At 43.5% G+C, this 72,089-nt stretch overlaps 1 protein-coding gene across 4 annotated transcripts; it reads right to left on the reverse strand.

Moving 5' to 3' along the window:
* Positions 1 to 5,206: 5,206 nt before the first annotated feature.
* FAM169B (Protein) lies at positions 5,207 to 48,040 on the reverse strand. 4 transcript variants are annotated; one of them, XM_087972923.1, is made up of 9 exons: positions 47,808 to 48,039; positions 35,075 to 35,208; positions 28,153 to 28,252; positions 19,562 to 19,647; positions 18,543 to 18,717; positions 15,129 to 15,311; positions 10,713 to 10,844; positions 7,671 to 7,738; positions 5,207 to 6,776 (listed from the first exon to the last, which is right to left on the reverse strand). In XM_087972923.1, the coding sequence occupies exons 1-9, from the start codon at positions 47,848 to 47,850 to the stop codon at positions 6,567 to 6,569; spliced, it is 1,131 nt and encodes a 376-aa protein (XP_087829049.1). In that variant the 5' UTR covers positions 47,851 to 48,039; the 3' UTR covers positions 5,207 to 6,566. The 4 variants fall into 4 exon arrangements, with proteins under 4 accessions (XP_087829049.1, XP_087829050.1, XP_087829051.1 ...); XM_087972924.1 differs by having other exon boundaries at positions 47,814 to 48,038; XM_087972925.1 differs by having other exon boundaries at positions 7,658 to 7,738; positions 47,808 to 48,038.
* Between the last annotated feature and the right edge of the window lie 24,049 nt (positions 48,041 to 72,089).

The raw sequence follows: 72,089 nt of genomic DNA on the forward strand, positions 1-72,089 counted from the left end.
CTTCTTCTTCTTCTTCTTTCTTCTTCTTCTTCTTCTTCTTCTTCTTCTTCTTCTTCTTCTTCTTCTTCTTCTTCTTCTTCTTCTTCTTCTTCTTCTTCTTCTTCTTCTTCTTCCCAGTAAAAGATATCTTTTCTCTGATTAATGGAGTCTTTAAGTATTTCTTTCTTGGATTTTGAATGGAGCACCAGCTGACATTATTCTGAATCTGAGAAAATGGGCGCGTAAATCACATATACAAAGTAAAGAAGCTTTTGCAGTTCGCTGGGCTCTGTTAACCTGGAGGCATTTCTTAAAGGGGGCAAAACACCCATTTGTGGTGTGGACGGATCATAAAAATTTGGAGGCTTTGAAAATGCCTCGGAAGCTGTCTCCCAAGCGAGTTCGCTGGGCGCAGTACTTTAAGCGCTTTAATTTTTCACTGAAGTACATTCCAGGGGGCAAGAACTTCATGGCGGATGCTTTATCTAGATTACCTCAATATAACAGCGCTCGCCAAGAAGTGGTACAGCCTATTGTCCCAACCAAACAGTTGGCAGCTCCAGTGGTTACCGGAGCCCAGAAAAAGAAGGAGGTTGGTTTATCAAATTATTTGACTGCACAATTAAGAGACGCTCTAAAACCTGATGATTGGTTCCTCGCTCACTCAAATAACTGTACGGTTTGAGATGGATTCGCATGGGTGGGGGCCAAATTATATGTGCCAGCAAAGCTGAGAAACCAAATATTACAGCAAGCTCATGACTCTAAAGCTGCTGGACATTTTGGATTCGTGAAAACCTCACACTTGGTTAAAAGGCAATTTTGGTGGCCTACCTTGAAAAAGGACATTGAGACTTACGTAGCTGGTTGTCCTATTTGTGCCTCGGCCAAACGGCCTCCTGGTAAACCAGCAGGCTTACTACAAAATGTGGCTAGACCAACTGCTCCATGGAAGGAAATTTCTATGGATTTTATAGTGGAATTACCTGAAAGTGGGGGGAATACAGTTATTTGGGTAGTAACCGATTTGTTTTCCAAACAGGTACATTTCATACCTTGTCCGAAAATCCCATCTGCGAAAACGTTGGCTAAACTGTTTATTTTACATATCTACAGGTTGTGGGGTTCCTGAACGCATATTTCCTAAATATGAGAACAATTAATCAGCGGAAAGGTTTGCCTGCAGAAATTCTGGGTGCCCCATCACTGGAGATTTTCAGAGTTGGAAGGGACCTTGGAGGTCTTCTAGTCCAACCCCCTGTTCAAACAGGAAACCCTATTCCATTTCAAGACAAATGGCTGTCCGGTTTCTTCTTAAAAACTTCCAGTGATGGAGCGCCCACAGCTTCTGGAGGCAAATTGTTCCACTGATTGTTATCACTGTCAGACAATTTCTCTTCAGATCTAGGTTGGTTCTTTCTTTCGGGTGTTTTTGCAGAATAGGTTGACACACACACCCCTCTTCTTTGTGGCAGCGCCTCAAATATTGGAAGGCTGCTATCCTGTTACCCCTAGTCTTTCTTTTCACTAAACTAGACATACCCAATTCCTGCAACCATTCTTCATATAGTTTAGCCTCAGCTATTCGTCCAGAATGGTATGGGGTCTCTTGCCTGAGGTGAGGGTTGGATTATAAGACCACCAAATTCCCTTCCATTGCTATTTGTTCTATGTTCTATGAACTCCAAGTTGCTTAGTTTTCTGAGTAGCCAAGGTAAGCTAGAGATCTAGCTGCAATAAACTCTTTTATTCAAGATAGACCACAATTATCTTCCACACCTTGAATTTAATTACTGTTATACACCTTTCAAGATTGTTTTCAAGGGCTGAGGCCTCACCAGGTGCCAGGTCTATCTTTGATCACCAGGTGATACGCCGAAGCTACAAAAATAAAGACAGCGCAGAGCGGGCGAACGTTACTTTATTTAATATGCTTAAGACGTGTTTAATATACTTCATGAGGATCAAAGAAGAAGAAAAAAAAACCTCCCCAGAGCAAAGAGGGAAAAAGTTCATGGCCTCTATTTGGGGTGGGAGGCAGGGAGGAAATTAAATAAATTCATATAAAGTGCAGTAGCACCATCCTGTGGCCAAGATTAAAAAGTTCATCCTTTTCCTGCACTTTTAAAAGCAGGAGCTAATAATAAACGTTTTCAGAACAAGGAATCTTTTCAAGCTAATGAATGAGTTTTGGCTGATCTAAGACCACCTGAAATTTCCAAAGCTTCTCCTCATAATGCAATTCATGATTTGCCACCTTATCCAAGGATTGAGGTTCCCAAAATATTTTAGTTTTCATTTTCAAAATAACTTCAGAGCAAGAGGATTCTCTTCCTGATCTCTCCTGAGCCAAACCCTGCCATTTTTCAGAAGCCTTTTGGAATGGAGATGTTGTATCTGTTCAGAAAGTCTGGGCCAATCTATTCTTAAACAAAACGCCTTCAGCCACAGCTCCTACAGAAGGCTGGAGCTGATGGATTAAAAAGTAGAAAAAGAAAGACTTCTAAAATCTACATTCCCCCACCCAAATTCCAAGGACAGGACAGGACCTTTAAGACAGAAGAGGATTTATCCACCACCGTTAGAATAGCAAAAGACACAAGGCCCACTATATTGCACAACCCGCTGGAGCATCTCAAACACAAAATCCCAGAGCCCTATAAAAATCCATCCACTCACCCAGCCAATTGTTCAGCCACCCCAGAATCATGCTGCTGTCACTAAAGTTTCTGGCATCCAAATAAACAGAGACCTTCTTTCCATGCAGCCTGCCTCCGTTTTAATTTCCAGCATCTTTCTTCCATCTTGGAAACAGACCATATTTTCCTTCCAGCAGTGGGAAGCTACTGAAACTTTTACAGCTAGTCCTTGAGTTACAACCATTCATTCAGTGACCATTTAAAGTTATATCAGCAGTGGAAAAAAATGACTTATGATCATTTATCACACTTACAACTGTTGCAGCAACTCTTAATTCAACAAACACCTCCACTCAGTGGTGGGATTCAAAAATTTTTACTAGCTGTTCTGTGGGTGGGGCTTGGTAGGCGTGGCTTGGTGGGCATGGCCATGTGACTGGGTGGTCGTGCAGTGGTGTGATTCTACCAGTTCGCACCTATTCGCTAGAACCGGTTGTTAACATTCTAAGCAGTTTGGAGAACCGGTTGTTAGAAGAAATTACTGGCCTAATCCTGTAAGGAAGGCAGGAAGGAAACATTCTGGTGTTGCTTACAGAAACTGCCTCTCCGTTAACCCTTATTACATTCTTGGCGGGACTAGACTTCCTGTCTCAGGAACTTCTCTGGAGTTTTTTCCCCTCCTTTGCTGGCACTTTGCTTGCGTGGAGTGACCATTCAAAGTTACAACGGCACTGAAAAAAGTGACTTATGACCATTTTTCACACTTAACGACTGTTGCAGCATCCCCACAGTCACGAGAGGCCAGGCGGGGAGATGCATGCCTCGATGTGAGTGATATTGAGTTGGCCACACCCAGCCAATAACATGACCACCAAGCCACGCCCACCCAGTCACATGACCACCAAGCCACGCCCACCACCTAAGCCATGCCCACAGAACCGGTTGTTCAAAAAATTGAATCCCAGACCCCTGTGGGCGTGGCTTTTTTTTTTCTTTTCTGCAGCCACCTCCCCACCTGTTTTTTGGGTCTTCTGGGCCTCAGAGGAGCCTCGGGGGGGGGGTGTTTTTGCTCCCAGAAGGCTCCTCTGGTGAAATACCTTAAGGTGCGAGCGTCAGGTGGGCGGAGCGAGCGAGGCGACCGGGTTGGGGGCGTGGCCAGCCAGAACTTACTCCCGGTTTGGCGACCCACACTAAATCCTTGCTACCAGTTCACCCGATCCGGTGCAAACCGGCTGAATACCACCACTGCCTCCACTGTGATGTTCCCCCCTTGGCCCCTCAAACTATCTGGCACAGCCGGGTTTCCAGGCTCCTGCAGAGAGTCAGAAGGATGGAAACTGACCTCACCTTGGAGATATGATGTTCCAAAGAGCAGGAGCCACAGCAGAGTAGGACCTTCTGCTGCACCCCGCTGGCCAGAATTCCTTGCCCGACAGAGCCCACAGCAGGCCTCCTCTTCCAGTGGGATGATAATTTATTTTATCTATTTAGAAAATTTATACTCGCTCACAGCAACTCTAGGCAGCTTACAAACAATAAAAACACAGTATAGAAAAATAAAATAAAAAATAAAAAATAACCACCCATCCCCCTACAACAGGGGCGCCAAACTCAAGGCCCGCGGGCTGGCTCTGGGCCTTAGGGTGCTTAGATCTGGCCCATGGGACCACCCTGGAAACAACGAAGGACCAGCCCATGGTGCCTCTGTCAGCAAAAACGTTTCTGGCCACGACGGTCTCCTGCAACCCTCTCCCAGCGAAAACAGAGCTCGGGGGCCACTCATGGCCGTCACAAGCTCCGTTTTTGGCTGCGACGGGACTCCATTTTTGCTGGCAAAGGGTTGCAGGAGGCCATCGCAGCCTAAAACGGAGCTCGGGAGCCCATTTTAACTGGCAGAGTGCACGGGCCACCAGAGCCCCCCCAACACTAGTGACATCTAGCTGGCCACGCCCATCCCAGCCCCCTGAGGTCAAACACAACCCTGATGCAGCCCTCAATCAAATTGAGTTTGACACTCCTGCCCTACAACAACATATAGTCAAACAAGCCATTTGATGGGCTCCATCCCACTCCGGCTTCCCTGGCCCGCTGGCAAAATCAAGTCTTCAGAGCCTTACAAAAGAACGTAAAGTGGGGGCCATCCTCACTTCTGAAGGGATAGTTTTTCAAAGAGAGGGAGCCACCATGGAGAAGGTTCTCCTTTTGGGTCCCGCCAGATGCGCCTCCTTAGGGGACGGGACCCCCAACATTCCTTACCTCTTAGCTCTAGTGGGTAGGGTAAGGTGGATGTGACTGGCAAGAGACAGTCCCTCAGATAACCCTGCCTCAAGCCATGAAGGGCTTTAAAGGTGTGATGTCCCGGGACAAGGCACGAAGGCCACATAGCCAGCTGAGAATTCAAACTCCCCTTTAAAGCCCCAAATTTCCCTCCAAACGCTCCCACGTTCTTGGCAAGTCCCAGAGCAAAGTGCTCACACACACACATGGAAGCTTCTGGCTGCACGCAGTCCAGTGAAACAAAGGAACAGGGAAATGAGTCCACGAAGCAAGGAACAAATAATGAGTCCACGAAGCAAGAAACAAATAATGAGTCCACGAAGCCAGGAAGAAGCAGTCCCGCAAACTCCAAATGTCTTCAACAGCACACCAAACTCTACCAATTCAGCGTTTGTTCCCGACAAACACCCCTCTCCACAATGCCTCCTTAATTCTCAGTGCCCATGTTGTGCCTTGTGAAGAGCGGTGGGGCACTCTTCTCCCTAGTCATAAAGTCAGCCTGTGCTGTTCCCATCTTCTCTCCACTCTCTGTGCTCAGGGATCCGGAGGGGCGGTCCTTGCTCATCACCTGAGCTCCATGGCTCCTCGTCTCCACTGCCTGCCCTCTCTCAGTCACCCTTCCCCTATTCCTCCCTTCTAACAAGCCATCCCAATCCTTGAGGGGCCCTGGGCTGCCTCGGCCTGCTCCTCCCCATATTCCTCTGAAGCCAAGGAAGCTGCCCCCTTGATCTCCCGTCGGCTCCAGCTCCGGCTCAGGCATGACAAAAGGAGACAACCAGCACTTTGAAATTGCACCTGGAAGCAGGCCGCTGGATTTGGAACCAAGGGGAGCTTCTGGATGCTTTTCAAGGGCAGCCCCACGTCGAACATGTTGCAATAGTCAAGGCGGGAGGTGACTAGGACATAAATGATCTTATGGTTATCATAAGAAAAATGCAATGCACGTGGAATATTTCCAAATATGAACATTGCCTCATTCACGTTTTATAGTGGCTCTGTTAAACAGGTCGTTTTAACGGAACCTGCGTCACAACGGCAAAGCATAGAAAAATGTAGAGCATTGATTCTCAAGAATCACTCAAGATATGTGGACTTCTGACTCCCAGAATTCCTCACCTCGACTGGCTGGGGAATTCTGGGAGTTAAAGTCAACGTCTCTTCAAATTGCCAAGGTGGAGAAACACTGGACAGGTAAAAAGGTAAAGGTTCCCCTCGCACATCTGTGCTACTCGTTTTCCGGCTCTAGGGCGTGGTGCTCATCTCCGTTACAAAGCCGAAGAGCCAGCGCTGTCCGAAGATATCTCTGTGGTCATGCGGCCAGCAGGACTGAACACTGAAGGAGCATGGAACATTATTCCCTTCCCACCAAAGTGGTCCCTATTTTTCTACTTGCATTTTTACATGCTTTCAAACTGCTCGGTTGGCAGAAGCTGGGACAAGGAACAGGAGCTCACTCCATTACGTGGTGCTGGGGATTCAAACCACCGAACTGCCGACCTTTCTGATCGACAAGCTCAGCGTCTTAGCCATTGAACCACCGCGTCCCTTAAACACTGGGTAGAGTCACCTAAATATGTCAATCGATGAAGAAATATTCACTAGAGATTTCCCGAGTTGCTACTTGATCCTCAGGTTTCATGTGTTTTCTCTTACTTCTGCTGTTTACAAAAATTAGGAGATTGTCCTCAAGTGCTTCGCAACGCTCTCTGCAGCTGGTTCTTCTCTGTGTGTTCTTTTCTTCGGTTTTTTTGGTTCTTCAGCTTTCAACTGAAGTTGAGGGTCATCGCTCTGAGAAGGAAGGTCTGGGGGCCCTCTACGGTCACCATGATCTGCCATGGGTTTGTCTGGCAGCGCTCTGAGGTGTGGGATACAGCCAAGACTCTTAAATCAAAACAGACACAGAATAACAGAATAACAAAATAACTATCAGAATTACTAACAGAATAACTGAATAACTAACAGAATAACTAAATAACTAACAGAATAACAGAATAACTATCAGAATTACTAACAGAATAACTAAATAACTAACAGAATAACTAAATAACTAACAGAATAACTATCGGAATAACTAACAAAAATAACAGAGTTTGAAGGGACCTTTGAGAATCTTTACAAATCCAAATACATTTCCATGCCAAAGTGTGTATGTGTGAATGGAAACAGAGATCGATCCTGTCTTCTTCTTGGTAAGAAGATTATTCTAGCTGACTAGACATTTTATGCTTGCATGGAGTTCATAGAAATATTTTTATTTTACTTATCGATACAGTAGAACCTCTGGTCACGACCATAATTCATTCGTCATGGTCAGAAACGTTTGTGACCAGAGGTTCTACTGTATATCAAATGTATATACTCACTCATTAAACAAGTGACTCTAAGTGGCACTTAAGAAAGCTAAAAAAAAAAAAGTTAATAAATTCCAAAAGTAATAATAATTATTATTTAAAAACGTTAAAGACTATTAAAAATCCCCAAGGCTAAGAAGTAGAAATAGCATAAGAAACTGCAATGAAAACGTCACCAAAGATACTTTGCAACTGACAAACTCTAGCATTTGGGTAGAGTTTAGAGAACCATGCCTAAAATTCACCTATTATTCACTGGTCTTAATAAAAAGAGAAGGTTTAACTGCAATAGATATTTTCACCCAATCTTGACTAATTCAGCTTATAAAATCTAGCACCCTGGAGGCATCTGTTCATTGTCCTTCCAACGCTGATCCAATAATATGAAGCACAGATTATACAGGCACCAACTTTATCAGCTCACTGTATTTATCCGTCTTTCCTCGGCTTCATCATCTTCACCCTTTGGTATGGGAGAACTTTGACCCGCATCTGAAAGAGATATTCCTTGTCAGTAGCTCTGGGGAGGCGCCTCGTAACTTTGAACAGTTGCAAAGAACTGTTCAGAATTACCCGGGTTCTCTTACCTGCTCAAAGCTTCAGTCTCTGCCAAACCTCAACCAGAAATCTAAATCAAGTCATTTAAGATTTGCAACGCTGCACATATTTCTTCTCCTGGCCAGCTGTAGACGTCTGCCACTAGATGACACTAGTGGTGCAACATACAATCCTGCATTTACGTTACAGTGCGGGGAAGGGGAAGGTTTTGAGGCAGCATAAAGTATGTTGTTTCCATCCCATAATATGCAATCAGAATGGCTTGGGCATGGAGACGTGGCTGCTCTGATCTCCTCCGAGACACAAAGCAGCTATCTTTTCGGTTTCTCTTGAAAACTTTTATTAAGCTCCAGCAAAAGATAAAATACTAAACAAAGCACAAAGAGAGGAGTTACGAAGAGCAGACTTCAAGTTCCCTGGAAGGATCTAACAAGATAAACTATTGCCTTGGCCGGCAGCAAGATGTGGGTTTTCTGCATGTGTGTCTTTTTAATCCATTCCCTTGTTTATATGGCTGTTATTTGATTTTTTTTAATGGGTTTCTCGTTTCAACAGCAAATTATTTTGTGAGAATGCAAAAAGGGAAACGGTACAATAAAATAAATACAGTGCAAAATGGGAAGGATTTGAGGGAGGGGTGGGGCCCCTATGTAACCTGGGGATTTCAACTCCCAGAATTCCTGAGCGAGCCACGTTTAGGAATTCTGGGAGTTGAAGTCCAGAGATCATAAAGGCGTCATAGTTGCTCACCTCTAATCTAAGGGAATCCCATAGGAATTCACTCTGGCGAATTGACTGACTCTTATTTCTGATAGATAAAAATAACAGATTAAAAATTGGATGATTTTTTTAATCAATGGTTGGAAAAGAAACAGAAATTAGAAATTAAGTGTGATGACCTGGGACGTGGCACAAAGGCAACACAGTCAGATAATCAGCAGGAGCCAAAAGCACCAGCCTGAGGATGGCGAGTGGGACCTCGCTGAAACGTCGCCAAGATACTCTTAATCTTACACGGGAAAAGACCCGAACACACCTAGACCTACATACATACATACATACATACATGTACAGAGAGAGAGGGAGGGAGGGAGGAGGAGGAGGAGAGAGAGAGAGAGAGAGAGAGAAACATACATGAACATATGAATATAGAGCGGAAGGAGGTAAGAAGGGGATGGTTATAATGATAAGATATATTATGCATAGTAGTTTAAAATAAGAATGTAATGTAATTATTGGTAAGGAAATTGTGTTGACCATAAATCTTATGGCACAAGATATTTGTACCAAAAAGACACACTGTTTAAAGGAAAGATGGAATGTTTGTAAAAAATAAAATAATTTTTTAAAAAAACAAACCTGAATTATCTGAATATCTCAGAGAGATATCAAAGACAAACCTGTAAAAAATCATCACAGAGAGGGCCAGTTTGGTACTGTGATTAAAAGCAGGATTTACATTTGCCAAGACTGACTCTAGAAACGGGCAATATTTTCATCCAGGAACAAAGAGCATTTGTGAAGTCTGCAAAGGCAAGCGATCCTCGCAGTTACGACAGTGACAAAAGAAGTAACTTTGCAACCAATCTTCACCTTTAGGAGCTTCACAAGTCTTTAGAGCAAAGGAAAGCTGAAATCCGATCAAAAGCACATGTCCGTTTTGCCTAATAACCAAATGGCTGGTCCCAAGTGGAGTCATTCAACGGGAACTGCATTTTAATTCTTCCATAGGTGCTTTACAGCCTTGGTGTTCTGACCTCGGCTTCCTTAGAAAGCATCAAACACAACCTTAGCCCTGGCAAAACCTCTTTTACTTCCACGGCTGTGAATTACGTTCATTCCCAGCCTGCAAGGCTTCCCAAACAGTCTTTCAGGAGAATGTTTATAAACACCCACCTTATCGCACTTGGAATGCTGCCAGAGAACGAATGGCCAAACGCAGGGCAAGGCCAAACTTGACACAGAGTCAAACAGAACTTGAACTGACCAGACGAACTAATTGCTTCCTGCAAAAGCTCACATCCCGTTCACTCCTCTTTTTGGGAGGGGAAAAATCAGGACCACCGAGCTGGGAAGCGGGGCACCAAGGCAGGGCAAGGCTCCACCAGCAGCGGGCTAGCTTTAGGTGGCTCAAGCAGCCCGCCCGCCCGCCGGGCGGAACCCTTCCCACTCCTCGGCCGGAAGACGCTCCCGCCTGCAAACTTTGCCTTTGCAAAGTTTAAGCCTGAAACCCCGGAAAAAAAAGGGGATCGGCGGGGACTCACCTTCGGAGAGGTCACACTCGAAGGTGATTTGAACTCCCAGCCGAGGCCTTTGCAAAGTTCTTCTTTTCTTTCCTACCCGAGAGCGCTCCGCACTGTTTTGCAGCTTTGGGGGCCACGCGGCACAGGGCAATACGCCACGCCCAGCGATTTTTTTCAGGGCGGGCGGATTGGACAGACCAACGGGCCGGATGTGGCCAGCGGGCCGTGGTTGCCCACCCCTGTCCTATGCAGAGCCCTCATTCGAGCCCTCCTCAGCCTCCAAGACTGGCCCAGGTTCCTCCCCAACCTCCTCGCTTCTGTCCGACTCTGTTGCCAGCTCCGTCAGCCAGTGGCGGGCCACAACACTTGGGAAGATAGCAAATGCAAGTATTGGTAGCTAAAGCTACTTTTTCATCACTGTCGTTACTGCGAGCAATCACTGAACAAGGCGGTCACTAAGCAAGGACTCCTAAATTCTTTTTCTTCTTGCAAAAAGGACCAGAGAAACAGATACGCGGCCATAGTAGCGCAAAACACATCTGCCAATTTCCTAAAATGCGATTTATTGCTCAAATACTCTCAAGAGGCCCTCTGCAATTTTTACATTCAATTATGAAGAATATAAATGGACAAGTGCATCCGAACATCACGGTTCTTCAACTCACTTTTTGGAAAGCGAGTTTGTTCCAGCTGGATTTTGAGCCAGATGTTAATGCGCTGAGTCCAGTCTCCGGGTGCTTCCACTTCCCACAGCCGAGGCTGCTCTTTCGGGTAAGTTTCCAAGAACTTTTGACAAACTAAATAGGGAAGACAAAGAAGTAATGATGTACAATCATACCTTGGTATTCGACTGCTTCAAAACTCATCAAATTCGGTATTCGACACATTTTGAAGTAGAAATCTCATCCCAGCATTTGTCTTTCTCTTAATAGTTGGCATGCAAGGAAGAACATAGCTGTGTCAAGATTCCAAGTAATACATCCCCTTCAATGAGAACTCCGAGGCAGGCGTGTTCCTCCAAGAACATTTTATTAACGGTAAAGGCTCCCCTCGCGCATAATACGTGCTAGTCGTTCCTGGCTCTAGGGGGCAGTGCTCATTTCCGTTACAAAGACAGAAGAGCCAGCATTGTCTGAAGACGTCTCCATGGTCACGCAGCCAGCATGACTAAAGGCCAAAGGTGCACAGAATGCAATTACCTTCCCACCAAAGGGGTCCCTATTTTTCTACTTGCATTTTTGTGATCTCTCGAACTGCTAGGTTGGCAGAAGCAGGGACAAGTCATGGGAGCTCACTCTGTTACGCGGCACTAGGGATTCGAACCGCCGAACTGCCGACCTTTCTGATCGACGAGCTCAGCATCGTAGCCACTGAGCCACTGCATCCCTTGTAACATTTTATTGGGACCTATCCAATTGGCAGAGACTTGGGAGGAAAACCGGCTCGAGGTTCCCTCCAGTTTTACACCCAATTAAAAGTAAACCTTTTGTCACTTTCCCCCCAGAGTCTCCAGTCACATGGTCCAATCAGCATGTAGCCCGATTGCTAGGAGACCTCAGTCTCCCACCTTTCGAACACCTGCACCAACATCCTTGATTCCCAGAGAAAAGGATTGTATTTTGGCTACAACACCCCAGCTACCTGAAGCAACAACAAAGAGAAACCTCCGTAGAGGAAAGCTACAAAAAGGCAAATGGCCATAGTTAGGCCAGCTCCAGGATTGACAGCTGTCTTGTGATTCACTATTTCTTCAAGCCAAAATAGCGGGCCACATGGTAAGTCACATGGTTTTCTCGGTACCCTTTGGTGTTAGTATTCGTTGCATCTTCCAGAACAAATTACAGATGGGTATCTCGGTACCACAGTGTTCTGACCAAGGCTTCCTGAGACCGTAATTAAGCACACGCTTAGTCCAAACAACTCTTGTTTTATTTCAACGCTGGGAATTATCTGCATTCCCAGCCCGTAATGACTCCCAAACAGTCTCTCGAGATAAGCACTCACCTTTATCTCCTTTGAATTGCTGCCAACAACTAAAGGGCCAAATGAACTGTAAAAAGCCAACCGAAGTACAAAGTCCACACAGAGCTTCAAGGATTAATCCAAACAGAGCGAACGACTTTGCTTCCTGCAAAGGTTTCCCTACCTTTGCCTGTCCTTTATACCTTATAGGAGGGGCAATCACCTCCAAGCCTTACTCCCGAGTCACCCCTTTTGTCTCAGCTGCTCTTGCCTTCTAGCAGCTCTGCGCATACGTGCACTGGGAGCAGGCTCCCCTTGGTCCTCTGCCTCGCTACTCTCAGACTCGAGGCTCCAGAATCAGCACCCCACTTCCAGATGCTCCTGGCCCCATCTCTGCATTGGACGCAGGACCTTCATCCGAGTCCCTTCCAGACTCCCAGACCAGTCCCTGTTCCTCCCCATTGTCCAATTCCGCTGCTGTCTGCACAGGCTGCCGGCAAACCACAACACCCTTTAGGGTTTCCTGCTTGAGCAGGGGTTGGTCTAGAAGACCTCCAGGGTCCCTTCCAACTCTGTTACCATGTTATTCTTCTTGCTATGAACTTGCTATGTTCCAACAACCGTTTAGGGGAAAACAGCAGGGACAATTATCATTTTCTGTGCGGAACTGACCCCTTTTAACATCACAAACTTGCATGTTTTATTTCACTTCATTTAAATATCTGAGTCTGTGAAGGAGCCTTCAGACTGTGATCTGATGAATGTCGGCCTGGGACTTCTAAGGATTCCTGCATAACATTTACTAACAACATTTGGAAGCAGTGAAAACTCCTGTCTGGACGGTTTGATTTATGGCTTCCGGTCAGCCCTCAGCTTTTCTTCACCCAGCATCTGGGCCTCCCCTTCTCTTAAAAAAAAAAAGCCATTTATCAGACTAGACACTGCACAGCTGTTTCTAAGGAGAAGAGCCTCCAACAGTATGACTAATGTCAGAGATTATTCCAACAAAAATAAGTTAAGAAAGATTGTGTTGGCTTAATTGAAGACAGCGCTGGAAGTTTTCATGTTTTAGGAATCAAGGCCATTTTCATTATGGATCGGCTGCACTGAAAATGACTTACAACGGACAGGTCACTTAGCAACCATTTGAAGTCATGATGGACCCCCGAAAGGGGCTTTGCAACTTAATTCTGAAGTTCTGGATGTGACCACATTTCAGACACTCAGCAACTGGCCCAAAATGGCCAGCTGTTTTGCAACATCCCACATTGATGCTGTCATGGCGTAGTGGCTATTATGCAGTATTACATGCTAATTCGCTGCTGACTGCCAGGAGTTCGAATCTGACCAGCTCCAGGTTGACTCAGTCTTCCATCCTTCTAAGGTCGGTAAAATGAGGACCCAGACTGTTGGGGGGAAGAGGCTGACTCTGTAAACCGCTTAGAGAGGGCTGGAAAGCACTATGAAGTGATATATAAGTCCAAGTGATATGGGGGGGGGGGAAGGAAGGAAGGAGCTGTGAGCTGTGGTGGCACAGTGGTTAGAATGCACTGCTGCAAGCTAACTCTGCCCACTGCCAGAAGTTCAATCCTGACCGGCTCCAGGTTGACTCAGCCTTCCCTCCTTCCGAGGTGGGTAAAATGAGGAGCCAGATTATTGGGGGCAAGAGGCTGACTCTGTAAACTGCTTAGAGAGGGCTGTACAAACACTGGGAAGCAGTATATAAGTTTTAAGTGCTTAATCTATTCCTATTCTTTTGCCATGGTGGCACAGTGGTTAGAATGCAGTATTGCAGACTAATTCTGCTGACTGCCAGCAGTTCAATCCTAACCAGCTCAAGGTTGACTCAGCCTTCCATCCTTCTGAGGTGGGTAAAATGAGGACCCAGATTGTGAGGGGAAAGAGGCTGACTCTGTAAACCGCTTAGAGAGGTCTGTAAAACATTATGAAGCAGTATAAAAGTGCTATTCCTTCATTCCTTCCTTCCTTCCTTCCTTCCTTCCTTCCTTCCTTCCTTCCTTTTCTTCCTTCTATAACTCTGCCCACTGCCAGCAGTTCGATCCTGACTGTCTCAAGATTGACTCAGCCTTCCATTCTTCCAAGGTGGGTAAAATGAGGACCCAGATTGTTGGGGGCCAGAGGATGACTCTGTAAACCGCTTAGAGAGGGCTATAAAAGCACTCTGAAGCGGTATATAAGTCTAAGTGCTATGGCTACGGCTATTCTATTCTATTATGTTCTGTTCTGTTCCATATTCTATTCTATTCTATTCATTTTTGCCCGTAAATTTTGGTGCATCTTCACAGACAGCAAATGGGATTTGGGAATGGCATAAGAGGCCTGTACGCTGCCCACAGAGGCTTACTCTGGCAAAAAGCTCTGTCTGCTGATTTCTTTCCCAGCTCCTCCTCAAAATGCCGAATCTTTATCTTGGGGCTGTTTGTTGTGATCTGTTGTGGTTCGCCGGCAGCCAGTGCAGACAGCAGCAGAATCGGACAATGGGGAGGAGCAGGGACCGGTCCGGGAGTCTGGGGAGGACTCGGATGAGGGTCCTGCGTCCGACGCAGAGATGGGGCCAGGAGTATCTGGAAGTGGGGTGCTGACTCCGGAGCCTCTGGAGTCTGGCAGCAGTGAGGCAGAGGACCCAGGGGAGCCTGTTCCCAGTGCGCGTGTGTGCAGAGCTGCTAGAAGGCAAGAGCAGCTGAAACAAAAGGGGCAACTCAGGAGTAAGGCTGGAAGGTGATTGCCTCTCCCATAAGGTATAAAGGACAGGAAAAGGTAGAGAAACCTTTGCAGGAAGCAAAGTCGTTCGCTCTGTTTGGATTAAACCTTGAAGCTCTGTGTGGACTTTGTACTTCGGTTGGCTTTTTACAGTTCATTTGGCCCTTTAGTTATTGGCAGCCATTCAAAGGAGATAAAGGTGGGTGCTTATCTCGAGGGACTGTTTGGGACTCATTACGGGCTGGGAATGAACATAATTCCCAAATAAAACAAGAGCTGTTTGGACTAAGCGTGTGCTTAATTACGGTCTCATGAAGCCTTGGTCAGAACATGATCCTTGCCTGTGTGGATTCCTAATCTTTAAAATCTTGTACTTTTATTGAATCTTCAAACTTTACCTTTCTCCATTTCAGCCGAAAGAGGACAGCTGAGTCCCAAGGCATCCTCCGAAGGGAAAGACTGACAGAAATCCTGAAGCATCTGCATCCCAAGTCCACATCTTCTAAACTTCTTTCGTACAAACATGGTGTCCAAAACAGGGAGCATGTAACACTGGCTGGTGTGTCCGTCACACAAATTTCCTGCATGCAGAGGACAAAAAAAACAAACAAACCAGAAAGGGAACTCGTGAACAATTTCTTACTGAATGAATCTCCTTCTCATAGCTGAAATACACGGCCTGCTTTGAGGACATTTCTCATTTGTTCTTCAAGAGATGCTTTGGGTCATCTCTTGCCTGGTTAAAAGTTCTGGAGAACTTAGAAGGATTTCCTCTCCGTGGAGAGCAACAACCAAGAGGGAGATTCCAGATGTGAAATACGGAGGCATAAATTAGACCTATTAAGCAGTGGAAGAGACTGTACCTTGCTTCTATTTATTTAGTCACCCGTCCAGTTAGTCATGACTTCTGCAGATTACAGAAAGCTAGATCTCTGAGTGAATATGTGATTCTGCAAGCAACTCAATCTGCCTGCCTGCTTTGCCTGCTTTGGGGTAAAAGTTCCTCTTTTTTAATAAAAAAAATTCAATATTTACATACATGGTATGTTGTGAGTTAATTTTGTGAGTTTGCTTGCAAGCAAATTTTATGTGACAGACTCAGGCAGCAGATTGCAGAATGGTAGATCTCTGAGTGAATCTATGATTCTGGGAGCAATTCAATCTGCCTGCCTGCTTTGCCTAATTTTGGGTAAAAATTCCTCTTTTTTTTAAATAAAAAATTCAATATTTACATAAATATTTACAATATTTACATACAAGCCACGCCCAGCCAGTCACACCAAGCCATGCCCCAGTCAGCAAACCATGCCCCCCCCCAGTCATATGACCACCAAGCCACACCCACAAATTAGGCCCGCAGAACCAGTTGTCAAGAAATTTGAATCCCACCCCTGCCCCATATTGATTTTGGGCCTATTTCCAGAACTGCTTTGTCCTTGCCTTCTTCCTAGGGCTGAGAGAGAGTGACCGGCCTAAAGCAGGACAAGAAGTCATGTTTTCTGGCTCCTCGTTCCAGCACTTCAACTACTAACCCAAAGTAATTCTTGATTTATCACTTTAGATCAGCGTTTCTCAACCTCAATAGAGGTAGTCCTCGACCTACGACCACAACTGAGCCTAAAACTTCTGTTGTTAAGTGAGACATTTGTTAAGAGAGCTCTGCCCCATTTTACAACCTTTCCTGCCACTGTTGTTAAGTGAATCGCTGCAGTTGTTCAAGTTAGTAACTCGGTTGTGAAGTGAATCTGGCTTCCCCGCAAAAGGGGACCACGTGACCTTGGGGACGCAGCAACGGTCATAAATATGAACCAGTTGCTAAACATCTGGATTTTTGATCAGGTCACCATGGGGATGCTGCAAAGGTAACTGTGAAAAACTCTTTTACTTTTTTCAGTGCGGTTGCAACTTTGAACAGTCCCTAAATGGACTGTTGTAAACCGAGGACTACCTGTAGCTTTAAGCTATAAGGCCCAGAATTCCCCATGCTGCATGCTGGCTGAGGGATTCTGGGAGTTGTTTTACAAATGGCTAGAAAATAAAATTAACTAAAAGGGATTAGATGTAATTATAAAGCAATGAGAGAAACTAGTGTAATATACTGAATATTACTTATATTATCCGTATGGGAATGCGCTGAGTATTATATGGTTATACCGTTAAGAAGAATATTATTAGTAATTGTTAGGCACATGAAATGTGTACCTAATCGACACACGATTGAAATGGAATGGATTTACTGTATGTTAAAAATAAAAATAAAATAATTGGGGGAGGGGAGAGGCTCTTGATTTACAGAAGTCCTGAGGTCCAGTAGAAGCAAGTTCTCACTTCCTTCCCTGATCTCATCCGCAGATTACTGGGCTTACTCGTGGCCTCATTCACTGCCCAGCCATGAAAAGTATGTGTTTGCAATTACGTTTACAAGGCAGCCCCGATTCTTCCACGGTGCAAGAATTTTGCAGCATAAGGCACCCCTTTGGGTGGGTCTCATTGCTGCCCCGTTACTCATACGGCTGGAACGTATGGACAGAGCTAAGAAAAGCACAAGGTCTCCCGTGAGTCAAGAAACCCAACGCAAGTTGGACTCTGCCTGGCAGGCCAAGAGAAATGTCACACTCCGGCCATGAGATACCCTTCCCCATTTGGGGAAGCTTGGCAGAGTCCGTGCATCAGGGCCACCGTGGCCTTAAAAGGGGACGGTGTGTTTTCGGTAGCACCATTCCACATTGACTCTGTCATGGTCAACACAACCAGCCTTTTAGCATCTCAACCCTTCACTGAAGAGAAGAACAGAGTTGGAAGGGACCTTGGAGGTCTTGTAGTACAACCCGCTGCTCAAGCAGGAAACCTTATACCATTATGGACAAGTGGCTGCCCAATCTCTTTTTGAAAACACACACACACACTGTTCATGTGAATTGGGATATGCCCCTCAGTTCCAAAAGGATCAAGGGCCACAGCACAGAAGTTGGGGGACCCTGAGCTGCTGTACTAGTTAAGCATTGGGGAATTATTTAGTTTTTGTTTGTTTGTTTGTTTGTTTGCATTTACACCAAGACAAATTCCTTGTGTGTCCAATCACACTTGGCCAATAAAGTATTCTATTCTATTTTCATATCCCATCTTTATTATTTTTATAAACAACACAAGGCAGCCACCATATCTAACACTCCTTCTCCCTCCTATTTTCCAGACAACCACCAACCTGGACTGGGGGAAAGGACTGGACTGAGGGAAAGCCACTGGCCCAAGGTCATCCAGACAGTTTTCATCTTCTTAATTTTTTAAATAGTTTTTAATTTTTAATTTATTTAATTCTGCCAGGATGGGATCATCCATAATATTTGGACTAGATGACCTACATGGTGCCTTCCAACTCTTGTCAACCTGTTAGCCTGGTTCTTTTTGACTCTTATAAACACACTTAGAGTTGGGAAGCGGTGGCTCAGTGCCTAAGACGCTGAGCTTGTCGATTAGAAAGGTCAGCAGTTCGTGGTTCGAATCCCTAGCACTGTATCACGGAGTGAGCTCCCGTTACTTGTCCCAGCCAACCTAGCAGTTCGAAAGCATGTAAAAATGCAAGTAGAAAAATAGGGACCCCTTTGGTGGGAAGGGAACAGCGTTCCATGCGCCTTCAGCATTTAGTCATGCCAGCCACATGACCACGGAGACGTCTTCGGACAGCGCTGGCTCTTTGGCTTTGAAACGGAGATGAGCACTGCCCCCTAGAGCTGGAAACAACTAGTACGTATGTGCGAGGGGAACCTTTACCTTTACCTAAGAGTTGGGAAGGGCCCTCAATAAAGACATACCTCTTCTTTTGACCGTATAAAAGGCGGCTGCTTCTCCACTCTTCCAGAATATTCTGGCATCTTCCTTCTTAGCGTGAGGAACGAAGACTGTATCATCAGTCAAGCTCCTCTCCAACATGCCAAAAATGATGCAGTTAAGGACAAAGAGAACGATTCTCTCTTGAAAAGTTTGAACCTTGAAGGACAAGTGAGATGAGGAGATATAAGACAACACAAACAATGCAGATAGTTCCTGACTTACATTTCATTTAGTGACCATTTGAAACGACAACGGTATTGAAAAGAAGGACTTATGCCCATTTTTCACACAACCGTGGCAGTGTCTCCCCATGATCAAAATTTGGACAATTGGCTACTGACTCATATTTGTGATGGCCTCAGTGTCCCTAGGACACGTGGTCCCTTTTTGCAACCTTCTTCTCTAACAAGCCAAGTCAACCGGGAAGTCAGGCTTCATTTTAGAACCGTGTTACTAACTTTAACATCTGCAGGGATTCATATAACTGTGGCAAGAGAGGCCGTAAAATGGGGCAAAATTCCTGGTCTCACTTAGCAATAGAAAAATTATGTTCCCTAGTTTTTTCCCATACACGTAACAATGCATCCCTGACCATATGCCTTTGAAAGTACCTCTCCTGTACCACAAAAATGGATGCCAGCCCATTTGTAAATCATGTCCTTCCAATGTTAATAACCTTTTATTCCTCAACAATATCCATACTTTCATCCATGTTGATTGTTGTTATATTGTTGTATTGATAAGAAGAGTATTATTATTAATTGTTAAGCACATGAAATATGTACCTAATCAACACCTGGTTGAAATGGAATGGATGTATTGTTTTCAAAAAATAAAAAAGAAATTATAAAAAAGAAAAAGAAAAATTGAGCTCAGTTGTGGTCGTAAATTGAAGACACCCTGCAAGAATAACTGGTATGGCTCAAAAATATTTGAAGTGAGATTAAACAGTTTTAAAGTTGCCAAGTTTGGAGATCCCTGGCTTAAATGATGTTTTCACCTGTTTCAGGCCCTCCCGGGCAGGATCAGATGTCTTGATTACATCTTCAGGAAGCCGCCAGGAGTTGTTCAAATAAATTGCTAACACTGTTAAAAAGAAGGGGAATAAAGCAAGCAAGAATGAATAAAGCAAGGAACTTCTGTTTAAATAAGAATCTCCCAAGAGTGCCTTGAACTCTCATAAATTTACAGGAAGCTTGTCTGTATTTCTTGCCGTGCATAATTTTCACATTCCTGTCGGCAGTAAAACATTTTTCTTCCACAAGTTTTCAGCAGCAGTGGAATTTAAGAAGTCTTGGGAGAAGGGGAGAGAAAAGTATTAACATATGTACTCCTACTGCAGTCTACACCAAAGAATCTAAAAGTTGGGCTTTTCCGCAACTAGTTCCACAACAATTCCACATAACTAGTGTGTGGCAGCAGCCAAAAAAGCCAATGCAATCCTAAATTGCATTAACAGAGGGATACACTCAAGATCAAGGGAGGTACTAATACCACTCTATAAAGCCTTAGTAAAACCACACCTAGAATACTGCATCCAGTTTTGGTCACCACACTATAAAAAAGATGTTGAGACTCTAGAAAGAGTGCAAAGAGCAACCAGGAGATTAGGGGACTGGATGAACGGTTGCAGGAACTGGGCATGGCTGGTCTAGGGAAGAGAAGGACCAGGGGAGACAGGAGAGCATCTTCCAATATTTGAGGGGCTGCCTCAGAGAGGAGGAAGGGGTCAAGCTATTTTCCCAAGCCCCCGAAGGCCAGACAAGGAACAATGGATGGAAACTGAACAAGGGGAGATTCAACTTGGAAATAAGGAGGAATCTAAAAGTTTGGCTTTTCCGCAACTAGTTCATCAGGAAACATTCTGCAAAAGTTCAGAAACTTTCATTTTCATTCTATATACAGGTAGATCTATCTCTATAACGATGTTTGCATTATTTAACCACATCTCCCCTACTACGTCCTCTTCCTCAAAAACCAGCTGGAAGAAAAACTTGCATCTAGAACATTTATGTTTGTGAGAATGCTGGAAGTGTGCAGCAGCAGCCCAAAAAGTTAATATAATCCCGGGTTGTATAAACAGAGGCATAGAATCAAAATCATGTGAAGTATTAGTACCGCTTTACAAAACCCTAGTAAGACCACACCTGGAATACTGCAACCAATTTTAGCCACCACGCTACTTAAAAGATGTTGAGACTTTGGAAAAAGTTCAGAGAAGAGCAACTAAGATGATCAAAGGCCTGGATATTAAAACAAGTGAAGAATGGCTGCAAGATTTGGGTTAGGCTTGTCTAAAGAAAAGAAGGACTAGGGGAGACCTGATATGAGTGTTCCACTATCTCAGGGGCTGCCACAAAGAAGAGGGGATCAAATTATTCTCCAAGGCACCAGAGATCAGGACAAGAAATAATGGTTGGAAACTAATCAAGGAGAAAAGCAACCTGGAAATAAGGAGAAGCTTCGTAACAGTGAAAACAATGAACCAGTGGAACAGCTTGCCTTCAGAAATTGTGGAGGCTCCATCACTGGATATTTTTAAGAAGAGTCTAGACAGTTACTTATCTGAAATGGTATAGGTTCTTCTGTTTGAGCAGGGGGCTGGACTAGAAGACCTCCAAGGTCCCTTCCAGCTCATTCATTTTAATATTGTTTTTGGGTTTCAACACATTTCCAAGAAGAAAAAGAGAGAGGCACTGACTTGTTGTATTTTAAGATCAATCAGAAGTCCCTTAAATACATTGGAATCATAGAAAATAGAATAAAAGGGTGGGAAGGGATCTTGGAGGTCTTCTAATCCAACCCTTTGCTCAAACAGACCTTATACCATTCCAGACAAATTAATCCCTTCTTGGAATCCTCCAGGGATGGAATACCCACAATTTCCAAAGCCAAACCATTCAATTAATTGTTCTCACTGTCAGGAAATTTCTCCTAAGTTCTAGGTTGGATCTCTCTTGGATAATTTTCACCTGCTAGTTCTTGTCCTGCCTTCAGAGGCTTTGGAAATAGGTTGGTCTCCTCTGTCATAGTCCCTCAAATATTGAAAGATGCTGTCATGTCACCCTCAGTCCTTCTCTTCATTAGACTAGACCAGCTTTAAGACTTGTGGACTTCAACTCCCAGAATTCCTCCTCCAGTCATGTTAGCTCGGGAATTCTGGGAGTTGAAGTCCACAAGTCTTAAACTGGCCAAGTTTGAAGACCCTGACATACCTAGTTCCCTCCATCCATTTATCGTATGGTTTTGCCTCTAGACCCCTGATCATCTTTGTTGGCTCTTCTCTGCTTTGTAAAAGTTGGTTACAAAACTTGCCATCTTTGTCCTGAGAATATGTTATGGAGATTCTCAGTCATCTAGGTCATGGTTGTCCCAATGGTGCTTTTTCTTCAAGAGACAACTGGACTTTCTGGTTTTTCTTTGAAGATGTGTCCCTTCTAATCCAAGAAGCTTCTCCAGCTAAGACGACGTTTCTTGGATGGGAAGCGAAACGTCTTCAAAGAAAAAACAGAAAGTCCAGTTGTCCCTTGTCTTGACAATATCTTGAGAATGGATCGTCTTATATGAAGGGATAGGGCAGTGGGGGCTAACCTTTTTGGGCTCCTGTGCCAAAAATTGTGTGTGCGCTTGCACACTCACGTGCCAGCACCCAGAAGGCAATGCGCCCCCCATGCCCCCTACGCATGCATGCTCAATCCCGCCCCATTACCTGCACTGCGCCTCACAGCTGATTTTCAGCTAGTTTGAGGCCTTTTCGGCCTCTCAGAGGCTTGAGGAAGGCTTCTGCTAGGCTCCTGCAGGCCAAAAACTAGGTCCGTTTCGTCACTTCTGGTATTTTCAGAAAAACAGGAAGTGACAAAACAGGGCTAGTTTTCAGCCTGCAATGCCTGCAGAAGCCTTCCTCAAGCCTTTGGGAGGCCAAAATAGGCCTCAAACCGGCTGAAAATCAGCTGTGAGGCGTGCGCATGCGCAGTGAGGTAAGTTTGCCTGAAGCTCGCGTGCCGGCACAAATGGCCGTGTGTGCCACCTGTGGCATGTGTGCCATAGGTTTGCCATCACGAGGATAGGGCCTGGGCCTAACCCAAAATAAAAAGAGCTGCCTCTTTTTTGACTGAATTAAACTAAAATTGACTGAAGAGTAATTATTAACGTCTTTATTTTTTTTTATATTCAGTAACTTTTTTTGGCTCTTCTTAAAAAAAATTTTTTAAAAAAAATCACAATTGACCAGCCAATTTTTTTTTTTTTTTGAAATGCTCTGGAAGACACAGCAGAGTTTTGGAAAGGGGCATGCAGTTTGTGTTCCCAGGCCTCGGATTGTTTTTCCGATTTAGGGTAATAAATTACCGACGTTATATCAATTCAAAAGAGAAGTGGGAAATGCAAACACATTACATCAAAGGAGGAGCAAAGCTGCCAACGAAAGGGATTCAGCTGTTACAGGATATTTATTATGGGGCAGAATAATACAATAGTACTCACGTGGGGAAAGGAGTAGACTACATCTAATAAAAGTCCATTATTTTGCCTTTTTAAAAAAAAAAACTTTTATGTTTCCAGAGATAATTCTAATCTACCTAGATCGGTCAGTTTCTCTTGAATAGCTCCCAAATGGGGAAGCCAAATTCACTTAATAACCGTGTTATTAACTTACCAGCTACAGTGATTCACTTAACAACTGTGGCAAGGTTGTAAAATGGGGCAAAATTCACTTCACAACTGTCTCACTTAGCAACAGAAATTTTGGTCTCAATTGTGGTTGTAAGTTGAGGACTACGTGTAGATTTCCTGGAGGTTTTCAAAAATAGATTGGACAACCATTTGCCCAGGATAGAATAAGGTCTCCTGCCTTGGGTAGGGGGTTGGACTAGAAGACCTCTAAGGTCCCTTCCAATCCTATGATGCTGGCAGCCACATGATCATAGAAATTGCCTTTGGACAATGCTTGGCTTCCCTTGGCCAAGAAACAGAGATGAGCACCATGTCCTACAGTCGAACACTAATTGTTCTAACTCAGCTTCCCAAACATGACAAACCCTCTGACGTGAACTCAAAAGATTCCTTTATTAGGAATGCCGGCAGTCCCGGCAAAAGGTTTATCTCTCAGGCTAATAAATCTGTCCGGCCAGAAGATGAATAGTTGTCTTCCACATCTATTCATCTCCGCCTCCTGCCTTTTATCCCCAGAGCTAGGGTGGGGCCTCGCTAGCAGCAGTGGCTCCTCTATCCCAGGGACCGGCCCATAGATTTCCACTGCTCTCCTCTCCTCTGCCTTTTGCGCATCTGCCTGTCAGGCACTGGACCCAGCTGTTCCTCGTCTTCCTCATCAGCCACCTCCAGACCTGAGGGTTGTTGACTCTCCATCTGAGGGCTGATGGACAGCCCAGGCTCCACCCATCTCTCTCTCTCTCTCTGACAGCTTCATTCCTTCTTCGTCCTTGGAGATCTCAGGTTGCCCTGATGCTGACCCTGACTACCACACCGCCTCCCCTGATTCGGCTACTGGACGGGCCAGTGGCTGACAGGCCACAGCACTAATGGACAGGGAAACTTTTACCTTTACTTTATGTTTGTGAGAACGCTTGCATTGAAGAGCAGGCTGGACTGGCACTAAGCCTGTTTGCCAGTGACACCTACACACATCTACGGAAAGTCTAAACAATTCAATAATTCAGAGAGAGTCTAGTGAAGTTAGCATATCAACTGCCATGTTGTAGCAACTGGTACAAAGCAACTGGTTCCTGACTCCTTCTCTGTCCTTTCCTTAAGGCAAGGGTCTTCAAACTTGGCATGTTTAACACTTGTGGACTTCAACTCCCAGAATTCCTGAGCTAAACAGGACCGGAGGAGAAATTCTGGGAGTTGAAGTCCACAGTCTTAAAGCTGTCAAGTTTGAAGACCCCTGCCTTAAGGCATGAGTAGGAAGGGAAGATCTTCCAAGTCTGTGCAAGAAGCTACATTCACTATGATGTGATGGATCCCTGCCATTGGACCTGCATATTCTTCCTTCGCTTCCTAGTATCCTGAATGCAGAACATTGATGCTCGAAATCTGTGGAGGTTCTCGGTCATCCAGGTCATGCTTTGAACCAATGGTGCTTTCCTAGCTTGCAAAAAAGGCAACTGGACTTTCTTGATTGAATTGGGTATGTCTTGTCTAGTGAAGAGAAGGACCAGGGGACAGCTGATAGCAGTATTCCAATATTTGAGGGGCTGTCACAAAGAAGAGGGGGTCAAGCTATTTCTCAAAGCACTTGAAAGCAGGACAAGAAAAAATGGATGGAAACTAACCAAGGAGAGAAGCAACCTGGAATTAAGGAGGAACTTCCTAAGAGCGAGAACAATTAATCAGTGGAACAGAAGTTGCCTTCAGCCATTTTGGGTGCTACATCACTGGAGGCTTTTAAGAAGAGACTAGGCAGCTGTCTGAAATGGTATAGAATAGGGTTGCTTGTTTGAGCATGGGTTGGACTAGAAGACCTCCAAGGTCCCTTCCAATTCTGATATTCTACTCTTATTCCTGTTTAATTCTGCTCTATTCTTGAAGACCGTTTACTTCTCATCCAAGAAGCTTCTTCGGTTCTGGCTGGTGAGGAATAGAAAGGATTTATGCAACATCCTGCAGATATGTGACGTTTCACGATGGCTTTGCCAAAACGTGGGTTTGGGGTTTTTGGTTTTTCAGCCAAACGACACCCATGAGCCAGCCATTGGTTTGCTTAGTAACTGCAGCATTATACTCAATGGCCACAGATTTTCTCAACAACCACGGTGATTCACAGAACGACTACCATAATAGAACGTTTGATTTATGTCTGTACAAAAAGATTTAACCCGGGGATAAAAAGAAGTTTTATGTTTTCATGTTACGTGTTTTGTTTGTTTATGTTTGTTTATTGAGAATTAAGAATGTTGGATGAGAACATATGAAATTGTAAATAAGACAGATGAAAGTGTAAGTTTAATGAATAAAATTGAATAGAAGTAAAGGGAAAAATAGTGAGAACTTGGAAAAAGAGTAATAAGATATGAAGTTGAATACACAAGATGCATATTAAATTGTGTTTGTATGGAAATGTGATAATTTGGAACTATGCTGTACTTAAACAAGATGTTTTATTTGTTTTGTTAAAACTTAATAAACAGTTTTTAGAAAAGATGTTTTATGTTCTTACGTTTTATGTTTTGTTTGTTTGCGTATTGTCTTTGAAAATTAATAAAATTTGTTTAAAAAAAAAAAAAGAAGAGACAAAGTGTTGCATTAAATTGTACCAAGTCAAGCTTGATCAAGTTGATTGGAAAAGCTACAATGATCAGACACAACCCCCAGTTTTCCTTTTTAAAGCACCAGATTCCCTTTTTAAACCCTCAGATTCCCTTTTTAAACCGCCAGATTCCCCTTTTAAACCACCAGATTCCCCTTTTAAAACACCAGATTCCCTTTTTAAACCACCAGATTCCCTTTTTAAACCGCCAGATTCCCCTTTTAAAACACCATTCATTTAACAACTAATCTGTGGAGTAGCTTGCGTCCCAAAGTTGTGGGTGCTCCATCACTGGAGGTTTTCAAAAAGAGACTTGACAACTGTTGGTCTTGACAATCTCCTGCCATGGACAGGGGGTTGGACTAGAAGATCTCTTAGGTCCCAGTTCCAGCCCTATGATTCCATGTCCTGTGTTGGTACCGGCACTATCTTAGTAACATCAGTCTTCCCATCACCTGAACCTGTTTTCTCACCGATCTTAAGAGCTGAATCTATCTAGCCTTTATTCTCCATTGAATAAAGAAAACCAGCATAGAAAAAAATACTTTTTATTACCATTTACATGGGCTGCAAAATTCTACACCTTTCATAATTCAGGAGGAAGTTATTATAATACACAGTGTTCCAGAAAACAACTATAAAAACTTTGTGTAACCACTATATTAAAAACTTGGGTTTTTTCCTTATTTATATCAGATTGATCTCAAGATACAGGTTGTTCCTTTCTTCCCTGTCCTAAGCCATTACCATATTACCAATCACAATCAGGCTAAAGAAAAATTGCTAATCTTAAAATTTTGACTCGGGGAGATAATAAAATCAATGGAGAAAGGCTCTCTCTGTTCCCGAAATTAAAACTGGCAAATCATGACTGGGAACAGTTAGAGACTCCGTGATGAAGAGTACATTATAAATTGGATTACACATTAAAATTCTAAAGTACACGCAAACCTATAAGATAAAATACTGACTGTAATGTTTTCTTGGCTTTCCTTCTGCGACTTACAAATTCTCAGGCAGAAAAAAAAGTCATTTCTCTCGGACACTATTATCTAGCCTAGAAGAAGAAAAAATATCTAGTTTTTGTAGTCTGATGAAGACAACCGTGTCTCAAAACAAGTTGCCTTGTTCGCAGTGACGGCGAGGAAGATACGAAACTACATCTTCACAAATAGTATTAATATTAGCAATAGCACTTAGACTTATATACTGCTTTATAGTGCTTTTTTAGCCCTCACTAAGCAGTTTTTACAGAGTCAGCCTATTGTTCCCCAACAATCTGGATTTTCATTTTACCCACCTCGGAAGGATGGAAGGCTGAGTCAACCTTGAGCCTGGAGGGATTTGAACTGTCCATTACGGGCAGCCAGCAGTCAGCAGAAGGAGCCTGCAGTACCTCACTCTAACCACTGCGCCACTGCGGCTCATATTAATATTAGAGGGGATTATTGTGTCAATCGGAACAGAGCTGGAAGGGAACTCAGAGGTCTTCTAGTCCAACCCTCTATTTAAGCAGGAGACTCTATACCAGGGGTCTCAACCTTGGCCACTTTAAGCCTGGAGGACTTCAACTCCCAGAATTCCCCAGCCAGCTGGCTGGGGAATTCTGGGAGTTGAAGTCCTCCAGGCTTAAAGTGGCCAAGGCTGGAGACCCCTGCTCTATACCATTTCAGATAAATGGCTGTCCAGTCTTTACTTAAAATCCTCCTGTAATGGAGCACCCACAACATTTGAAGGCCAGCCTGTTCCACTGGTTAGTTGTCCTCACTGTTAGAAAGTGTCTCCTTAATTCCAGGTTGCTTCTCTCCTTGATTAGTTTCCACCCCGTTGCTTCTTGTCCTGCTTTCAGGTGCCTTGGAGAATAGCTTGACTCCCTCTTCTTTGGGGCAGCCCCTCAAACACTGGAACACTGCTATCATGCCACACCTAGTCCTTCTTCTCTCTAGACTTAGCCATACCCAGTCCCTACAACCGTTCTTCATTATGTTTTCACCTCAGAATTCTGAATTTAGAATTCTGATGCCGCCACATTTCATTGCAAGATCTATTTGGCTATTTGGGTGCAGAAAATCCTGGCGTGCTGAAAATGTAATTTTGATGAGAAGAACAGACAGGTTTCAGGGAAGTCACTCCTCAAAAAAGTGTTTTGTGTTTCAAAGCCAAGTTCTAGTCAAGTTCTCTCAGAGTAGCTTGCATAGAATTCCAAAATGATTTTTTCCACATGCCCACATCCCAGGTGCCAAATTCTGTTCCGTGCATCCAACCATTCAGAGCTGTGCTGAAATAAAAGAGAGGAGGGAGGGAGGGAAAACAATCTATTTACTAACCTCTGCTCTTATCATGGGGATCAGTGAGTACCAAGAGGCGACGTTCGCTGTCATCTCTGTACAGAGGAAGGAAGTTCACTGATGAAGCCTCCACTTTAATCTGTAATCAAAGAGAATATTTATATTTCTGTTCTCGACGTGTACCAAGTTACAAAAACAAAAACAAGAATTGAAACACAGGAAACTTTTAATGACATTCTAGTTTGAGGAAAAGAAGGACTAGGGGTGACATGATAGCATGTTGAGACTCTAGAAAGAGTGTAGAGAAGAGTAACAGATGATTAGGGGACTGGAGGCTAAAACATATGAAGAATGATTGCAATTGGGTATGTATGTCTAGTCTAGTGAAAAGGACCAAGGGTGACATGGTAGCAGTTTTTCAATATTTGAGGGGCTGCCATGAAGACAAGGGGGTCAAGCTATTCTCCAAAGCACCAGAAGGCCAGACAAGAAGCAACGGATGGAAACTAATCAAGGAGAGAAGCAACCTGGAATTAGAACCTAGAACTAAGGAGAAATTTCCTGACAGTTAAAACAATGAATCGGTGGAACAGGCTTGCCTTCAAAAGTTGCGAATGCTCCAACACTCAAAGTTTTTAAGAGATTGGACAACCATTTGGTATGGGGTTTCCTGCCTGAGCAATGAGTTGGACTAGAAGACCTCAAAGGTGCCTTCCAACTCTGTTATTCTATTCTGAATAGCAATGCTATTTAAATTGGGTCTTTTCTATCAACCACATTTTAAAGCGGACATTAATACTGGCTTTTTTTTTCCTTTTTTCTTTTTTCTTTTTTTTGCTCCTATACAATATTTTGGGCCACTCAATTTGGAATTCAATTTTGCAACCGGCATCAATTTTTCAAGGCGTATTGCTATTATGTCAGCTCAGGATTTTAGAAAAGGATGGTTTTGTTGGTTTGGGACTCTCTAGAGCTGCTAAAGGAATGGGCAGAATGTCCATTTTCTAAACAAATTACACTTTCCAATATTTGTGTTTTATGGGAAGGAATGTCTCGGGAGGAAGGGAAAGAGGGAGGGAGGGAAGAAGGAAGGAAAGGAAAGGAAAGGAAAGGAAAGGAAAGGAAAGGAAAGGAAAGGAAAGGAAAGGAAAGGAAGGAAGGAAGGAAGGGAAGGGAAGGGGAAGGGAAGGGAAGGAAGGAAGGGAAGGAAGGAAAGGAAAGGAAAGGAAAGGAAAGGAAAGGAAGGAAAGGAAAGGAAAGGAAGGAAGGAAGGAAGGAAGGAAGGAAGGAAGGAAGGAAGGAAGGATTGATTGATTAGGAGAACCAAAGTCCATAAGCCACTTCTTTCATTTGGCACGGGTGAGGGTGTTGGGGTCAGCTTCTATCTATCAGCATCTCTCTATTTCTCTATTTCTCTCTATCCATCTCTCTATCTATCTATCATCAATGCATCTATCTATCTATCATAATATCTCCCTTTCTTTCCATCCATCCATCCATATCTATTGGATACAGCCAAGTCATCTGAGGATGGCTGCCTATAAAAGTTACTTGGATAACTAACTATACTATTGACCTCACCCTTTCCTAAGAGGTCTGTAGGGGGCGTGCATAAGCGCACCAACGTGCCTACCGTCCCTGTCCTATTGTTTCTCTTATTCTTTTATTTTTCTTATATGTACCCATTTCATGTATTCACAACTATGTATACATTTATACTTATTATCTTGTAAACAATTGGCAAATCAAATAAATAAATAAATAAATAAATAACCAAGTTAATAAAAAAAAATTGGATTAAGCAACTGTGCTTTTTATTCAACCTGAACAATGAACCTGAGCAACGATACATCTTGAAAATGTTTATTTGTGGGTTTCACTTCTTGTAAACAATGGATGGAAATGATGAAACATGACTCCTCGGCTGAAATCATGTTGCAATGAAACAAACAAACCCCACAAACGTTAACAGGGCTTTTCAGTGCAACATTTCTCAAACCATCCAGGCACCCAGTTTTCTCTCTGCCTTTGAGATTCCAGCCTTTATATTTTCATTCTAATTTAATTCAAATTCATACAGACATCAAGTACCTAGACCAAGGGTCTTCAAACTTGGCAAGTTTAAGACCTGTGGACTTCGACTCCCAGAATTCCTGAGCTAACATGACTGGAGGAGGAATTCTGGGAGTTGAAGACCACAGGTCATAAAGGAGCCCCAGTGGCTCAGGAATTCTGGGGGTTGAAGTCCACAACTCTTAAAGCTGTCAAGTTTGAAGACCACTGACCTAGACCAAGATGGAGGGGACAAATCCTTCATGCCAATGATTGATTTTTGACACTTCTGTTTGCTGGTCGGGGTAGCTCCTGTAAGTGTGCCTAATCCCGATCAGTCCAAAGCCAGGTGCAGCCTGTGAAACTGGAAAAATGTGGAGAATTTCTCTTGTTTATCTCCAAATTCCACCCTGTGATTACAGATTGACTCACAGCCATTCATTTAGTGACCATTCAACGTTACAACGGCACTGCAAAAAGTGACTTACGACTGGTCGTCACGCTTATGACCGTCACTGCATCTCCATGGTTTGGGGAATGTCCTGGCATGTAGTTAGGATTGTTGCAGTGTATAAAAATCACAAGATTTTGCCATTTATGAACTTCCCAGCCAGCAAGTCAATGGGGGAAGCCAGATTTGCTTAACAATTACACGATCCGCCTAACCAGTGTAGAGTTGTGTTTAATTTAACAGATTAGCAGAGTTGGAAGGGATCTCGTAGGTCATCTAGTCCAACCCCACCCCACCCCACCCAAGCAGGAGACCCTACACTATTTCTGACCGATGGCAGTCCAGCCTCTTCTTAAAAGCCTCCAGTGATGAAGCTCCCACAACTTCCAAAGGCTTCTGTTCCATGGGTTGATTGTTCTTACTGTCAGAAAGTTTCTGCTTATTTCCAGATTGAATTTCTTCTTGATCAGTTTCCATCCATTATTCCTTCTCTGGCCTTAGAAAACAGCTTGACCCCCTCCTCCTCTCTGTGGCAGCCCCTCAAATATTGGAAGACTTCTATCCTGTCTCCCCTGGTCCTTTTCTTCCCTAGACTAGCCAGGCCCAGTTCTTATAACCATTCATTGTATGTTTTAGTCTCCAGTCCTCTCATCACCCTGGTTGCTCTTCTCTGCCCTCTTTCTAGAGTCTCAACCTCTTTTTTTATAGTGTGGAGACCAAAACTGGATGCAGTACTCTAGGCGTGATCTTACTAAGGCTTTATAGAGTGGTATTAGTACCTCCCTTGATCTTGATTGTATCCCTCTGTTAATGCAACTTAGGATTGCATTGGCTTTTTTTTTTCTATACAACTGTGGCAAAGAAGGTCATAACAAAAGCGTGTGTGACTTGCTGAACAACCACTTTTGTTTGATGACGGAAATGATGGTTTCCAAGTATGGTGGTATGTCAAGGGCTACCTCCATTGTTGTCAAGTTTGCAGTGACACTCAAGCACACAAACCTCTTGGCTCTCCCCAGCTCTGCATGGATGTTCAACAGGTAGAGCTACCCTCGTCCCCGTCTTCTTCTTTCATTTCCAAACCTCGTGTCCTGTTTTTGACTTAGCCCCAGGGAAGCAACTGTGCTTCTTGGGCACCAGGGGGCAATCAAAGTGCATTTTATGCACAGCTGACTCTTCTCTCACTTATGCAAAAATAAAAAACCACGTCTCTAACAGGGCTCTAACACAGCTAGGGAAGGGGTTTGAGTGCAAACTCAAATTGCTCAAAGCCTGATTTCTACTTGCTGTTCTGTTGCTCCTGTTGCATCCAGTTTTGGTCACCACACTAGAAAAAAGATGTGGAGACTCTGGAAAGAGCGCAGAGAAGAGCAACCAGGATGATTAGGGGACTGGAAGTTAAAACATACAACGAATGATTGCAGGAACTGGGCATTGGCTAGTCTAGGGAAGAGAAGGACCAGTGGAGAAATGATAGCAGCCTTCCAATATTTGAAGGGGCTGCCACAGAGAGGAGGAGGGGATCAAGCTATTTTCCAAAGCCTCTGAAGGCCAGACAAGGAATAATGGATGGAAACTGAACAAGGAGAGATTCAACCTGGAAATAAGGAGGAATTTTCTGACCGTGAGAGCAATCAACCCATGGAACAGAAGTTGCCTTCAGAGGTTGTGGAAGCTTCATCCCTGGAGGCTTTCAAGAAGAGACTGGACTGCCATCTGTCAGAAATGGTGTAGAGTCTCCTGCTTGGGCGGGGGGTCGGACTAGATGACCTACAAAGTCCCTTCCAATTCTGTTAATCTGTCTGTATCTGGTCAAAGCCCCTGATTTCTACTTGCTGTTCTTCTGTTGCTCCTGTTCAGCTGCATCTGGGCTCTTTGAAGCTGTTGCTTGCTTGGCACATCAGGGAAACGGGCAAAGCAGAAATGCAACCCCCACCCCCCGAAAAAAGAGACCAAAAGGATGAAGAATAGAGAGGGACATAGACACAATATTTCTCTCCCTTTCCCTCTCCAGCTGGGGACGGCTTGCATGGCAAGAACCAACTGCCAGCGTTTCCTAATCTCTTCTCCATCAAGCCTGTGGGTTCACATTTTCCATGACAATATAATACGTCCTAAAATACTCAATTTGCTGGAATCAAAATACACACACACACCACACACACACACACACCCTCTGGTATACCGAAAGGAAATCAACTGTATCCAAGCAGTCAAAGAACATGCAGCAAGGACTTTTTATTCTTGCAATTCAAATTCTTCTCCCAGATCAGAGTCAGCCCAAACCAAAGAAGGACTTCAGTCCTATCGATGGGCCTGTGTGCATTCAAGTTTTTTCACAAACAGAGATGCTCAGAGAATAATAATAGAGTTGGTAAGGGGCCTTGGAGGTCTTCTAGTCCAACCCCCTGCTCATGCAGGAGACTCTATACCAGTGATCGCCAACCTTTTGGGCCTCAGGGACCACCAAACTCATCATTTTAGATCCCAGGGACCACTAACGGGTTCTGTGGGTGTGGCTTGGTGGTCATGTGACTGGCAGGCATGGCTTGTATGTAAATATTATAAATATTTATACAAATATTGAATTTTTTATTTAAAAAAAGAGCAACTTTTACCCAAAAGCAGGCAAGGCAGATTGAGTTGCTCACAGAATCACAGATTCATTCAGAGATCTATCTATCTGCCATTGGCTAGCTCAGTCTGTCACATAAAATTTGCTTGCAAGCAAACTCACAAAATTAACTCACAGCACACCATGCATGTAAATATTGATGTTTTTTTATAAAAAAAGAGCAACTTTTACCCAAAATCAGGCAAAGCAGGCAGATTGAGTTGCTCACAGAATCATTCAGTGATCTACCTATCTGCCATCGGCTAGCTCAGTCTTGCAAATTTGCTTGCCGTGGGTCTGCACTGAATTTGCTTGCAAGCAAACCTTCAGTCCTAAGGGAGGTTCGGCTGTACTTAAAAGCAGAGCTGAAGATCTAAAGACTAGCTAGAACACAAGAAATCCAACCATTTCCTGCTTTCTAGCTAATCTAAATCTCCCGGCACAGCAGAACAGCTGATGGTCGGAAAAAGGAAAAACGGCAATTTTAGCAGGCATGTTTACTGGGTAAGGAGTGAGTGGGCGGGGAGGGTTCCCGTGGGCCATGTGGGCGGTGCAGCCTTGTGTTTCTGCACAGCCTGGATTAATTGCTTTGGGGGGGGTGCTCTGGGGGTGAGATTTCTCTGCGGCCCACCAAAATTTTCTCACGGCCCACCGGTTGGCGACTGCTGATCTAGTCCAACCTCCTGTGCTCGAGCAGGAGAGTCTATTCCAAATATTAGCCTCTGCCTAGGATTGAACACACAGCCTCCCGATTGTGAGGCCAGAGCTCCACCTCTAGGCCACCGGAGCTACACACTGGAGGCTGTGCGTGGCCCTCCCGAGTTCCGTTTTCGCTGGGAGAGGCACCCCGGACCAGTCCTTTGCTGTTTCCAGGGGGGCCCCGCTGACCAGATCTAAGCACCCCATGAGCCACATCTGGCCTGCAGACCTTGAGTTCGACACCCCTGCCCTGTGCCATTTCAGATAGGTGGCTGTCCAGTCTCTTCTTAAAAGCCTCCAGCGACGGGAGCACCCACAACTTCTAGAGAGAAACCGTTGCACTGGTTAATTGTTCCCACTGTCAGGAAGTTTCTCCTTGTTTCTAGTTGAGGTTTTGGGCCCAACTGTAGTGATAACTCAAGGGGCTCCTTCTATTATCTTATCTTGCACAACAGGGACAATATCAACAATATATCAGTGATGTTCTTGCTCTCCACATGACTGCGTTGAAGGGCTATCCACTGAGTCAGCAGTAAACACTACCAGCATAGTATTTGTTGCCTTCAATCACTATCTAACTTGTGCATCACCTGCCTTTTGCTGCCTTTCTTCCTTCTTGCTTGCTTTCCAAAGTAATAGATAACATGGCATCGTTAATGGAAGGGAAGGGAACAGGGCAGAGCAGAATATGGAAAGGACCTTGGAGGTCTTCTAGTGCAACCCCCTGCCTAGGCAGGAAACCCTACACCACTTCAGACAAAATGGTCATCCAATCTCTTCTTAAAAATTCCCAGTGTTGGAGCATTCACAACTTCTGGAGACAAGTCGTTCCATGATTAACGGTTCTAACTGTCAGGAATGGAATGGAATGGAATGGAATGGAATGGAATGGAATGGAATGGAATTAGAATAGAATAGAATGGAATGGAATTAGAATTAGAATAGAATAGAATAGAATAGAATAGAATAGAATAGAATAGAATAGAATAGAATAGAATAGAATAGAATAGGAAAACCCCAAAAGTCAACAGTTGACCTACGGACAGTTTCAGCTCATTCTATCTCACAGAGTTTCTGTGGTGGCGGAACAGAGCAAGAGGGAACCATACGGAACCTTTGATCAAAAAAGAACGAAGTATACGTACGTCCTTTCGGCCTGGGACAGAGAGTTCTTCAGCGGCAGATAAGGCTTCCTCCATAAGTTTTGCCTGGTTGTTGCAAGGCCCCGTTTCAAGACTGCCCAGGTTTTCATTTTTAATGTCCACCAGAAAAAGACAATCTAGGAGAAGAGGAAGAATATTAAGGTTAAGCTTTGCTGGCTGGAGAAATCTGGGAGTTGAAGTCCACAAGTCTTGGCACAAGTTGCCAAGTTGCCTACAACATGAGCAAAAAAAAAATTGCCATGATGGTCAAAACCCCACATTTCTTTCCCACCATGGTTTGGCACCTAGTGGCTGTTCAAACATAGTGAATCTCATAGCTGAATGCATTGTGTAATTGAGTTATATATGCTACATGCCTACAAAACAGTACAAAAGTTCAGATCATAGAATCATAAGTCTTGGAGGTCTTTTAGTCCAACCTCCTGCTCAAGGCAGGAGATCTTGTACCATTCTGGACAAACAGGTGTCCACTCTCTTAAAAGCCTCCAGTGATGGAGCTCCCACAACTTCTGAAGGCAAGTTTTCCTTCCGCTGATTGATTGTTCTCACTGTCAGGAAATTTCTACTTAGTTCTAGGTTGGACCTTTCTTGGACAAATGATAAATGACAAATCTCTGTTTACAAGCTTATCACCAACTTATAAATTGGGTGCTAGCAGCCACCCCAATGTTGAGTTAAATCCTAATCACCAGCCATGTGGACTTTGGTATTAGCAACACACATGGAGACCACAACGTATCAATCCTTTGGGCCAGCTATGAGATCCAGGGGTCTTCAAACTTGACTGCTTTAAGACTTGTGGACTTCAACTCCCAGAATTCCTCCTCCAGTCATGTTAGCTCAGGAATTCTGGGAGTTGAAGTCCACAAGTTTTAAACTTGCCAAGTTTGAAGACCCTTGATCTATTCATTCCATCTACCTACCTACCTACCTACCTATTCTATCTTTCTCTCTTTCTCCCTCTATCTCTCTTTCTATATTCTACCTCTCTTTATCTACCCCAGGGGTCTTCAAACTCGACAGCTTTAAGACTTGTGGACATCAACTCCCAGAATTCCTCCTCCAGTCATGTTAGCTCAGGAATTCTGGGAGTTGAAGTCCACAAGTTTTAAACTTGCCAAGTTTAAAGACCCTTGAATCTGATAGGCTATCGGTGGAATTTTTTAAAAAAAAAAAAACACCAAATGAGTCTTTCAGTAAAAAGTATTAAAAAAAAAAGATATTGAAACTTTGGAAAAAGTACAAAGAAGAGCAACTAAGATGATCAAAGGCCTGGAGATTAAAACATATGAAGACGGTTGCAGGATTTGGGTTTGGCCAGTCTAGAGAAAAGAAGGGCCAGGGGCACCATGATAGCAGGATTCCAATATTTGAGGGGCTGCCACAAAGAAGAAGGGGTCCAATTATTTTCCAAAGCACCTGAAGGTAAGACAAGAAGCAACGGATGGAAACTAATCAAAGAGAGAAGCAACCTGGAATTCAGGGGAAACTTCCTAAGAGTGAGGACAATTAACCAGTGGAACACCTTGCCTTCAGACACTGTGGGTGCTCCATCCCTGGAGGTTTTTAAAAAGAGATTGGACAGTCACTTGTCTGGAATGGTATACAGTCTCCTGCTTGAGCAGGGGGTTGGACTAGAAGACCTCCAAGGTCCCTTCCAGCTCTGTCCTATTCTAAAGCACAGCCTACTAAAACTTAAAATCTGAGATGCAGCTATCTTTACCCCTCTCTGTACTCAACGCTTGGCCCCATCAGGGAAACCAGAACTGCCCCCTTCAGTGTCGACTTCAGAGAGCCAAACAAGAGGAATTAAAAGTGAAGGCAAAAACACGTAGAAACAGATTCTGTCTCACTTCAATGGCTGAGAAATCACATCGATTGGGAAGCTCAAGAAAGGCTAGGAAACGTAGCTACCTCCATTGAAATGTTGTAGGAAAATCACAAGAGTAATAAATAGTTCAAGCGAGGTTTCCCCCTCCTCCCCATTCTTTTCATTCTCTTTCATTCTTCCTCTTTTTTCATTCTTCCAGCTTTCATTCTTTTTCATTCTTCCTCTTTTTCATTCTGCTTCTCCTTTTCCCCCCCATTCTTCATTGTTCCTGTTCCTCCTCCATCTTCCATTCTTTTGAATTCTCCTTCATTGTTCCTCTCGTTCATTCTTCATCCTCTTCTTCCTATCTTCCTCTCTTCCTCTTCTTCCAGTCAGTTTTTCTAGCAACTACTTGAACAGGCCCCTGAAGTGCTCTTGGCAAGATTTCGGAAGTGGTTTGCCATCACTTCCTTCCCAGCACTGAGAAAAAGGGACTGGATTCACACCTAAGGCAGGACTCGAAATTTCCAGTTTCTAGGCTGGTGCTTGAACCACTGTACCAAACTGTCTCTCAGATGTCTTCTGAAGCTTCCACATAAACAAGGCGTGGAAAGCGTGTAGTGCTTGAAGTGACTAAACAGATCTAAAAGTCATTGCCTTCCAATGCATCCTACATTTTGCAAAATTTCTCGTGGATTTCTCAAAGTCACCGATTTTCCAGCCAAGGCAAAAATCCTGTTCGCCTTCACATGGTTGACTCGCCACTGGAAATGCAAGATTGTCAACTTGGAAGGCAATGCCCCAAATGGGGGAAGGGATGTGCATTAAAGCAGAAAGTCTATTAAATTCAAATGGGGTTTTGCATGCTCTAAGGTTATTATAATATGCATTCCAGCCATGGGATTTTATGCCTGCTTATTTTGCATAGCTCATGCATTCCCATGCATGTGTAAAAGCGCGAACGAGATTTAACGCATGCACATTTTTATCTATTCTATCCAAGCACAGAATGGCAAATGGGGTTTTTGCAGACGTGTGAAAGGATATTGTGTTTCTTCATATTTGCATTCAAAATCCACAAGATGAGCTCCATTAAATTGGAGGTTTGTTATACCTCCTTTATTTAACCTGTCAGTTTTCTCTCAATTTTCTACATAGGTACCAATCAGATCTGAACGTAGAACGTAACAGAGTTGGAAGGGACCTTGGAGGTCATCTAGTCCAACCCCCTGCTCAAGCAGGAGATCCTATACTACTCCAGGCAACCGGGCTGTCCAGTCTCTTCTTAAAAGCCTCCAAAGATGGAGTACCAGTGGTGGGATTCAGCCAGTTTGCGCCACTTCGGGAGAACCGGTCGTTAACTTTCTGAGCAGTTTGGTGAACTAGTTGTTGGAAGAAATCATTAGGGCAGAGAACCAGTTGTTAAATTGTTTGAATCCCACCACTGTGGAGCACCCACAATTTCTGAAAGCAAGCCGTTCTCACTGTTAGAAATTTTCTCCCTAGTTCTAAGTTGCTTCTCTCCTTGATTAGTTTCCATCCACTGTTTCTTCTCTTGCCTTTTGGTGCTTTGGGAAATAGCCAGATCCCTTCGTGTTCGTAGGAGCCCCTCAAATATTGGAACACTGCTATCACGTCTCCCCTAACCCACTTTTTCATTAGAGTAGCCATCCTTCATGTGACCAAATAAGGTAAAGGGTACCCACTCTACAAAGGAGGTATCCTTATTACTAAACATGCTGACATATTTCTGAGTGGAAGAATGCCCTCTGGGATTAACAGCAAAATTATTTTTAACATCTTCGTGTACCGATGGAAGTTGACAAAGCACCTGGCTCATTTGCTTCCATCCCCAGCAAGAGACAAGGCATTCCACACAGTACACTGTCTTCTTTCCCAGTAATGCTTGGATCATAAGGCAGAGTTTTTTTCTCATTCTCATAAAAACACTTCCAAGAACTCAAAATTCCTGTTAAAACTTCCAGAGACGTCCAACAAGCAAGCCTTCCTTAGTAACTATAATGCAACGAAATGATACGCTATAATTGATTATTATGGAAGGAACCATAATACGAATCAGGGCTTGGAAAAGTTGAGATTTGCACGAAAGGGATGATATGAATTTGCAAATAAAATCTAACGATGATTTAATAATAATATGGATAGATGGATCTATATAATATGAATTTTAATCTAAACTTAAGAAGGGAAGACTATTGATATTGTGCACAAGAGATACGGAGCAACCGACACATTGTACAATTGAAAGGTTTTAGTTGTTGTTTCGTGGTTTGTGTTTGTTTATGTCTGTTGTTAAAAATAAAGAACTTTTTTTAAAAAAACAGGCCTTCCGTTGAGCTAAGGCAGTGAGCTATCTACCTCGAAAGACAGAAAGCATCACAAGGCAAAATCTTAGCTGGAACTATTTTATTTTTTTAATTCCTGCCAGCCAAATATCTTTAATGTGTGCCACTGCACACCAAAATCCAAGAATTGCCGGCTGCCTGCAACTTGGCAGTTCCAATTTCACCAGGCTTAAAGTTGACTCAGCCTTCCCTCCTTCCGAGGTGGGTAAAATGAGGAGCCAGATTATTGGGGGCAAGAGGCTGACTCTGTAAACCGCTTAGAGAGGGCTGTAAAAACACTGGGAAGCAGTATATAAGTTTTAAGTGCTTAATCTATTCCTATTCTATTGCCATGGTGGCACAGTGGTTAGAATGCAGTATTGCAGACTAATTCTGCTGACTGCCAGCAGTTCAATCCTAACCAGCTCAAGGTTGACTCAGCCTTCCATCCTTCCGAGGTGGGTAAAATGAGGACCCAGATTGTGAGGGGAAAGAGGCTGACTCTGTAAACCACTTAGAGAGGGCTGTAAAACATTGTGAAGCAGTATAAAAGTGCTATTTCTTCCTTCCTTCCTTCTATAACTCTGCCCACTGCCAGCAGTTCGATCCTGACTGTCTCAAGATTTACTCAGCCTTCCATCCTTCCAAGGTGGGTAAAATGAGGACTCAGATTGTTGGGGGCCAGAGGCTGACTCTATAAACTCCTTAGAGAGGGCTGTAAAGCACTGTGAAGTGATATATAAGTCTAAGTGATATTGGGAGGGAAGGAAGGAAAGAAGGAAGAAGGGAGAGAGGGAGGGAGGGAAGGAAGAAGGGAGGGAAGGAAGGAGCTGTGGTGGCACAGTGGTTAGAATGCACTGCTGCAAGCTAACTGCCCACTGCCAGGAGTTTGATTCTGACCGGCTCAAGGTTGACTCAGCCTTCCATCCTTCTGAGGTGGGTAAAATGAGGACCCAGATTGTCGGGGGCAATTATGCTGATTCTGTAAACCGCTCAGAGAAAGCTAAAAAGCACTGTGACACAGTATATACGTCTAAGGGTTATTGCAATTGCAGCATTCCCATGGTCACATGATCAAAATTCAGAGAGTTGGCAACCGGCATCTGTTTACGACAGTTGCAGCGTCTCACGTGATCCCCGTTTTTGCAAACTTCTGGCAAGCAAAGTCAATGGCGAAGCCAGAGTCACTTAACTGTGTGACTAATTAAACAACCGCAGGGATTCACTTCACAGCGGTGACAAGAAAGGTCGCAAAATGGGGCAAAGTTCACTTAACAACTGTCTCGCTTAGCGGCAGAAATGTTGGGCCCAATTGTGATCGTAAGGCAAGGACCACTTGTGGTTGAGGCAGAACAATACAATAGGATGAACGGTTGCAGGAACTGGGCATGGCTAGTCTGGTGAAGAGAAGGACCAGGGGAGACACGTTCCAATATTTGAGGGGCTGCCACAGAGAGGAAGAAGGGCTTAACCTGTTTTCCAAGCCACCCGAAGGCCAGACAAGGAACAATGGATGGAAACTGAACAAGGAGAGATTCAGCCTGGAAATAAGGAGAAATTTTCTGACAGTGAGAACAATCAACTGAAGGAACAGAAGTTTCCTTCAGAAGTTGTGGGAGCTTCATCACTTGAGACTTTCAAGAAGAGACTGGACTGCCATCAGTCAGAAATGGTGTAGGGTCTTCTGCTTGGGCAGCGGGTTGGACTAAATGACCTACCAGGTCCCTTCCAACTCTGTCTAAACACTTAATATGTCAGCCAGACAGGAGGTTACCAAAAGATGAGGGGAATTCCAGCCCTTACAAAATAAAAGTCCCTTTGTTGAAAAACTGCCAGCCTTACTTTTTCTAGTTTCTCGTTTCCACAAAGCCTCCCCTTCTCTGCCCCATATACATACATACATACACAGGGGCTGGAGAGAGTAAAACCTTCCTGAACGTACATGGCTGAATTGCATTTTTAAAAAAAAAAGTGATTCTCCAAAGCCGTATATAAAGAGGATATTCTGGTTGGAAAGTTGCAATAAACCCACCCTGGAGAGAATTTAAAAATACAATCTGCCATTAACAAAAAAGGGATGGGAAGGAGAGGAAGTAAGAGTGATAAAACATGCAATGAGAGGAGTGGTCTTCTGTTTTTCTCCCCCTTTCCCATCTTCCCCAGAGTAGAGAGACCGGATAACCATCCGGAGAGTAAATTTAGAAGACCCCCTTGTGTTTGCCGGATTCCAGAAATTCCCGGCATTTCTGCCCAGAGCTTAAAAAGACACGGCCATCTTAAATAACCCAAGCCTCGTAAACAAGGTCAGGACAGTCACATGCGCCTGCTTCTCCAGCCACAATGTCAACACTGAGGTTGGCCAGCAGATAGCAGCAGCCTCGGCTCTCTCTCTCTCTCTTTTTTTTTTACTACACGCCGCTGCTGCCGTTCCCTTCGTTGAGGCTGGCAGGGAAGGAAGGAAGGATTCTGTTTAATGAAAGGGAAACAACAACAAGGAGAAATCCTCCCCCGCGGTGGGTCTCCAAAAATGCTTCTCTTTCTCTCTCTCTCCTAACACACAAAGCGGATGGGAAGCCTCAATAAAAGGCTTTCTCGTTTTAATCTAAAACAGAGGTCTCCAAACTTGGCAACTTTAAGACCGGTGGACTTCCAACTACCTGTAATGAGCTTCCAGTCAATCTCTAGAATGTTCTAGAAATATGCAGACACACAAAGATATAAATATGTCACCTTGCTAATCTTGACCTTTCCAACCGTTTTCATGGAATCGGTGGAAAAACCAAGGGGAAAAGATAAATAATCGCTTTCCCCAACTCAACCCCCAATGGCGGTGGACGATGTCATCCTCAGGGCCCCGGTTTGGGATACAGCTGTCAAATGATCAAACCTAATATCCTTGACACACAGACCAAACAACTACATTTTAGCTTGCCCCTTTGTTCAAACCCAGCCAGCGTGGTTGTATTACCCCAGAAATGATTAATTTGATCAAAATCAAGGCAATATAAAAAGCGACCACACCAAGCAACTACTGCAGCTCGTCCTTCATTGTCCTGAAACGAAATGTTGACTGGACAAAAAAACACAGATTTCATCGTCACCAAGATAGCACGGGCTGAAGGCAAAGACAGAAATATTCTACAGCCCAAAGAATTTATTTCCACCCCCAAAAAGCACCACAAAAACAAGCAAATTAAAGCCAAGTGGCTTGGAAGTGAAGTCCCACAAGGAAAAAATAAGGTGGCTCTAAATTATCATATAGGCATTTCTATAGATCTCCCCTGTAAGGTAGATTTCTTTTAAAGAACTGACCGTGGGTTATTATAAAATCCAAATTACATGGCGTGTTTTATCTCATAAGCGGGAAACAGTTCAACAGCCAGGAGCCACTTCTAGGATAGGGAAGTGCGCTAAAAGAGGATGAGGGATTGCATTGGTAGGTGAGAAAGACCTTGGGAGACTGGACAAAAAGGCCGGCCAAAATAATGGTCAGAGAAAAGACAGCAGAGCTATCAGTGTTTGCAGCGTGACTACAATTGTGAGACAACACAGAGCAAAACACAGCATACAGAGGCTTTGTCTTTTAACAGTGGTTTATATACAAGGCAGTTTATTTATTTATATATATATATATATATATATATATATATATATAGTTTATATATACACATATACACACACACACACACACACACACACACACACACACATAGACGTAGTAGGCAAATACTTGGCAATCAATCAATCTTCTTTACTCTGCACAGAAAACTACAATGGAGATAGAACACAAGGAGAAAGAAACACCCCCTCATGGCCTCCTCTATATAGACAGCTTCTTAAAGAGGCAATAACCCTGTGGACCCATCCTCAGTCTTAAAGGGGCAATACCCAACTGACTCATCCTCATTGCATCAGCATTTATAGCAGCTGGTCAGCTATTAAATATTCATTACCTTAAATATTCATTACCACAGCTGCATAATGGGAGAAGCGGCTCAGAAGAGACACTCCCTAGTTTCTCAGGCTGTAAAAGGGCAGGTGTATGTGTGTTGTGGTTCACCGGCAGCAGGTGCGGACGGCTGAGGTCTCAGAGAACGAGGACTCAGATGAGGGGCCTGCGTGTGATGCAGGGATGGGCCAGGACCATCAGGGAGTGGAATGCTGCCTTCGGAGATTGTGGAGGCTGGCAGCAATGAAGAAGAGGCCCCCGAGGAGCCTGTGGCCAGTGTGCGTGTTGGCAGGGCTGCTTGAAGGACAGAGCAGCTGCAGCAGCACGGGCGACTCAGGAGTAAGGCTGCAAGGTAACGGCCCCTCCCTCAAGAGAGAAAAGCCAGCTGATAAACTGCAGTTCTTTGTAGAAGGCAAAGAAGTTTTACACTCGAGCCTGGTGGATGTTAGGAATATCCGAGTTGGTGTTTGGAAATTCTTTGTGTTGGAATCATTGCTTAGTAACTTTATCTGGTGTTCTTGGCAGCCTTGCAAAAACTTGGCAAGGCTCTTTCTTATCGGAGCTAATTGGTTTGAAGCGGCCTTTTACCCATGAAGGAATGGGATTCGTAAATGAAACATTAAAAGGTTGTGCTGTTACCTTTGTCTCGTGTTTGCTTCCTTGGAACCAGGTTTGGGTCAGAACAGGTGGAAGGATTGTACTTTCAAAATCGCAAGAGTTTGCCAATGTAATTCTACAAGCAAGTCAGGATTCACTTAATAACCATGTCACTAATTAACAACTGCAGTGACTCACTTAACGGTGGCAAAAAAAGATTGTAAATTGGGGACACATTCACTTAACACATGTCTCACTTATCAACAGAAATGTTGGCCTCAATTATGGTCGTAAGCCAAGGACTACCTGCCTTTTTAGAAATTGAACACTACAGTTGGGATTCGTTTTATAAAATAAAACCAGTTGAGGAAAAGAATGCTGTTATCACTCAGAGTTTTTTTAAAAATATATATATAATGTAATAAAAACATATTGCAAATCTGATCAGACTGAAAAGGTGAAAGTAAGACTCAAAAGTACATTTCAATATACTATTAATGCTCAGATGTAGCGTGGAAAAATGTCATGGAAATTTTTTTTTGGGGGGGGGAATAAATCCTCCTGGTATTTTTATTTTTCACCATTAAGGCTAAGAGTATAAAATACATACAGTAAATCAGTACAAGGAGCAAAGGCTGGATTCATGATTTTACTACCCATAATTTAGTTCTTTTTACGGCTTGCTAAACCGGGAACCAACCTCTGTGCTACGAAAACATAAATTTACGGTTCACTATATACATTGTGTACCAGCCAATTGTGATTCCTGCTGTGAACCAATAAGCCACAGTTTAATACCGTAGGTGAACTTAGCCATTCAACAGGAAACGGGAAGCATGTTTTAAGTTTCAGTTCAGAAGCCCAGGGTTCAAATCACATAAAAGATTTCTTGAATTCTTTGGGCAAAAAATTAAAGAGTATAAAAAAAAAAATCAGAGGAGAAATAAAAAAGAAAACTCTGCCATCCACCCAGTCAGTGGGGGTTTTTTTTCAACCTTTAAAGACTTGTGGACTTCAACTAACTCCCAGGATGCTGACTGGGGGAATTCTGGGAGTTGAAGTCCATGCCTCTTAAAGTTGCCAAGGTCAAAAAACAGTTGCAGAATTAGAAATATAATTAAAAATACAAGTAGACCTTGACTTATGTTCGTTTAGTTAACTGTTTGAAGCTACAACGGCACTGCAGGAAGTGATTTATGACCATTTCTCACACTTACGACTGTGGTGGTAGTCACGGATCAAAATTAAGACAACTGACTCGTACTTATAATGGTTGCAGTGTCCCAAGCGCATGGGATCCACCTTTTGCAACCTTCTGACAAGCGAAATCAATGTGGAAGCCAGATTTACTTTCCAACAGTGTTACTAACAACTGTGACTTACTTAACAATTGCGGCAAGGAAGGCATAAAACGGGGCAAAACCGACTTATAACAAATGTTTCGTTTAGCAACAGAAATTTTGGGCTCCATTTTGGTCATTAAGTCGAGGACTAGCAGTATGTAACTTCTGTGCCACTCCGTTAATTATAAGGTTGCTTTAATACCCTGTTTTTCTAACAAGAATAAATAAATTCACTGTTAACGAAGGAAGGAAAAGGCTTTGATCTGTGCAAGACTGACAGATCTTCAAAATGCGATAAAGTAGGAAATGGCAAAGAGGGGAAAGGAATGATTACCAACCTGTTACCTGCCTTGAGAAAACAAAAACAAACCACATAAAAGTTTGCTTTCAGAGTAAAAATGGTTTCAAGTTTGCATAAACAATGCCCTATCTTTAGACTTCAGATGGACTGAAAGCAGGGAAAACAACAATCAGCCCCAACACACAGAAAACTTTAGATTGCTAAATAATATCCGTTACAACATAATAAGCATTACTTTAAAGGACAACAAAGCTTTAATTGTTACCAAATGCGTATTTATTCAGCAATGGGAGAAGGCCATCTCTACCAAAAAAATGCACCAGGATCCAAGGAATTCAACATTTTTTAGGGTTTTAATTTCTACAACCACCATCATCACCAAAAAAATATGAAGTTATTTTCAGAAAATTCTATGAAAATTCTTCATGGGGTGGGGAGGAGAATGTCATAGCTACTTGCCATATGTTGCTGGCAATATTCTCAAATTGACCCCTCAACTAGCTTCGTAAATTACAAAAGCAACATTTTCACAGGGGCCCATCAATAAACAGAGATTTGCGGCAAGATTTGCTTATGTCCATAAACTAGGTTTGTTTTAAGCTTTGCTGAATTGAGCGTCTGTTGGTGGACTTCCAAGCAACAGACTAAGCCATCAACCCAAGATGGCAAACCACCGTGCACATGGTTATAAATCAGACTGGGACTTGGTTTAGCCAATTTAAATGCAGCAAACCACGGTGGCCTGGGTTCAAATCCAACCTACCTCACAAATTAAAAAACCAGGAACTGGAGTCACCAGGCAACTCATTATATCCTAACCCTATTATACCCAAGTGCAGAGGTTAGTCCAACCTTGGCAACTTTAAAAACGTGATAAAATCGGCATAGCTGGCTGACAAATTCTTGGGAGCTGAAGTCCACAAGCCTTAAAAGTTGCCAAGGTTGGTCACCCTTAGCTTATGGTATAAATATTGATTTTATGAAGTTCTTAAAGTCTTTGTATATCCTTCTCATAAAAAAAAAAAAAAAAAAAGCTCAACAGCAATGTATAACAATATATATTTGAAGCCAGAAAAAGAGAGGTGCATGCACAAAAGTCCAAACCACCGTTCTGCTGGCTGAGTGTGATGGCCTCTTCACACCTCATAATGCAACCTAGTTTAGATAACTTTGCTTTAACCGGGGGTTGCTCATTGCAGCTTTGGCCAAACAAGACGGGCAGAGGTGTTCATCCAAAATATTAGAGTAACCAAGTTGGAAGGGACCTTGGAGGCCTTCTAGACCAACCCATTACTCAAGCAGGAGGCCCTATACCATGTCAGACAGACCAGGCTCTTCTTAAAAACATGCAATGACAAAACCACAACTTCTGAAGGTATGCCGTTCCACTGGTTAATTGTCCTCAACTGTGAGGAAATTTCTCCTTAGTTCTAGGTTGCTTCTCTCCTTGGTTAGTTTCCATCCATTGCTTCTTGTCCTGCCTTCAGGTGCTTTGGAGAATAGGTTGACCTCCTCTTCTTTGTGGCAGCCCCCCCCCCCCAAAAAAAAAATACTGGAATCCTGCTATCATGTCACCCTTGGTCCTTTTCACTAGACAAGACATACATACCCAATTTCAACCGTTCTTCATATGTTTTAGCCTCCAGCCTCCTAATCATCTTTGTTTGTTGCTCTTCTCTGCACTCTTTCTAGAGTCTCAACATCTTTTTTAATAATATGACAACCAAAACTGGATGCAGCATTCTAAGTATAAGATAAGTGTAAGATAGAACAATTAAATCAGTGGAACAACTTGCCTCCAGAAGCTGTAAATGCTCCAACACTTGAAGTTTTTAAGAAGAGATTAGATAACCATTTGTCTGATGTAGGTGTGGTGTAAGCAGGGGGTTGGACTAGAAGACCTCCAAGGTCCCTTCCAACTCTTGTTATTCTATTGTCTATATTTATGACAGTTACAGGGTCCTCGAGTCCTGTGTGGTCTTTCCAAGGCATTATAACGCGGTACTAACACTCCCCGCTTTGCGCTCGAAATCCGGCTTTCTCCCCGCGCACGCAGAAGGAGCGCCCAGCTTTTCTCCAGCCTTTTGGCCCTATTCCTCCCCAAGGCAGAGCTGAGACCCCCGGTTGCCCCTGGGGTTCTCCTCCTCGGCAGCGTTGCGCCCCAACCTCTCAAGCGCGCGTTTTGCAAGGCGCAAAGCGATTGCTATTTTGCAAGGGTGCAAAAACGGCTGCTTCGGTTCGATTTCCCAGCCCGGGGCCGCCTCGCGCGACTTCCAACCCCTTTGTTCCCTGAACCCCGCAGGGAATTGCATCGCACAAGGGACAGCTGCACTCTGCGCATGGCCAGGGGCCTCCGTTCCGGTTCCTTACCGGCACCGCCTCTCCCCGTGCGCAACCGAGAAGTCCCCGCCATCGCCCCTCCTTCCTGCCTGCCCGCCTGCCCGCCCTCCCTCCGGGGCTTGCTCGGGAACCGCCCTCGGCCCGTCCCCGCGCAACGGAGGGACGAAGAGGCTGAGCCGGCCACCCTTTACGCGCTCCCGGCCCCGGGGATGCCGGTGTGCAACGGAGGGCGTCGTGCGCCACGCGGAACCAATCGCCGATTGCGCACCGTCTCTGGCTGAACTCCAGCGCTTGATGGATGCGGAAGCGGAGCAGCTGGATTCGCTCAGCCCACTTGCTAAACTGGGAGACGGGGCTTTGCAAACCAACAATCGCAGTTGCGTAACTTTTTCAAGCCCTGGACCCGGGGTCTCCAAACTTGCCAACTTTTAAGACTTGCGGACTTCAACTCAATTCAATTCAATGCCAAGTTTGGAGACCTCTGCTGAGTGGACAGTTGTTTGGCTTGGAAACCTTGGTGGATTGCAATCCAAGCCGGCCTGAATGCATCCAGGGCTCCCAGCCATAAGTCAAGATGGAAAAATTCACTGTTTCGTGAATTCATATTGATTAGCCATCAATGGCAGCTCATATAAACCAAAAGCAAAAAAGTGGGTTTTTGTAGAGCACACAGTGCCAAAACTAAACACCCAGAGGTGGCATTCAGCTGGTTCTGACCGGTTCTGGAGAACCAATAGCAGAAACTTTGAGTAGTTCGGAGAACTGGCTAATCCCACCTCTGACTGGCCCCGCCAACTCCATCTCTTCTCTGCCTCCCATTGAGGCAGATTGGCTGGGTCTTCTTTGGTTGCCCTGCACAGGAGAACGGAGCTGGAAAGCAGGTTAGTGAGGTGGGGAGGGAATGGGGATTTTGTAGCATCCTTCCCCTGCCACACCCACCAAGCCACGCCCATCAAGCCACACCCACAGAACTGGTAGTAAAAAAATTTGAATCCCAACATTGGTTTCCTTACCAGGTTAAGTAACATCTTTACTGGAGTTTAGGGGATCAGAGGTGGTATTTAGCAGGTTCTGACCGGTTCTGGAGAACCGGTAGCGGAAATTTTGAGTCATTCAGAGAACCGGCCAATCCTGCCTCTGACTGGTCCCGCCAACCCCATCTCTTCCCTGCCTCCCATTGAGCCCCATCTGACTGGGCCTTCTTATGTTAGCTGGGTCTTCTTATGTTGCCCTGCACAGGAGAACGGAGCTGGAAAGCAGGTTAGCGGGGTGGGGAGGGAAGGGGGATTTTGCAGTATCCTTCCCCTGCCACGCCCCCCAAGCCACGCCCACAGAACCGATAGTAAAAAAAAAATGGAATCCCATCACTATAAACCGCCAACCACTGTCTTCTGCGTAACATCAATTTTGGGGAAAAGATGGGAGTGGCTGGTTTCATTGGGGAGACTAGGAATACAGCTAGTCCTCGACTTACGACCACAATTGAGCCCCAAATTGATGTTGCCAAGTGAAACCTTGGTTAGGTGAATTTTGCCCCCTTCTACAACCTCGTTTGCCACAGTTGTTACATGAATCATTGCAGTTGTTAAGTTAGCGATGTTATTAATTGAATCTGGCTTCCCCATTGACTTGGTTTGTCAGAGGCCTCAAAAGGGGATCACGTGACCCCAGGACACTGCAACCGTCATAAATATGAACCAGTTGCCAAGCATCTGAATTTTGATCCCCTGACCCAGGCGAGGCTGCAGTGGTCGTGAGTATGAAAAACAGTCGTAAGTCCCTTTTTTTTCAGGGGCCCCTCTAACTTTGGTCACTAAATGAACTGTTGTAAGTCGAGGACTGCCTGCACAATAACGATCTGAGCATTTGTAGGCCTGCACCGAGTAAACAGCCACTGAAGAATTTAACATGGGCTCTGTGTGTTTGTGTTTGTGTGTGTGTGTGTGTGTGTGTTTGCCCATGCACACACAGGTAGTCCTGTGGTGGCCTGTCCGCCGCCAGCCTCTCCAGCAGCCAAATCGGAGGAGGAGGAGGAGGAGGTGTGGGAGTCAGGGTCAGCCTCAGGGCCACCTGGGAGCTCTCAGGGGGGAGAGGGAATAGAGGAGAGGGGGAGGGAGAGGGAAAAGGAAGAAGGAGGAAAAAGAGGAGAGGGAAAGAGAAGGAGAAGGAGGAGAAAGAGAAGGAGGGAGAGAGAGGGAGAGGGATTGAGATGGAGCCTGGGCTGTCTATCAGCCCTCAGATGGAGAGTCAACAGCCCCCAGGTGTGGAGGTAGCTGATGAGGAAGAGGAAGAACAGCTGGGTCCAGTGCCTGACACACAGAAGGCAGAGGAGAGGAGAGCAGTGGAAATCTATGGGCTGGTCCTTGGGATGGAAGAGCCATGTCTGGAGATGGCTTATGAGGAAGAGGAGGAACAGCTGGGTCCAGTGCCTGACGCATGGATGTGCAGAAGGCAGAGGAGAGGAGAGCAGTGGAAATCTATGGGCTGGTCCTTGGGATGGAAGAGCCATGTCTGGAGATGGCTTATGAGGAAGAGGAGGAACAGTGCCTGACACACAGAAGGCAGAGGAGAGGAGAGCAGTGGAAATCTATGGGCCGGTCCCTGGGATGGAAGAGCCGTGTCTGGAGATGGCTTATGAGGAAGAGGAGGAACAGCTGGGTCCAGTGCCTGACGCATGGATGTGCAGAAGGCAGAGGAGAGGAGAGCAGTGGAAATCTACGGGCCGGTCCCTGGGATAGAGGAGCCACCGCTGCTAGCGAGGCCCCACCCTAGCTCTGGGAATAAAAGGCAGGAGGCGGAGATGAATAGATGTGGCAGACAATTATTCATCTTCTGGCCGGACAGATTTATTAGCCTGAGAGATAAACCTTTTGCCGGGACTGCCGGCATTCCTAATAAAGGAATCTTTTGAGTTCACACCTGTGGGTTTTTGTGAGGTTTGGGGAGCTTATGGTGGTTTGACATTGAAATGAGACACAGGGAACTGTCTCTGAGAAAAATGCCAACCCTGAGAGAACTCAGGTAGCAGTATTTATTGAGAAAAACACAAGCAAAATACAGTATGCATATTCAGAAAACAATGACCTCAACAGGAGATTACTTCACCAGCATGAGAACACACAATCTTGGAAAGTCCCAGATGTTACCTTGCTAGGATGAGATCATACAGCCACAGAAAGTCTCATGGGAAAGTTTGGAAAGTCCCATGAGAAAGCACAACTGTGTATCTTGTACCTTGAACTTTCACCCATTTTCCTATTCCTTCTAAACTGGCAGAATCAAAACAGAATGAGGCACTCTGAGCAAAGATACTCCTACCCCCACCAAGAATGCCCACATCTTCCTAGACTTACTGCTAGTTATACAAAGGCCTTACAGAAAATGATAAAATGATCAATAGGTTATATTACCACATTCCCTCCTTTTTTATTTATTCAAAGATAGGGGGTGTTTTAGTGGCATAGTACACAGTTCCCTCATGACCTGATCCCACACGCCGGAAGACTGAGGTACACATTTGTAATAGATTAGGAATACATTGAATAAAACAACATAATAAGATACATATAGCAATAATAATAACAACCCCTTGCAATAAGGAGCGAAACCATGATCCATCAGGAAGCCAGGACCACAGACTGTCCCAGAATGATGCATTAAACCCACCGGCTCCAGATTGATGCTGAGCAATACGATCTTCCATGTCCTGAACAGTCTTTGTAATGTTTGGCTCATAATTATGTATAAAAACACAACAATGTGAATGAATTAAAGCACAAACTCCTCCTTGAGCAGCTAACATAATATCTAAAGCATATCGATTTTGCAAAGTAACTGTACGAATTTCAGACATTTCTACATTAATCATCTTAATATTCTTTATAGTATCATTAAACATAGCAACAGTAAAATTATTTAAAATATGAATATCTCTATAGTTCATAGCAATTCCCAAAGGCGGGATAAGACCTCGAGAAATTTGTGTCCATAGATTACCTCCCATGGTTAGGATCTGGAATTGCTCTGTTGTAGCACAAGACAACTGTTTTCTCCAGGTTGCATTCTTTATTAAATCTTTTTCCTCAAAAGGCACTCCATGCAATGTTAGTCCTTCTCCCACTCTCCCAGGAAGGTGCATACACAACCAACAATTGGTGATGTTCAAGTTTTTGGCAGTTGTGCGCAAATCTTTAATGTAATTATTATCTGTCCACAAATCATCGCCCAACTCTCCGGCACGCTGAACATGCTGTCGCTGCTCTCTCCGCACCGAGCAGCCCAGGACAGATTAGGCAGAATCAACAGGATCAGGAACCACAGATGCGCCATCCTGCTCCTCCGAAACTTCCTTCACAGGTGCCTGCGAATGATCAGGCCGAACACACCGACCAGGAACCCAACGAATTTGACCAAGATGTTCAACTGCTGCATAACCACGTCCCCACGTTATCAGCTCAGCAGGAACCCATGCCGGATCTGGAAGGAACTGCACCAACACCCGAGGTCTTACCGCATCTGTAGAAGGAGAAGAAAAATGCCTGCTGGCCGCGCGTAGAGGGGTTACCAGACAAATTTTAAAAATTTAAAGTATATAAAGCTAGATTTAATTGATCTTGAATCGCGGAAGCCCCAGGAGCTTCCCTCCTTTTTATTTAATTTAGTCAACATGGTCTTGAGCGTGGCATTTGAGCAACAAAACACACATTCACACGCTGCTCCAAACATCCTTGTAACAGCAAAAGCAATCTTAAAATATCAGGTGATATTCCAGGAGACAAATAAGAACCTGCTACAAAGGGTAACAAATTATACACATACAATGAATCTACTATTAAATTAAAATCCTGATTGTAAAAATTTTGAAAAGCCAAAACTACAGCAGCAAGTTCTGCCTGCTGGGCAGACTTCTGCTCTGAAGTCACTTTTGTATGCCAAATTCCAGATTTATCTTTCCAAACACAAGCACCAAAAACTTTCCCTCCATCAGTAAAAACTGTAGGAGCATCTGATATGCCCAATGGTATCCTTTCTTACATTTTGGGCACACTGATTTAGGACGAACACCCTGTCCCATTGATCTCTTATTCTGCTGACTTTGACCTCCTCCAGGAGCCCGACATTGCGCTTTAAAATGTCCAGGCTTCCCACAATTGAAACAATTCCCCTTTTGAGCATGTCCTGTTTGTAAAGCCAGAGCTAAAGTTTCCATGTTAAAAGACTGACTCCCAACCTTCCTACATGCATTAATCAAATCTGCGATTTCTCTCTCTCCACTTGCTACCAGTGGATTTAAGATCTTTCTGCAATCTGTGTTAGCTTGTTCTACTGCTAACTTAAAAGCAACTCTTTCTGGGCGAATTGATTATCAATTTGTCTTTCAATAGCCAATTTCAGTCTGCTAATGAAATTTTCATAGGGTTCATTGTTCCCTTGTTTGATGTTAGTAAAGGTCTTCTCACCACCTTCGCCGTCAGGGAGAGACCCTATGGCTTGAAAAATTATTTGTGGGAGAAGAATGAACCCTTCCTCAGGCATACCATCTCTCTGTTGTTCCACTGTTGTAAAATTACCAGCTCCGTAAAGCTGATCTGGGGTAACATTTGCTGTTCCCTCTGGACTGCCAGCTGTCTCCATTTCTGATCTAACACCAAATATTGAGCTGGAGTTAAAATCATATTCAACAGAGCTTTCCAGTCAGCCGGAATCATTTTATTTCCATAACCAACTGCTTCTAACAATGCCTGAGTATATGGCGTTCTAACACCATATTCTTTTGCTGCTTGCTTAACTTCCCTCAAAATTCTGAGCTGTAAAGGCTTCCACTCCCGCTGCGGATTTAATGCAGCATCCATGACAATTTCTACTGGATTAAGTTGAACTTCTACTCCAAACTCCACCAAATCATCTCCTGATAATTCCCCTCTATTCTTTGCTTCTTGAATAGCTGCAGTAACTGCATCCACCTGAACCCTTAAAGGTAAACTCTTATCTTCTGACAAAGTATTTCTAGCGCCAGACAGTCCCCCAGATTTATCTGGAGGTGCCGTCAGCGGCAACAAACGTACCGCATGGTAAAGCGGCAAACCTTCTTCGGGGGTGCTAGGAGCGGTTGTTCATAAGTAGCTAATGCATCCATTATCACCCTCCAGGTTAACAAAATTGAAGAAGGGCACGAGGTTCCTCGTGCAAAAATTTCCCTATCTTTTTCCAGGACTCTACTTTAATACTACCTCCCTCCGGATATGACTTAATATTTTTCCAAACATACTGTAGTAAGTCCTCAATTTCTTTCTTTCCTACAGCACAACCCCTACTGCCAATTCCAAACCCAAAACTATTCCCAATGATCCCTCTCAATTCCCTGATGTGCTCTTTCTGAGCCTTCGAGAGATCTCCCCCATACTCACGAAAGAATCTATCTTCGTCCAGCGAAGAAGATGAGGGCCCAGTCGCGTCCGCGGCGATGAGTATAGGATGCGGGAAGCGTATAGCCTTCCAAGCTATCACGTCGGGGTCACCATTTATGGTGGTTTGACATTGAAATGAGACACAGGGAACTGTCTCTGAGAAAATGCCAACCCTGAGAGAACTCAGGTAGCAGTATTTATTGAGAAAAACACAAGCAAAATACAGTATGCATATTCAGAAAACAATGACCTCAACAGGAGATTACTTCACCAGCATGAGAACACACAATCTTGGAAAGTCCCAGATGTTACCTTGCTAGGATGAGATCATACAGCCACAGAAAGTCTCATGGGAAAGTTTGGAAAGTCCCATGAGAAAGCACAACTGTGTATCTTGTACCTTGAACTTTCACCCATTTTCCTATTCCTTCTAAACTGGCAGAATCAAAACAGAATGAGGCACTCTGAGCAAAGATACTCCTACCCCCACCAAGAATGCCCACATCTTCCTAGACTTACTGCTAGTTATACAAAGGCCTTACAGAAAATGATAAAATGATCAATAGGTTATATTACCACAGAGCTGGGTCAGAACACCTTCAGATACAGGTAGTCTTCAGCTTACAGCCACAACCGACCCAGGGATTTCAGTTGCTTAAGCAAGGCATGAATTGAGTTGCCCCTGATTTCATGGCTTTTCTGCCACATTTTTTCAGCAAATTGCGGCCGGGGATCATGCAGTCGTTAAGCGAATTTGGCTTCCCCTTCGATTTTTCCTTGTTGGAAGCCAGGTGGGAAGGTCGCCAGGGTGCACTTGCCCATTGCAAAGGCCCCACGTTTTGAGGATGTCACTCCTGAGAATGTTGTCGTGGTTGCAAGTGCAGAAATGAGTCCAAAAAATGAGTCATACGTCACTTTGATCAATGCTGCTGTAACCTCAGGTGGTCGGTCACTAAACAAATGGTTGTAACATAAGGACTAGCTATAGAGACTTCTTTGTTGCTTCATTACTCATAAAAGTGATGTCCTGTTCTGTGGACTTTATGAACAGGATGATTTGTTGGTGGCAGTTATAACTTTATATATATGTCAACAATGGCATCAGAGAACAGAATATCAAACCCCATAAAAATCAGGGCACATTTTTACATAGTTATAAAACTCTAAAATTAAGGCAGTATTTTTCCTGCGGCAAGCAACGGCAGCAGTAAGCAATTTAATATCTTCCCTGAAGATATTAAGACGCAGGTCCAGGAACATCAAGCAAATAATCATTCTCCAGAATAACGGAAGAAGAGAGGAAGAGAGTTGGAAGGGTCCTTGGAGGTCATCTAGTCCAACCCCCCGCTCAGCCAGGAGACCCTATGCCATTTCAGACAAGTGGCTGTGCAGTCTCTTCTTAAAAGCCTCCAGTGATGGAGCACCTGCAACTTCTGGAGACGAGATGTCCCACCGATTCATTGTTTCTCACTGTTAGGAAATTCCTCCTTATTTCTAGATTGATTCTCTCCTTGATTAGTTTCCATCTCTTCCTTCTTGCCTTCTGGTGCTTTGGGAAATATTCTTTACAGCAGCCCCTCAAATATTGGAAGACTGCTATCATGTCTCCCCTATTCCTTTTTTTCTTTTTCTTCACTAGACTTGGACAATTACCCAGTTCCTACAACCGCTCTTCATATGTTTTAGCTTCCATCCCCTTAAGATCGACCTTACGTCAGCAGTCAGGATTACAGGATTGCAATTCCAAGTTGCTAATAGAACAGTGGTCGCCAACCGGTGGGCCGGGGACCACTAGTGGTCTGCGATAAAAATTTTGGTGGTCCTCAGAGAAATGTCACCCCCCCTCCCCCAAAGCAATTAATCCAGGCTGTGCAGGAACACAAGGCTGTGCCTCAGGGGGTCCCTGAGGTCCAAAAGGTTGGCGACCCCTGCTATAGAAGGTCCATTCCAGGGATGGATTTGTGGGCTGCAGGCTAGTTACAAGTTACAACAGCAACGGAGCCCAAAACTTTTGTTGCTAAGCAAGGCAGCTGTTAAGTAAGTTTGCACCCATTTTACAAACTTTCTTGTCACAGTTCAAGTGAATCGCTGCAGTTGTTAAGTTAGTAACATGGTCGTTAAGTGAACCTGGCTTCCCCATTGGCTTTGCTTGTCAGAAGGTTGCAAAAGGGGCTAATAAGACCTTGGAGCACTCCAACTGTCATAAATATGAAGGATTTAGTCTTAGTACTGCCTTATAAATAGGAATAGAGTAGAGTATAGAGTAGAGTAGAGTAGAGTAGAGTAGAGTAGAATAGAATAGAATAGAATAGAATAGAATAGAATAATAGAATAGAATAGAATAGAATAGAATAGAATAGAATTACAAATAATAGAAATAGAAATAGCACTTAAGACTTATATACCACTCCACAGTGCTTTTACAGCCCTCTCTAAATGGTTTACAGAGTCAGCTTCTTTCCCCCAACAATCTGGGTCCTCATTTTACCCACCTCGGAAGGATGGAAGGCTGAGTCAACCTTGAGCCGGTCAGGATTGAACTCCTGATAGAGGGCAGAGTCAGCCTGCAATACTGCATTCTAACCACTGTGCCACCATGGCAATAGAATAGAATAGAATAGAATAGAATAGAATAGAATAGAATAGAATAGAATAGAATAGAATAGAATATTGGAATGAGGAATGGAATGGAATGGAATGGAATGGAATGGAATGGAATGGAATGGAATGGAATAGAATAGAATAGAATAGAATAGAATAGAATAGAATAGAATAGAATAGAATAGAATAGAATAGAATAGAATAGAATTCTTTATTGGCCAAGTGTGATTGTCTTCGGTGCAAATGTTCTCAGTGTACATAAAAGAAAAGATACATTCGTCAAGAGTCAAGAATCATCAGGTACAACACTTAATGATAGCCATAGGGTACAATAAAAAATCAAATCATACTTGGAAACAGTCCATAAAAATCGTAAGGATACAAGCAACAAAGTTACAGTCCTACAGTCACAAGTGGGAGGGGATGGGCGATAAGAAGTGATGAGAAGATTAATAGTAATAGTAGTGCAGATTTTGTAAATAGTTGGACAGTGTTGAGCGAATTATTTGTTTAGCAGAGTGATGGCGTTGGGGGAAAAAACTGCCCTTGTGTCTAGTTGCTCTGGTGTGCAGGGCTCTATAGCGTCGTTTTGAGGGAAGGAGTTGAAACAAGCTGTAGTAAGGCCACACCTGGAATACTTCTGCATCCAGTTTTCGTCACCGTGTTGCAAAAAAGATGTTGAGACTTTGGAAAAAGTGCAGAGAAAAGCAACTAAGATTATCAAGGGCCTGGAGACAAAAACATACTAAGAGCGGTTGCAACAATTGGGTATGGCCAGTCTAGAGAAAAACAAGGACTAGGGGTGGCATGACAGCAGAACTCCAGAAATTGAGGTTCTGTCACAGAGAGGGCCAACCTCTTCTCCAAAGCCCTGGAAGACAGGACAAGAAACAACGGATGGAAACTAAACCAAAGAGAGAAGCAACCTAGAATTAAGGAGAACATTTGTAACAGTGGAACAGCTTTGCCTCCAGAAGTTGTGGCTGCTTCATCACTGGAGGTTTTTAAGAAAAGACTGGATGGCCACTTATCTGAAATGGTATAGAGTCTCCTGCTTGAGCAGGTGGGCTGGACTAGAAGACCTCCAAGGTCCCTTCCAGCTCTATTCTGATTGTCTGGATTTTGATCACATGGCCATGGGACTGTTACCATAGTTATGAGGGTGAAAAACAGCCATGGGTCACTTTTTTTCAGTACTGTTCTAACTTTGAAACGAATGGTTGTAACTCAAGGACTTACCTGTATATCGATAAGGCCGAAGGCTGTTAAAATCTTAAATCAGGATTGTTCATCATAGTAAGACCCAGAAGGTGGGGGAAAGGTGGTTATCTGAGGACCGCCTCTTGCCGGTCACATCTACCCCACCCACCAGAGCAGGGAACAGGGGTGGGATTCAAAAATTTTTTACTACTGGTTCTGTGGGCGTGGCTTGGTAGGTGTGGCTTGGTAGGTGTGGCTTGGTGGGCGTGGCAGGAGAAGGTTATTGCAAAATCCCCCTTCCCTCCCCACCTCATTAACCTGCTTTCCAGCTCCGTTCTCCTGTGCAGGGCAACCAAAGAAGACCCAGCCAATCAGCTGGGACTCAATGGGAGGCAGAGAAGAGATGGGGTTGGCGGAACCAGTCAGAGGTTGGATTGGCTGGTTCTCTGAACTACTCAAAATTTCCACTACCGGTTCTCCAGAATCGGTCAGAACCGGCTGAAAACCACCTCTGGCAGGGAGGCAGGGAATGCTGTGGGTCCCATCCCTGAGGGAGAAACACTTGGTGGGACCCAGAAGAAGGGCCTTCTCCGTGGTGGCTCCTTCTCTCTAGAACCTCATCCCCCCAGAGATTAGAATGGCCCCCACTCTAGCACTCTTCTGGAAGGCGCTGAAGATCTGGTTCTGCCAGCGGACCTAGACCGAGGTGGTATTCAGCCAGTTCTGACCGGTTCTGGAAAACCGATAGGGGAAATTTTGAGTAGTTCGGTGAACCGGCCAATCCCACCTCTGACTGGGCCTGCCCCCATCCATTCTCTGCCTTCCATTGAGTCCCAGCTGATCGGCTGGGTCTTCCTTTGCTGCCCTGCACAGGAGAATGGAGCTGGAAAGTAGGTTAGTGGAGTGGGGAGGGAAGGGGCATTTTGAAATATCCTTCCTTCTGGAGTGGGATGGAAATGGAGATTTTGCAGTGTCTCCCTTCCCCTGCCATGCCCACCAAGCCATGCCCACCAAGCCATGCCCACCAAGCCACACCCACCAAGCCACACCACGCCCACCAAGCCACGCCCACAGAACCAGTAGTAAAAAAATTTGAATCCCACCACTGGACCTGGGGAACCCAGAGAGAGATGGAGCCCATTAAATGGCTCGTGTGATCTGCTGCCAATGGGCCAGGAGGTGGGGGTTGATTTTGTTATATTGTGCTTTATTAATTTATCTGATCCTTTTTGTTAGTTTTTATTGTTTTAAATGTGGTTTTATATTCTGTAAGACGCCTTGAGTCACCCTGGGCGAACAGGCGTCAATATAAGTTCAATAAATAAATAAAAAGCCATCTGCATTTGATAAAAGCTAAAACAACCTTACTCTGTGTTTATCCCTGTGCAGGACCTTATTTTTGCCTCTTAACTTCCTACTCCTTTCATTTCTCACTGAGATCAAGTAACTGATCATTACTGTAATGATGTAGTAGGTGAAGGGGAAAAAAACAGCCCTTTACTTATAAACTTGTTTACCTCGTCCCAGGCTCCGCCGATCTGCCCCTTGAAGTTACCAACCAGCGCCCCCCACGTTATCTCAGCTGGCAAATATGCATTATAAAAACCATGCCAGCTCACAGAGAAGCACATTTAGTGGGAAGTTGTAAAACAGCAATTAAAGAGAAGAGGTACAGCTTGTAATCTTCCAGTCGCAGCAGGTAAAATGTGCATTAATCACGTCATCCCAGAAAAATCAATTGTCTTTTTGTCTCCGGATACTTTGATGTCGGGAAAGTTACTTCTGTTTCACTGGCTCTCTTTCCTATCCGGCTCATGTTTTGTATCAGGAGCTCCGCGGGGGAGAAAGAAGGGGTCCTTTGTGGAAACACCATGGGCTACGCAGATCCCTTTATTTCGAACAGCCGGAGGGGCAAGAATGCTTAGATAGAATAGAATACAATAGAATAGAATAGAATAGAATAGAATAGAATAGAATAGAATAGAATAGAATGAATGAATAGAACACTTTATTGGCCAAGTGTGATTGGACATACAAGGAATTTGTGTTGGTGTAAATACTCTCAGTGTACATAAAGAAAAGGTACATTTGTTAAGAATCAAGAATCATAACATACAACAATTAATGATAGTCATAGGGTGCAATCAACAATCAAATCATACTAGGAAACAGTCAATATAAAAGCAACCACTTGCTGCTGCTTCCAATTAGGTAGGTAGGTAGACAGGCAGGCAGGCAGATAGATACATAGGTAGGTGGATGGATGGATGGATAGATAGAAGATGGATGGATAGATGGAGATATATAGAGGGGGAAACAGGGAGAGAGATTAGATAGATTGATAGATTGATTAGTGGATAGATAGAAGATGGATGGATGGATATGTGTGTGTGTATATATATATATAGAGACAGACAGAGGATAGATTAGATAGATAGATTGACTGATTAGTGGATAGAGAGAAAATGGATGGATGGATGGATGGATGGATGGATATGTGTGTGTGTGTGTGTGTGTGTTTTCTTAAGTTTTCGCGGGTACTTACATGTATGGTATTCAGCTTTGTTCGGGTATTTTCCCACGTCATTGTAGTTGTGCTTTTAAAGTTGTAGCAACTTTTCAGCAGAATCTCATCTGCCATCATCAGGCTTCTGTATAGTGTCTGACTCACAGACGAACATATATAGTCTGACTCACAGACGAACACTATACAGAAGCCTGATGATGGCAGATGAGATTCTGCCAAAACGTTGCTACAACTTTAAAAGCACAACTACAATGATGTGGGAAAATACCCGAACAAAGCTGAATACCATATATATATGTATTGTATACACACACACACACACACAAACATATATATATATAGAGAGAGAGAGAGAGCACCCTCCGTGTGATAGCACCCTCTCTCTTGCTTATCGTTTTTTTTAAATCTCATGCTTGTGAAACTGAAACGTTGAAATTTGACATGACATTGCTGTCCTCTTGGACCCTGAGCTGGGAGGCAGGATTGCTGGGTAGGTGTTTTTTGTTTTTTAATGACAACCAGTCCTTCAACCTTGGGGCCATAGACTTATAGGGCAAAAAAACCCCGATGTCAACAGACACTTTTCAGAAGCACGAAGCACAGGTATAAAAGAGAGCCTTGTTTTAAAATCCCATGGCGATAGAATCTGATTTTTTCTCAGCAGGCTGGCAATCCTGCAGTGAGGTTATTTTCCATGTGGAAATAGTCTGCTGGCTAGACGTTTTCAGCACAAGGTTTGGGTGAAAGAGCAGACGAGTCCAAACAGGTAGTCCTCGGCTTACGACCGCCCAACAGTTCTGTTGTCAAGCGAGACATTTGTTAAGTGAGTTTTGCCCCATTTTACGACCTTTCTCGCCACAGGTTGCTAAGTGAATCACTGCCGTTGATAAGTCAGTAACCACGGTTGTTGAGTGAATCTGGCTTCCCCGTTGACTTTGTTTATCAGAAGGTCCCCAAAAGGGAAATCAGAATGGATCATCAGAGTTGGGAGGGACCAAGCGGGAGACCCTACACCATTTCTGACAAATGGCAGTCCTGCCTCTTCTTGAAAGGCTCAGGTGATATGACGTGATCTTGGGACACAGCAACGGTCACAAGTATGAACCCATTGCCAAGCTTCTGAATTTTGATCCTGCGGTCGTGGGGATGCCGCAAAGGTCATAACTGTGAAGAACGGTCGTAAGTCACTTTGTTCAGTGCCACTGTAACTTCGAACGGTCACCATATTGAGGAGTCTTGGCTCAGAGAAGACCATTTTATTTTTATTTTTTTCCATGAAGCTTTACCTACAACAACCACGGTGTTCCTATCCAATCCAGTTTAGCTCAGATTCCCAAATAAATCTTTCCGCTCTTCGCAGCAATGGTCCATTACAGCTGCTGGTATTATATTCTCTAACCATCTGTTCCAAATGTCCTTTCTCCCCTATTGGTCAGGGTAAAAACACTTTACCAAGCAGGGACTGGTTTCAGATTGAAGTGAGATCATTTTAATTATGCACATCTCTGGAATCCTGGCTATTTAACCCCTTCTGCCATTTCTGCCTTCTCAAAACACAGAGCAGGTTTTCTTCTCAGCTCCCGATTAAAAATCCAGCTTCAAAACGATTACAAATAAGATAAATCTCTGCGGCACAATTCCCCCCCTGAACGACTCAAATAGCACTCCGTGTTTCCTTTTCAGAATTTATTATTGGCATCTAGCTGTACAGAAAACATATCTGACAGCGCCCCTGGACTGTTAATTCTTTGAAACCAGCCCAGATATCCATTTACAAATGCATAAGAAAATAGGCAATCGCTTTAAGACTTTTCTATTAGCTGTCACATATTGAAACAAAAGCATTGCTTTTATGTGAAATATTTAAGTTTGTGTGAAATATTTAAGTTTGCTCTCTTTGTACAGAAAGAAAGGAATCAATTATTGACAGGAGGGCGACATGCAAGTTTAATAAATTAATAATAATAGTAACACTAGTAGAACATAAAATAATAGAGGTGGAAGAATCCTTGGAGGTCTTCTAATCCAGTGGTCCCCAACCTTTTTAGTATCACGGACCGGTACAATCCACGGACCGATCCACGGACCGGTACCGGCATCAGCACGCAGGACCAAGGCAAGGCGAGCTGAGCGACCGGCCAGCCAGACGTCCCCGCTTCTCCCCGCCACCTTCAACTCCTCCTTTGTACCTTCTGGTGGTCGATGGGCTTTTCAGGCTCTTTCTTAATCTCCTCCTGAGTAACGCGAGACTCCACCGCCATCGGGATGGCTCTTCGTTCGAAGCTGCCCCCCCCCTTCGACGAAACTAAGGCGCGAGGATTCCTTCAGCACCCAAACGCCGCTTTCCAAACGACGACCGACAAGCTCACCCGGAAGCACTTTCTCAAGCGCCGTCGAAACAAGATGGCGGCGCCCAAGCAAAATAGGCGGCCCGGTACAAAATGATCCACGGACCGGTACCGGTCCGGGGCCCGGTGGTTGGGGACCACTGTTCTAATCCAACCCCCTGCTCATGCGGATGAAAATATTTACAGACCCTTCACATCCTGCACATAAATTGTTTCAACTCCTAACCTTAAAACAACGCTATAGGGCACTGCACAGCAGAACAACTAGACACAAGGACCGTTTCCTCACCCCCCGAATGCCATCATTCTGCTAAATACTAATTCCCACAACACTGTCATACTTAATAAGACTGTATTACTATTATTCTTCTCATTCTTCCTATTACCTATCTCTTCCCACTTATGACTGTTGATTGTATCTTTATGATTTATATTATTTTGTTTGTTTCCTAGTATGATTTGATTGCTTATTAGTAACCTATGACTATCACTATGGGTTGTATCTTATGATTCTTGATGAATGTCCTTTATTTTTCTTTTATGTACAAAGACAAATTCCTTGTGTGTCCAATCACACTTGGCCAATAAAAAAATTCTATAAAGAATTCTGTTGACTACATTCCTCTTTTTCTCTTTTCTTTCTTCAGCAAGCATAGTTAACAGCCAGGAAAACTACCTTTCTTGCAATTCTTAACAGTTTCTTCCAAGTTTAATCCTATGTGGGATAGTACAGAGAATTGGAGCAATCCAAAGTTTCCATAAACTTGGGGAGGGGAGGGAGAAAAGAACATTACAAGAAGATTGGACTATTTTTTACGGGTCACCAAAATATAAAAATAAGTTGAGACTCTGGAAAGAATGCAGAGAAGAGCCACAAGAATAATTAGGCTGGAGGCTAAAATATACAAGGAACGGTTGCAGGAATTGGGTATGTCTGGTTTAATGAAAAGAAGGGCTAGGGGAGACATGATAGCAGTCTTCCAGTATTTGAGGGGCTGCCACAAAGAAGAAGCAGTCAAGTTATTCTCCAAAGCAACTGAAAACAAGAGAAGAAGCAACGGATGGAAGCTAATCTAGGAAACAACCTGGAATTAAGGAGAAACTTCCTGACTGTGAGAACAATTAATCAGTGGAACAGCTTGCCACCAGAAGTTGTGGGTGATCTATCACTGGAAGCTTTTAAGAAGAGACTGCACAGTCACTTGTCTGAAATGGTACACGGTCTAGAATAGAATAGAATAGAATAGAATAGAATAGAATAGAATAGAATAGAATAGAATAGAATATTGGAAGGAAGAGAATAGAATATTGGAAGAAATAGAATAAGAATAGAACAGAATAAGAATAGAATAGAATAAGAATAGAATGGAATGGAATAGAATAGAATATAGTTCCTATTTAATAACATAAAACAGCCAATAAAATCAGAGGGCAAAGGAAAATTGCAACGAAAGGTACTATGGAATATTTCTGAAGTGGACATATGGCAAGTAGTTGTCTAGCTGTCTATATCTTTCTTTTCTATCTATCATATCTCTAGCTATTTATATCTATCTACGGTATCTATCTATCTAATCTATCTAATCTATCTAATCTATCTAATCTATCTATCTATCTATCTATCTATCTATCTATCTATCTATCTATCTATCTATCTATCCATCCATCCATCCATCCATCCATCCATCCATCCATCTACCTAAGTTATCTAACCATCTAGCTGTCTATATCTATATTTATCTCTCTCTCTCTCTCACACACACATTTGTCTGTGAAACATGGCTCAATGCATCTCTCCCCGACTCCATTACCACAGTAAGAGACTATCATGTTTACCGATCAGATCGTGAAAATCGTCGAGGAGGTGGTGTTGCTATATTCTACAAAAAATCCTTACATCTAAAAAATATCCAAGTTACCCAGGAGCTTGCCCTTCCTGAAACCATCATCTGTGAACTATCCTTAAATATCACAATTCGATTCTTACTATGTTACAGAGCACCTGATTATGACATCGAACATGTAAACAAGCTAAATACACTACTAACATGGGCTACATCCTGCCCATACCCTTTTATCTTTCTTGGAGATTTCAATCTACCTCATATCGACTGGACCCTAAATAATTGTACAACTGAAATCATACACACAACCTTCTACAATGCTATTACAAATCTAGGTCTTGAACAACTAGTAACCAACAACACTAGACTGAACAACTGCCTCGATCTCATCTTCTGCAATAGTTTGAATTTAATTTACGGAATACAAACCAAAGAACCCTTTTCCAGTAGTGACCACAATATGATTGACTTTTGCCTCAACATACGCCCACACAAAAATCACCACAATGATGTCATCCCTAATTGTAACTTCAAAAAGGCAACTATGATCTTATAGATAATGATCTCTCATCCCTCGATTGGCAATCTCTATTCACTGGATGCAATACTGTTGAAGACCATTACAACATATTTTTACTTGAAGTCAAAAGAGTCATCAAACTATATGTTCCAACAACAACTCCAAAAACAAAACAAAAAGCAGATTACCCATATCAATAAGGAAACTTCAATCCAAAAAGAGATCACTCTGGCGGAAAAACAAATCTGGTCACGTTGCTAATTTCAAAAACCGATACAAAAATTTATGCCACCAGATAAAGACCGAATGCACCAATTACCACATTAAACAAGAGGAAAACCTTCTAAGCACCAATTCCACCCGTGCTTTTTTACAATTTTGTAAACAACAAACTAAAAGACTCAAGGTCCATCCCTCCCTTGATAGGACCCGATGGTAAAGACTGCAGCGCGACACCATTAAAGCCAACATCTTTAACACATTCTTCGCTCAGTGTTTGTAAACAGTAATGGATCATGCCCAATGTTTCCTAGCCGTACCACAGATAACAACAATGATCTAATACATATCGATTTTACAGTAGACAACGTTGAAAAAGCACTACGCAACCTAAAACCATCTCTATCTATTGGACCGGATGGAATATGTGCCTACTTCTTAAGAAAGCTATCCACTGCCATAGCCAAACCTCTAAGCATAATCTTTGAAAATCTTTCAGGACCAGCTCCTTGCCTAACCTATGGTTACAAGCCACAGTCATCCCTATCTTCAAAAAGGAGACCCAAGCCTAGTTGAAAATTACAGACCAATCTCCTTATGCTGCGTCACCTGTAAAGTCATGGAATCAATTATTAATCAATCCATCAATCTCCATTTAGAGACAAACGACCTACTCTCCAATAAACAATTTGGTTTCAGAAAAAAACTATCCTGTAATCTGCAACTCTTACACTGCAAAAACATATGGACTACACAACTCGACCAGGGCAAAGCAATAGACGCAATCTACATAGACTTCTGCAAAGCCTTTGATTCAGTGGTACACGACAAACTACTCCTAAAATAAAATCTTATGGTATCTCTGGACAACTGAATAACTGGATAGAAGCATTCCTGTCAAACAGACAACAAATGGTCAAAATCGGGAACGCCCTATCAAATCCAGTACCTGTCAATAGTGGTGTTCCCCAAGGCAGTGTTCTAGGACCAACTCTCTTCATAATCTACATAAACGACCTTTGCGATCATATCAAGAGCAATTGCGTTCTCTTCGCTGATGATGTAAAGCTGTTCAATACCACAGACAATACTACTACCCTACAAAAGATCTAGACCAGTGATCCCCAACCTTTTTATGCCGCGGCCTGGTACCGGCATCAGCTGGGCGCCACGGCCCGGTGGCCGTATCAGCTGGGCGCCGCCATCTTTTTTGAAAAAGGTGCTTCCCGGTGAGCTTTCTGCTCCGGAAAAGCTCACCGGAAGCACTTTTTCATCAAAAAGATGGCAGCGCCCTTAGCAAACCAGCGGACCCGGTAGGACTTGTTCCACGGACTGCACGGTCCGCGGACCGGTGGTTGGGGACCCTGATCTAGACTATGTATCTGAATGGTCTAACATATGGCAACTTCAAATCTCAACAAATAAATGCTCTGTCTTACATATTGGTAAAAAAATCAGAAAATAAAATACAAACTGAATAGTCAAGATCTTGTTGATGACCCAAGCTCTGTAAAGGACCTGGGAATACTCACCTCTAATGATCTAAGTGCTAGAGCCCACTGCAACTACATAGCCAAAAAGGCATTAAGAGTTGTTAACCTAATCTTACGTTGCTTTTTCTCTGGTAATATCTCACTACTAACCAGAGCATACAAAACATTTGCTAGACCAATACTCGAATACAGTTCATCAGTCTGGAATCCTTATCACGATGTGATATTAACACAATTGAGAAAGTCCAGAAGTATTTCACAAGAAGAGTTCTCCACTCTTCTACCCGTTGTAGAATACCTTATGCCACCAGACTCAAATTCTAAAACTAGAAAACCTCGAATTACGCCGTCTCGGTCCGACTTAAGCATGGTATATAAAATCATACATTGCAATGTCCTACCTGTCAATGAATACTTCAGCTTTAACCATAACAACACAAGAGCACACAACAGATACAAACTCAAAGTAAACCGCACCAAACTTGATTGCAGGAAATACGACTTCAGTAATAGAGTGGTCAATGTCTGGAATACTCACCCGACTCTGTAGTCTCTTCCCAAACCCCAAAAACTTTAACCTTAGACTGTCTACTATTGCCTCACCCCTTTCCTAAGAGGTCTGTAGGGGGCGTGCATAAGCGCACCAACGTGCCTACCGTCCCTGTCCTATTGTTTCTCTTATTCTTTTATTTTTCTTATATGTACCCATTTCATATATTCACAACTATGTATACACTTGTACTTATTATCTTGTAAACAATTGACAAATCAAATAAATAAATAAAATAAATAAATAAATAAATAAATAAATAAATAAATAAATAAAATAAATCTATCTATCTATCTATCTATCTATCTATCTATCTATACCTATTTTTCTAGCTAGCTAGCTATATTTATATCTATTTATATTTATCATCTATCTTTATATCTGTTTATATCCATCTATTTCTATCTATCTAGTTTTATATCTAGCTTTATTTCTATTTATATCTATCTATCATCTATCTATCTATCATCTATCTATCTATCTATCTATCTATCTATCATCTATCTATCATCTATCTATCTATCTATCTTTGCATTAAGATTCTAGTACAGTGTAAATCTCAATCTTTTCTTCGACATATTCTCCAATGGTCCATCTGTGTATTACACCCAAAGAATCCATTCTTTTGGTTGATAAAAAATAAATACATTTCAACCTCATCCTGGATGTCTCATTAAATATTGCAGCTTTTATTTTAACGCAGCTTTGGAAATTGGCAGAAGGGGCAGAACAACAGAATTGGGAGGGCCCTCAATACAACTATGTTTTGGCGTCACCCTAACTGTCTTTATCCTTGATTTCTCGCAGACAAGCTGAAAGAGAGTTTAAATTTGGTTACCCGGCCCTTCGCCCAACAGGATCTGAGTAGTTTCTAGGAGAGAAAATAAAATACTGATTGAAGGATGCCATGGATTGTCAGTTGCCCTTTTAATGCCCCGAGAAAAACACAGCTGGCCCTGTTCTCATGTGTTTACTATGCCAGCAAGAATGGTTTACTTGTTTGGATCAAAGAGTTTATTGAACTGAGCTAATCACTGTTGCTGCGAAGACGATATTGTAGCAATTTACTCCAGAATTTACTTTGTCCCATTCACACATCTGTAACAGGGAAAACATCCCCTCTGACACTTCCCATGCCATCCTGCCAGGCTTTTCATGTTTTATTTTCCCATTCCCACTTGATGACAAAAAAAATAAAAATGGCTTATGCATCTCTGAACTTCTTGGAATTACTTGCGTGCCCTCAGATTTTATTGGAGGCTTATTTTCTGTTATTAAATAGGCATCTGTTCAACAAGTGCCAGTTCGATGTAGAGGTTAAATGACTTCGATAAGGGAATAAAAGGGGGACTTACCAAATTTGCAGATGGTACTAAACTGGCAGGAATAGCCAACACCCTAGAACAGGGGTCTCCAACCTTGGCAACTTTAAGACTTGTGGACTTCAATTCCCAGAATTCCTCAGCCAGCAAAGCTGGCTGAGGAATTCTGGGAGTTGAAGTCCACAAGTCTTAAAGTTGCCAAGGTTGGAGACCCCTGCCCTAGAAGATAGGCTCAAGATCCATCTGGATCTTGACAGACTTGAACCCTGGGCCCTATCTAACAAAATGAAATTCAACGTAGAGAAAAGTCTTACACTCAAGAAAAACCAAAAGTACATATACTTGTTCACACAAGTAGACTTGGTGAAACCAGGCTTCATAGCAGTAATTGTGAGAGGGATCTTGGAGTCTTAGTGGACAACCAGCTAAATAGGAGCCAGCCGTGTGCGGCGCCAGCTAATGCAAACCTAAGTTGCATTATCAGAGGGATACAATCAAGATCAAGTGAGGTACTAATACCACTCTATAAAGCCTTAGTAAGACCACACCTAGAGTACTGCATCCAGTTTTGGTCACCACACTATAAAAAAGAGACTCCAGAAAGAGTGCAGAGAAGAACAACCAGGATAATGAGGAGACTGGAGGCTCAAACATACAACGAATGGTTGCAGGAACTGGGCTTGGCTAGTCTAGGGAAGAGAAGGACCAGAGGAGACAGGATAGTAGTCTTCCAATATTTGAGGGGTTCCCACAGAGAGGAGGAAGGGGTCAAGCTATTCTCAAAAGCATCTGAAGGCCAGACAAGGCATAATGGATGGAAACTGATCCAGGAGAGATTCAATGTGGAAATAAGGAGGAATTTTCTGACAGTGAGAACCATCAACCCATGGATCAGAAGTTGCCTTCGGAAGTTGTGGGAGCTTCATCACTGGAGGCTTTCAAGAAGAGACTGGACTGCTATCTGGACTGTCAGAAATGGTGTAGGGTCTTCTGCTTGAGCAGGGGATTGATCTATTGTAGAAGACCACCAAGGTCCCAACTTGGTTACTCTATGATTTATTTCCATGGAATTGGCTTTGTCTGTTGTCATGCCATCTGGTATGCAGCCATTTCTTGAAGTCTGCATTGAAGTCTGAACCGGTCATCTGATATCAATTGTCTTAAGTGTTCATATTTTGGAAAATGCCAGTCTTTTCCAGTCTCTTTGTTCCTGCACTTTCCCAAACCTGAGGCCAAACTGCAACTAACGTCTTACCTGTATCATCTTACAAGAATTGAAACCATCTGGAGATGTTGGGAGCTCTGATTTGGCTATCTTTGGAAGATGACAACTTCTCTCCCCATATTTAAATGCTTCCTGCAACTTCGATCAAATCACACGGACAGTCACCGCAACAGATTTTACTTCTGGCTACTCTTGAAAAAATATCTGAAATTGCCATAGCAGCTGCCAGGTAGCTAAATGGCCTCAAGCGTCAGCATCATAATATTCTTGCTTTAGAAACAAAAAACACCAATCCACCCTTGTTGCCAAAGTATTTCCTGAGCTTCAGTTCATTAGTTTAAACATGGATGAAGAAGCTTCCAAGGTCTGCAGCAAGAATTTTAGACAGAAAAATTATGTAAGCAGAAATGGAAGGATATGTGGATAGTGTGTGATCAAGATGGCAAAATTGACTGTGATAATTAGAGAAAAGAATATATCCAGTTTTGTTTCTACTCGACAATCACTTCTGGACTTTGTGCTTGACACGGGGGGAAAAAATGAAATTTTGACTGGGTTTTGAGGATTAAACTGGTTTGTTATAGAAACGTCTAGCCTTGGTTAAGTTGGTAAAATAAAGAGTTGTAATTCTATTTTGCATTTTTGCTGTGCTAAAAACAGTTGGATGTCAATGCTTTTCTTCTTTTCCCCTTTCCCTTATACCTTTCATTTGCTTCTTTCTCTTTCCCATTTTTCTGCTATCTTTATTTTAATTTACATTTTTATAATATAATATGAAGAAGAAGAAGAAAAGCTTCCACCGTCTTAGTGTTACTGAATTGCATCTCAATACCAGTTTTCAAAATCTGGAGGGTTCTGTTAACATCTGGAGGGCTGTACTGCCAAGACTGGTTTCTATACACATTCACCCCAATTTACAGTGTGCTAAAATATACAGAACAAACAAGAAGAGATAGTAAATAAGAAATAAACAAGAAATTAGGAGGAAAAAAAATGTAATTGTGCCTTCCACCCTTCTAGCTATCGAGTAATTGTCATCTTAATTTTTTTTCCTCAAACTCTTTGACTAATTTTTAATTTCCAAAACCCTAAAATATCAATGTTGTTTTTTTCTTCTGTCAACAAAACATCCATATCAGCTTTCCAAGCTTTCAAAAAAGATTTGTTTTTTTCTCTCTCTGTATAAACGGGTGAATTTTGCTATTTTTACTGGCTCAAGTCAGTTTTCCAATCCAGGCTTCTGCTTGTAGACATTTCATTGCCATTTCCAAATGTTTGCATACAGTACAGGTAGTCGCCAAAACATATGACAATTGGGCCCCAAATTTCTGTTGCTAAGGGAGACATTTGTTAAAGGAGCTTTGCCCCATTTGACCATCTTTCTTGCCACAGCTGTTAAGGGAATCACTACACTTGTGAAACTAGTAACATGGTTGTTAAATTAATCCGGTTTCCCCCATTAACTTTGCTAGTCAGAAAATGGATCGCGATACCTCTGGACACACCAACAGCGTGATGTCTTAGGGCGTGGCACAAAGGCAACACAGTCAGTTAATCAATAAGAGTCCCTTTATTAGCTCCAACTTTGCCCCCAATGTCCAGGTTACCTTCTGGGCTGGAGAAAAACTCTCCCAGGAACAGCCTTGGGCTGCAGAGAATCAAGTCCAAAACATGGTCAACAAAAACTGTAACTATAAGTCCAACCAAGGCAAAATGAAGAAATTATTCCAGCGGGGCAAGAGCAAGAATTCCAGACATGAAGGCACCACAATAACTCAACAGGATTGGGAAGATGCCATGAACACAGATAAGCAAAGTCTACACAAGACAAACTTAGCAGCTGCCGCACTCAGCATACATGTCTCTTAAAACTCCCTTCCCAGCTGCAGCTAATGAAGGGGATCAGGGCCCTTTCCTCTCCCACAAGCCACGCAACCCACGTTGCTCCCTTCTGTTCCTCCCTGTGTGCCCTAGGATGAAGAGGGGGTGGGCCTGGGTCTTCCTCTGAACTCCCTCTGCCTTGCTCTACCTCTCCTCTGCTCTGCTCAGACAGACT

The sequence above is a fragment of the Notechis scutatus genome, chromosome 11 (assembly GCF_049901735.1).
Source record: "Notechis scutatus isolate UNSWTSFEM ecotype Mainland chromosome 11, rNotScu1.2, whole genome shotgun sequence".
Lineage (NCBI taxonomy): Eukaryota > Metazoa > Chordata > Lepidosauria > Squamata > Elapidae > Notechis > Notechis scutatus.

Excerpts from the sequence above, each read along its gene's own strand:
- FAM169B (XM_087972923.1), bottom strand. The coding sequence starts at position 47,850 with ATGGCGGGGACTTCTCGGTTGCGCACGGGGAGAGGCGGTGCCG. Across the intron at positions 35,209-47,807 it reads CACGGGGAGAGGCGGTGCCG|ATTGTCTTTTTCTGGTGGAC; the intron begins GTAAGGAACCGG and ends CTCTTCTCCTAG. Across the intron at positions 19,648-28,152 it reads TCCCCATGATAAGAGCAGAG|TGTTAGCAATTTATTTGAAC; the intron begins GTTAGTAAATAG and ends TCTTTTTAACAG.